This window comes from Mercenaria mercenaria, chromosome 3 (genome assembly GCF_021730395.1).
Source record: "Mercenaria mercenaria strain notata chromosome 3, MADL_Memer_1, whole genome shotgun sequence".
Taxonomy (NCBI): Eukaryota; Metazoa; Mollusca; class Bivalvia; order Venerida; family Veneridae; genus Mercenaria; species Mercenaria mercenaria.
In genome coordinates this window covers 68023123-68077687 of record NC_069363.1, presented here as the reverse complement: position 1 = coordinate 68077687, position 54565 = coordinate 68023123, and the positions used below count along the sequence as shown (strand labels likewise).

The 54565-nt window shown below is 36.2% G+C and overlaps 1 protein-coding gene across 2 annotated transcripts; it reads right to left on the bottom strand.

Annotated features, from left to right (window-relative positions):
* Positions 1-21344: 21344 nt before the first annotated feature.
* LOC123524473 (uncharacterized) lies at positions 21345-53890 on the bottom strand. 2 transcript variants are annotated; one of them, XM_045302689.2, is made up of 19 exons: positions 53867-53890; positions 52782-52892; positions 51820-51884; positions 46965-47077; positions 46592-46660; positions 46064-46204; positions 41223-41349; positions 39148-39265; positions 31047-31210; positions 30592-30691; positions 30283-30430; positions 28203-28289; positions 27853-28014; positions 27132-27312; positions 26602-26861; positions 25943-26092; positions 23084-23168; positions 22658-22769; positions 21345-22353 (listed from the first exon to the last, which is right to left on the bottom strand). In XM_045302689.2, the coding sequence occupies exons 2-19, from the start codon at positions 52856-52858 to the stop codon at positions 22266-22268; spliced, it is 2247 nt and encodes a 748-aa protein (XP_045158624.2). In that variant the 5' UTR covers positions 52859-52892; positions 53867-53890; the 3' UTR covers positions 21345-22265. The 2 variants fall into 2 exon arrangements, with proteins under 2 accessions (XP_045158624.2, XP_045158623.2); XM_045302688.2 differs by lacking the exon at positions 53867-53890 and adding an exon at positions 53321-53790.
* Positions 53891-54565: the final 675 nt, after the last annotated feature.

The window sequence follows — 54565 nt, the reverse complement described above, 5'->3', positions numbered from 1 at the left end:
AGTATTTCATACAAATATATAACACAAATGGCCTATAAGTCCTAAATCATACAATTCGGTATTTAAAAGTAAATTTAGTGTTACATGAATTACACTATGTTCTATATTTATTGCAAATTTACTATCAACTGAATTAATACAATGACTTTTGGAACATGAATAGAAGTCTTTATACTAATAATTAATAGATAATTAACAACCACAGGCATGTTAACTGCATGACGGTCTTGTGGACTAATTAGTATCTTTAAAGCTGATCGTCTATATTTCTACAAGTGAACATGGAGAGACAAATCTACTAGTTTTCGTCTGGAATTATATATGGCTTTTTCAAATACTTTCAACCTAAATATATACACTATATTACAACAATCAAATATTCTGTTTTTATATAATTAACCAATTAAACACGTGAACAGTTTGTGAAATCTTCCTTAAAACAACAAAGTACTAGAAATGTTAATATGTTAAAAATTTAACTTAAACTAATTCAAATTCAATATCTGTATTTTTATTAACCTACCAACACTTGATCCTTTGAACAAACAAATATAAGGTAAGTATATATTAAATCTTTGTATTACATAACCAATCATTTGTATCACATTGAACAAAAAATAAGAAAATCTTTTAAACTTGTTTACCCCTTAAAACAAAACGATCGAAAAATGTTATAAAGATATCACTTAAAGATTAACTATTACGTGAAATGAAAATCCAGAATAGTAAATAAACACAAAGACAAATATCAACAGGAATCCACGTACCAAAATGCAGCTCCTAAACGAAACCTACAGCACGCAGACGTGCACACCACAAACACACACACATACACATACACGTGCACACACACAAAGCCAACACACGAGGACAAAACGAACAAAGGAACACACACATACAGAAAGCCTACACAAGAGGACAAAACGAACAAACAAAGGAACACAGTGGGGCACCGCCTTGGAACGGTCAGTGGCAAAAACACCACTGGGGAGCTTAAACCGGTTTATGGTGCGCACCCAACCTCACTCTTACCCCCACCATGTTCCAAAGACACGGGACAGTGTAAATAAAAGTAATCCCCTCCAGGTGAATCTCTAACACACGTAATGGAAACAAAAAGGCATGGCATGTAAAACACAAAAATGCTCGTGTATAAAAATATAAAAAGCAAATCGTTAGAACCAAAAACGTATGTACTCAATGCCTTTTCAGAAGACAGAGCAACAAGAGAAACACCCTTAAGGGCCCGACGAAACAGGCCAGAAGACAGATATCAAAACAGTTCAGTCCTGGTAGGATTTAAAAACTGCTTATCATAGAGTCCTCCCCCTCTTCCGTCAGACACAATCAAAGAGGGAAGCGTAGTGTCCAACTGTAAACGGGTTGAACACTAAACATGCGGTATGTCTCAAAACAGTTGGGTCGTAACCTCTTTTAATAAAACGTTTTATAATTTTACCAAATATATTTGGAAAATTACCATGACCCAAGATCTTACGAAGTTTGTAAACCACATCCCCATAAAAAACGGGGTTAGAAATACCTTCTCGCAGAAGAGTCTTTAAATTACTATTGAATTTTAAAACTAAATCAGAATTACGATCGTAAAATTTAGCAAAATATTTACGCAATTTGTAATAACGGTAGCCTTGCTGAAGAAGTTTACTTGTAATATATAGATTACGTTCATTGAAATGCTTGACATGACTACACGCTCTGGCAAACCGAATTAATTGAGAAAGATATACCCCATAAGATGTAGCCTGAGGTATATCCCCATCCAAATGGGGAAAATTTACAATACTAAAGTTAAAATCATCCCTCTTGTCATAAATTTTGGTATGTATAATATTGTCATAAATAGAGAGATGTAAATCTAAAAACGAAGCATCAGTATCCGAATTGTTAGTTTTAATTAGTTAGTTTTCATGTTTAGAAACCTTGATAGATGATAGTGACTTCTTGCTTTATATAAACAATTTTGACATTTTACTTTTCAGTGAGACATGGAACTCTAAGACAAGTAATATCGATAGTAATGGTTACTGTTCTTTTACATGTCCGAGACCTAAATATAATCGTAAAGCGAAAAGGTTTAGTGGTGGTGTAATTATCTACTATAAAGAAAAATATTTTAAGAAAATAGAACTTGTAAGTTTAAATGACAAAGGTATCGTATGGTTCAAGTTATTGAAAGAATATTTTGGTTCGTTGAATGATTTGTATTTCTGTACCTGTTATGTACCCCCCAAAGACTCAAAAGTGTATAAAAATAGTTCGTCAAGTTTGTATAATTTTGACTTTTTTGAACAAATAAATGATGATATCAGGAGATACAGTAATTTTGGCGATGTTTATGTGACAGGTGATTTTAACTCTAGAACAGGTCAGCAACTTGATTTTGTCAATAACATTAATCTTGACCGTTACGTTCACATGCCTTTTGAGGACAGCGGTAAATAACAAGTGAATGAATTATTGCCATGCAATACAAAGTCCCCTACTGGAAGGCACCTAATTTTCTCTATTGCAGTATAACATAATGAACTGATATCTGTCAATGATGTATAAACAATGTTGTACTATATATACAATATAATATAACAAAGTACTTGGATTAAAATTTGCATATATAAAAACGTACAGTTGTTTTCATTTGGAATTTTTTTTGGCCGATTATACAAAAAGTTATTATAAAAGTTATTTATAGTAACAACAAAGTGAAATTAATCCTTGAAAAAAAAAAATTCTATAAAATGTAAGTCCACAAGAAAATCTTTACCAGGTAGAGATAGATAAAAATACACCTAAATATTGGATGTAACATGCATGTTGTACCACAGAAAAGTGGTCTCGATTTTTCCCTACGGCCAGTAATAAAAAAGTTACAATGTAATCTATTTATAGTAACAACAAAGGGACGTAATTCTAAAAAAGTGTGCCTCATGGTGGTGAACATTTGTGCCAAGTTACATCAAAATCTCTCCATGCATGAAGAAGAAATACTCCGGACAAAGTCATTCTTGAATTTGACCTTTGACCTCTAAGTATGACCTTGACCTTAGACCTAGCAACCTGGTTCTGGCGCAAGACAATTTGTCTCATGGTGGTGAACATTTGTGCCAAGTTACATTAAAATCCCTCCATGCATAAAGAAGAAATGCTCCAGACAAAGTCATTCTTGAATTAGACCTTTTACCTCTAACATTTGACTACTAAGTGTAACCTTGACCTTTGAGCTAGGGGTCTGAAAGTTATGCATGACAAATCGTCTTATTATGACGTACAATTTTGCCAATTGATATTAAAATCCCTTCATGGATGAGAGAGTTATGGACCGGACAGGAAAAAAGCCCTGTTGACCTTTGACCTCCAATTGTGACCTTGACCTTTGAGTTAGGGCTCCGGGATTTGCGCATGACACGTTGCCTCATCATGGAGAACATCTGTGCCAAGTAATATTGGAATCCCTTAATGAATGACAGAGTTATGGACCGGACACGAAACAGACCCTGTTCATGCCATGTTAACATTTGACTACTAAGTGTAACCTTGACCTTTGAGCTAGGGGTCTGAAAGTTATGCATGACAAATCGTCTTATTATGACGTACAATTTTGCCAATTGATATTAAAATCCCTTCATGGATGAGAGAGTTATGGACCGGACAGGAAAAAAGCCCTGTTGACCTTTGACCTCCAATTGTGACCTTGACCTTTGAGTTAGGGGTCAGAGTTTTGCGCATGACACGTCGTCACATCATCGGGAATATTTGTGTCAAGTAATATTAAAATCCCTTCATGGATGAAAGAGTTATGGACCGGACACGAAACAGACCCTGTTCATGCCATGTTAACGTTTGACTACTAAGTGTGACCTTGACCTTTGAGCTAGGGGTCTGAAAGTTATGCATGACACATCATCTTATTATGAGGTTCAATTGTGCCAAGTGATATTAAAATCCCTTCATGGATGGGAGAGTTATGGACCGGACAGGAAAAAAGCCCTGTTGACCTTTGACCTCCAGTTGTGACCTTGACCTTTAAGCTAGGGGTCCGGGTTTTGCACATGACACGTCGTCTCATCATGGGGAACATTTGTGCCAAGTAATAATAAAATCCCTTCATGGATAAAAGAGTTATGGACCGGACACGAAATTGCGGACGGACGGAATGACAGAATGACGGAATGACGGAAAAGCGCATTCCTATAGTCCCCGAAACTGGTTTTCAACCAGTAGGGGACTAATAAACCATTACGAGTTTCGCAAGACAGTCACGTTAACAATTTCGAGTTAAAGTTGTTGTCTTTGTGTAACGAAAATAACGTCAGCATTGTGAATGGACGGCTCGAAAAGGGTAATTTTACATGTTATAATACGTCCCGTAAGCAAGCGTGGTGGATTATCTAATTACAAGTTACAATAATTTTGCCAGTATCTCAAATATGAAAGTATGTGATTTAACTGAATTTTCGGATCACTGTCCGATTGAGTTTAGCTTAAACTGTGAGGATATGTTTTTTTTATCAGAATGATGTTTTGACATATGATAAAATTATTTGGGAAGATAATGATCCTATTGTATTAAATGATGTACTTAACGAGAATAAACATACTTTTGATGAAATTTTAAACAAGCTAGAGTCTGACGACTCGGACTTAGACACCTGTATAAATAATCTGAAAACTATAATTTTTGATATTTCCTACCAATTACATAGTAAAACATTTACTGTGCGTCCCCATAAAAAGATACTTAAGAAGTCCCCATGGTTTGATGATAGATGTAAACAGGCTAAAAAGTCTTTTTGTATTGATAAATGAGCATTTAAAATAAATCCATCTGAAGAAAACAGATTGAAGTTCCTCTCTAGCAGGAGTGCTTTTACCAGTATTAAAAGAAAGGCAAAAAGAGAATTTTATTACACTGAAAAAAGCAAACTAGCTGATTTAAGCAAAAAAAAAACCAAGCAAGTTCTGGAAATATATTAAAAAGTACAAGAATAAAAACATGCCAGATTCTGTTAATATTAGCTTAAATGAGTTTGCCGAGCATTTTAAAACGTTATCCTACCCTTTGCAAGATGATTTTATGTCGGATAACGAGAATATTGGTAGTGCAGAGAACTTACGCATAGATGAACTCGATTGTACATTTACAGTTGAGGAAGTGTCCAAAGTTATTCGTAGTTTAAATAGACATAAGGGTTGTGATTATGATAAAAATGTTGCTGATTTTTTCATTGACTCGAATAATTTTATTACTCCTTATTTGGTTTCTATCTTTAACAAAATATACGACTCGGGAAGATACCCTGAATCATGGTGTAAAGGTGTGATTATACCTACCTTTAAAAAGGGGGATGAGTCGAACCCAAATAATTACAGGGGAATAACTCTTGTTAACATATTAGCAAAAATATTTTCACTAACTCTAAGAAATAGAATTAATAAATGGTGCGAAGTCAATGATGTTTTTAACGATGTTCAGTTTGGATTTAGAGATAATCGTAGCACTAGTGACTGTATATTTTTATTACATACAATTATTCAAAATGCTTTGTATAATAAATCTAAATTATTTTGTGCCTTTATAGACTATGAAAAGGCGTTTGATACTGTAACTCGTGAAGCTTTATGGGTAAAGCTTTGTAATTCAGGTATTAGTTGTAAAGTCATTACAATGTTAAAGTCTATATACGCAAGTGTTAAGTCATGTGTTAAATTAACTTCTAATATGAAAATGTCCGACTTTTTTGACGTCACTATTAGATTAAAACAAGGGGAACCATTCTCGCCTCTACTGTTTATCCTGTTTTTAAACGATATTAGTAATTGTATAGATTTCAACAACCTAACAGAGAATCATTTAAATCAGTTGTCTATGTATATGTTAATCTTTGCGGATGACATCGTTTTATTCACAACAAATGCTGATAGTCTACAAGCACAGCTAGATTGTATTTATCATTATTCTTTTAAATGGTGCCTTAAGATAAATGTTAAAAAGACTAAAGTCTCGAAACAAAATCATGCATTTGAATGGTTTGTTAATGGTGAGAAATTAGAAATTGTCGATAATTTTTGCTATCTAGGTGTAAACTTTACATAAACTGGTTATATGAAAAACGCTGTAAAGACTCTCTCAACGATCAAGCCTTAAGGGCATATAGCAATTTGCTGTCTCTATTTAGTAGGATTAATCTAGATGTTAGAACGAAATTATCACTTTTTGATACAATGGTTGCACCTATTCTATTGTATGCGTCTGATATTTGGGGAATATACGATTTTAAAGAAATAGATAAAATTCATTTACGATTTTGTAAATATGTCTTGGGTGTGCGTAATCAAACCCTAAACTTGGCTGTTTTTGGAGAACTTGGTCGTCTTCCATTGTCTGTTATCATGAAAGAGAGAGCATTAAAATATTGGATAAAAACCATGAAAAACCAAGATATGCCTATGTATAGACTATTTATTGAACAATGCAATAGCCGAAATGTAAATTCATGGTCTCATAAAATTAAATCTTTGTTAGATAATTTAGGCTTTAGTGGTGTCTTTTTGAATTTTGATTCAAATTGTAACTATTATAATATGTTTAAACAACGGTTACGCGATCAGTATATACAAAACTGGAAAGCGTCGATTCAAAATATATCAAAATTGGAATATTATAGAAAATTTAAAGTAGAATTCTGTTATGAGAAATATTTGGATATATTGCAAAGCAATTTATTGAGAAGGCAATACCCAGTTTTAGAACTGCATCGCATAGCCTGGAGATTGAGGTTGGACGTTATACTGGTATTGATAGACAACAGCGTGTCTGTAAATTGTGCTCAAGTTATATTTTTGAGTCCGAATATCACTTTCTACTTTGTTGTAACAAGTACTCAAACATTAGACAAAAATATTTTATGAATACAGCCTGGCCGTCTGTACAGAAATTCATTAATATTAATAACTCTCATCTACTAATAAGAAAATAGTGATTAAAAATGCTAAATATGTAAGCGAAGCTTTTAAATTACGGAAACAAACCCTTGAAGTTCTAACCGCTTCTTAGTTTTGTTTACTATGTTATCTTTTTGGATGATATGTTCCGCTTTATTTGTATGCTATAATTGTTTCTATATTTGTATGTTATAATCGTTTCTATATTTTATGTCAATATGTCTTGACCATATTTGTAATAGATATTGTAAATGGTCAAAGGCATTTGTAATGCCGATTTGCCAATAAATAAAATGAAATGAAATGTTAATAACGAAATTGAAAATATTAACACGTATTTAGAACAACTGATTGAAAGAAAGGAATTGTATTATGGTAGGTTTGTATTCTAAGATGGATTCACGTTTCTTTATAAAGTATGATGACTATCTTGAAAAGTTAATGCACATAAAACATAAATAACTCGTGTAATTATAGTATAATGACCTAAGACAATATGTATCCAAGGTTAAACAAAATGCACCAAGTGTTGTATAACAGTCTTAGTAGTACGTATTTATATAGTTTGGTGAGCAAATAGTTCAGCATTGTATGTTTTAAGATAGCAGAAGCAATTCAGTGAGAATATTTGACAGAACGTCTGCAAAGATAAGCACTTACAACAAATTTAGCACATTTTCTAGGTAATTCACATATCAAATGTTTTAATTTGTCATCATCTATTAAATTAACAAAGTCTTGGGATAGCAGTATGTCCCCAAATATATTTGTTCTTAAGGTAGTGTACCTATCACAATTTAATAGAAAATGTTTCTCATCTTCCACGGAATTTGAGGTGCAAAATTTACAGTCTCTGTTCAACGGTTTCTCCAACATTGCGACCGGTTTCGATCCTAATGGGTAGTATGCCGCTCCGAAACTGGCATAGGGCTATATTCATAGACAATACTCCAACACCACTCATTGAGTACACTCAAATAAATTGCCTAACGGTCACGTCTTTACTCAGGAAAGATTCCATTTGTATTCATAAAGGTGAGTGACAGTCGAGTCAGCTCCCAAGAGTGAGTGACTGTTGAGGGAGGTCCTGGGGACCCTTGAGTGTTTCTCAAGGTCTCATAATGTTAGTTTAGATGATAAATTTACAATATTTAATTAATTTGAAGGTAAGATAACAGAGTCATGTTAAAGTGGAAGTTCATATTTGTGCAAGGTATTTTGGAAAAAATATATTATGTTCTTTTTTTTAATAGATGTTGTTGAGGACGATGAAAACGCAAAAAAGACCCACCAAATCAAAAGACTGTTTAATTCAAATATACATCTACGAAACCTAGCCTAACGGGGCTCATCAGTCACTCCCAGAAACACACGACGTAGTAACAAATATTTACGTTTCACAAGCCTAGATATCCGTTAATTCATACTGAAATATATACAATCCGTCAAATTAAATGTCATGAAGAACCTATCATTATTAAATCTCATTGTTTAAATGACAACGAAACATTTATTTATACAAAAAGATATGAACCGCAACATGAGAAAACCAACATAGTGCGTTTGCAGTCTGGTCAGGATCCATGTTGTACTCTTTCAACGCCTACTGCAATTAGAGAAACTATTAGCGAACAGTATGGGTCATGAGCAGAGTGCGCCGATGCGCAGGTTGATCTGGAATCATGCTGGTCGCAAACGCACTATGTTGGTTTTCTCATGGTGCGGCTCAATTATGTTTTCAGTAATTGCACTTTAAAAAAATACGCGGGCTGGCATTCGGGAAACACCAACAATTAATGGCAGAGTTAAAAATTCAGTTGTTTAAATAAATTTCAATTTAAGCGAAAGTTAAACTGTATATTTCTAAGTATTAATTAAATTCTACTAATGCAGATGAGTAGATTGGCTGATGGACGGACGAACGGACGGACGAACGTATTATAAAACAAATAGACGAACGAACGGACGGATTAACATACAGACGAGCAATAAGATGACAAGTTCCAACTACAAAAGTAATGATCAGCACTTTCGCATATCTTTGATGTTATTGTCATATAAACCGTTATAATCCTCTAAATCCATTGTGCACAATGAAACCATTACTCGAGCTGTCCTTCCGAAAGTTAAGATTGAGTGGAATTTATGAATATGACTTTCGAACTCCACTCACACTCCCGCAAGGTCTATTCGAGGTCCACTTGAGTGATACTTACCCAAGTTTGAGTCAAGTGTGAGTTTGAGTGACGACTATGAATGGATAAAAACGCGTTTTGTCAACCTGTTGTCATCCATTAAGAGGGGCCTGTTACAGAACCTTAAAACACTTATCCAACGTCTATACAGGCTGGGTAGCCAACCTGTATCCCCATATAATGCCAGAATGGGTGTGAACCTGTGCACACCCAAGAAGTATCGGAGTGCTCGATGTTGTATATTGTCGAGGCATTGAAATTGTCTTGCGCCCCAGGTGGAGGCGCCATAATCCATTATAGGTGCGACACACGAGTTATACAACTTTTCGAAGGTCCGGAATCCCAAGTCTTTCAAATTGTGTACTTTAATTATCAGACTTCCAAGAGCACGTCCCGCGGATTTTGAAAGTAAATCGCAATTTGTCGAGTAGTCACCTTTTTTATGAAATGTAATTCCAAGACATTTATAACTTTCGACTGTTTCTAATATATTGTCACCGATTTTGAATACATAATCTGACCTTGGAACCCTGCCCTTTCTGAAGTGCATGCATTTTGACTTGTTTGTGTTGATGATGACCTTCCAATGTCTGCACCAGTCATGCAAAGTATTAAGCATAGTCTGTAGTTTTTCTTCCTTGTCTGAAATTAACACAATATCGTCAGCGTATAAGAGGATAGATACCTTAACGTCTCCCATTCGATGCCAAGGTCAAGGTCATTTATATCCTTCACAAGATAATTAGCGAATACTGAGAATAATGTCGGCGACAAATTACATCCTGTTTTAACCCCGTTGTACATTCAAACCAATCAGTGACTTTGTTATTGATACGAATACATGACTCCGAATTAGCGTATATATTTCTAATGGTATTGTACAGCTTTCCATCTATATTATGAAGGAGGAGTTTATATAGTAACATGTCCCTATCAATGAAATCAAAGCACTTTTTGAGGTCAATATAAGCGGTAAATACGGCATTGTTTTTTCTCACAATACTATTTAGGGTAAAAATGTGATCCTCACATGACTTGTTGGACCGAAACCCATTCTGTTCATCTGCCAGAAGATCATTATCTTCTAAGTATTTGCTTAGTCTATTGTTAATGAGCGAGCTGTACAATTTACCAATGCAAGATAACAGACTGACTCCTCTGTAATTCAACGGATTTCTTTTGTCCGAACTAGGGTCTTTCAAAATGGGACATATTATCGCCTTTCTCCAAATAGATGGAATTAAGCTACTGTCAAATATTAATTGAAATAATCGTTGAAGCAGGTTATTTGAGCACATCATAAGGAATCTTGTCAAAGCCGCAAGCTGACCCCGATTTTGCATGCATTACGACATTTGATACTTCTTCTATTGTGATGTTACAGTTTAATTGTTCATTAGGCGTATATAACGGTCTTCCATGTTCATCTCTAGTAAGTGTTTATGTAACTTGGCGCGATTATAATGAGCAGGGTCAAAGTCTTCGTCATCATCACGATTGTAAATATTATGAAAGTTTTGCTTCCATTTATCGAAAACTGCATTTTCGTCTCTGATGATGTTACCATTGTTCACATTTCAACGGGTATTGAAGTGTCTTTTCTTGGACCCAAGTTCTGTATTTTGCTCCAGAACTCTGTGAGGTTACTTGTTGAAATTTCCTCGATTTCGATGGCTTGTGAGCGGCGGTACGCGCGTTCAGACTAACGTAATAACTTGTCAAAAGCGTCTCTTGCGTTAATGTATTCTGAACGTAACTGCTGACGTTGACGGTTATTTCCCGAATATTTAAGGAAGATACGTTCTTTAATGCGCATATTATTCCACAATTCTTGTAGATCGTCATTCCAATATGGCTTACTTTGTTTAAGGCGTTTACTTGTTCTTTTAGAGGAATTATACGTAGGAATGCGCCTATTCATTTCGTCAGTTATACTTTCACAGAGATGCTGGTAAACACTGTCTATATTTACTTGGGTTTCGCGCGCATTTTCTATTAAAGTAATTATGTTCATAATAGCAATACTCGCTTATTCACTACTCATAAAGTCTTGTGGTATTTTGCACAATTTATATCTAACACCGGTGTCGTAATTCCTGTTCGAACTATTTTTACTCGGGTCATGATAATAGCTACATTGAAACTCGGTCACTAGAGTTGTGCCTCAATTAAGAAGTCTATAAAGTCACGACCATGTTGATTTATTGTATTATCAAGAATTACTCGAGATGGGATATTGTCACAACCACTTATTATCTCTGACAAGTTACCAATTCTAGAGTTAAAGTCGGCTCCGATGAACATATAATCAGCTTCACAATTCAGGTATATCTGAGACAGAAGATGTGCATAAAATGATTGAGCATCCCTTCCACGTACTGAATTTTTGGGCGGTAAATAACAAGAAAACACAATTAATTCACTTTCTGTGTCCCGGTTTGTAAGCAGTAGAACCAGTATACCTTCAAATGATTTATCAATAATTTCAATGTTGTAACAATCATGTAAACACTGTTTTATGAAAACGCCGACACCTCCTGAACCCTTCGGGGCATTACGGTGTATGCCTGCTATGTTGTAACCGTACCATGAATAACCGTTAATATCAATGACCTCTTGCTCCCGCAAATGTGTTTTACAAATGGTGATAATATCCGCATTAAGAAGAGTTTATTATAGCCATTCGCAAGTCATGATTATCTTTTGTCCACCCATTCACATTTAGATGCGCGATTTTGATATTTCCAATGGGGTTGGGCCTATTGCTCGTTGTTTTGATTGTTTTGACGTTGGCGTTGTTCACGTTGTTGGATACGTCCGTTCGCGTCAACCCGAAATCTACGACCTCCAGAAGTTGCCGTAGCAATGTTCGTGCGTTTAATTCGATGAGCCTTTCAGCATGATTTTTGCAACCTTTCAAGTAGACCTCCGCGTAATCATTTGTGTTCTTGAGGGACATTTTGTTGCGTAACACCAGAATTTTTTCCCTCAAATTTCGGAAGGTGATTTTCACTGGCGCCGGTCTATCATTGTAACGTGACTAAATCTGAAGGCTTTAGTAATAGCCACGGTTGACGATACTTCATTGCCTAAAGCATCGATGACCTTCTGTGCGGTCGTAATGAGGTTTTCCCCCTGCTGCGCTGGAACACCCATAGCTTTAATGGAGATATCCGAGTCGTCGGTATAACCCCGCCTATTTCTATAGACAGGTCGTGCTTGACCGCTAGCTTGTGATTGGTCACTGTTATCCATGTCTATAGTCCCATCATCTTGCATGGAAGGATCTAACTGATCTCTTTGCTCAACTGCGTCTATGCGCATTGTAAGGGACTGAATTGTTGTCATGATATCATCAATACGTCTGCTTTCTTGCCCTATGGCCAACGAAATTTCGTCCTTCATTTTCGAAATGTTTGAATCAATGTCAGCTCTCATTTCATTCTTCAGCTTATCAATTTTGCTTTCAATCAATTTCCTTACACCTTCTTGACCCTTTTGCAATGTATCTGTAGCTACTAGAATTTTATTTAGTTTTTCTGAATCACTTAGAACGGGAGAATTCTGTTTACCTGTAGCCATATTTGTGTTTGATCTAGTTCCTGAGCTTTCGCTCACTGGTGTCTGTGGAAATACCGATATATCCTGTTCACTATTTGAATCACTATATTCACTATATTTCCATTGATCTGCATGTAGTACACTATTAGCTCCACAAATCACGTCACTTAATTGTAAATCTAAACTGTTATCCACTCTTCTATTCCCCTTTTTGTTTACTTTTTTGCCGCCATGTTTGAATTGTTTTTGAGATTTTTTTTCAGTGTCCGACTCACTGCTTTTCTTACGTTTATTCGATTTATTCCTCGGCATTGGTATTGCATGTCATCACATATAGACTATAATCCATCATTTTTAGGTAATTTATCCAGAAGAAAACAACGATACAGTAATATTATATTTTCAGTAAATTTTGTCTCTGATTTCTAAAATGAACCACTTGTTAATGCATTTTTATCGACCTGGCGGGGCGGGGTTTCGCTACGGTCCACTGCATTATTGTGCAGATATGTTGATTTCTTATTCACTGGCCATCTATTAGTCTGGCTACTGACTAGATAATCTTTTTTTTTTAGAAAAAAATAATGCTGTTATATATTCTGACTTCATCAGTAATGGCTCTGATTATCTATGTTTTGAGAAGAGAAGGACATAATTATACAAAATTTGAATAGCCTCAGGAGTTATCTCCTATGAACAAAACATACGGTCTGAACACAGACTAGCCATCTATCTACCTTACACTGTAACCACTGCACCTCTACTTATTTTGCTCGTTTTTTGAGATTACCATTATTTGCATAAGCCGGAGATTAACTCCGCCCCGCCAGGTCGAAATTTAAGATTTGTAGATTTATATTTTGCATTTGACTTTACTGTGATTTAAACAAGACTATTCATTTAGTTCTAGAGAGATTCCTCAGGCCAGGCACTACATCTGCTTTAAGCTCTTACAGAAAACTAAGGTTCACAAGTACGTATCTTAAATGCATATCCATATATTTTATGGGTTTTAGGCATGAACAGGTTCTTGATAATTATTACGTGCATTATTAGAACGTTAAAGACAGATATACATTTGGACTGACCGTTTGACGGGGAGAATAAATGGGATTACCTTATTTTTGGGGCCCGAAACAAAAGAAAAAAAAGAATTAACGACAGGATATTATATATTAAATATGAGTTTCTTTATCAAATCAAGAGAAATCAGCCATTAAAAACCAAATATTTCAGTAAACGGTCATTTCAAGTGTTTCAAATCAGACGGCATTTTTAATAATCCTCCTTATTGACATTTTTATTATGATTCAGTTATGAAAATATAAAAAAAAGGAAATCCTTGATATGAGTTGGTATTTGTTTGTAAACTGAAGTATAGCTGCCACCGGTAAACCCCCCCCCCCCCCCCCCCTCCCCGTACACGTAAAGTAGATTGATTTGTCCTAAGTTGGAATGGTAGATAAAACATTTACCCCTACTGCTTATTTCTGAAACGGACATTTGCCCCACAATAGTTTCTTTCCCAAATGATTGTTTAGGACCTTCATAGAAGATGTTGGTTTGGGTTTTTTACAGTTTTGTAGTACAAACTTGCCAAATTAACAAGTTTGAGTGTTAAAAACTTTTTCAAAAACTAAAAAATCCTAATGTTGTTATGATCACTTTTATCTTTAATTACTCAATAATAAGCTATTATTTACTTTTACACCTGAATGAACATATTCATCAAATGTTTGTATTGTTCTGGACTGAAAATTGCCTTCTTATTCTTTATTATAGTCTCTTCACTTCACTGTACATCAATATACAACATAGATCATAAAAACATTAATACAATGCACAATGCCTAGACTAATTTTGATATACGCTGCCGATTGTGCAACGCTGAGTGAAATGTCCGACAAAGCGTTTATCCTTATATGACGCTGTTTACAGTTTTAAAGCTACGTTTCGCTCAGTATATTTAGCAAGAATATTGATATATATAAAAATGACAAGTAGGGGAGACCGGGGCACCATGGGACATCAGATGTAACTTTTTACTGGAAAGTACACTAATCTATATGAATAGCTAAAAATCTTGCCTTTTTCAAGCTGTTTTTATTCATAATTTTAACATGTCCAAAACATTGCAGAATGATACTTACTTCACTTGGGTAATGATTACATTTTACTCGGACTTTATCGTAGACTTCCTGTGTAAAATCTCAATCTTTCAATTAAAATAAAGGTATTAAATCGATATAATATTTCAATGAAACTTCAAAGTTTTGTTGTTTGTAGCATCATCTGGTGCATGTGCAGTGAGAAATCTAAATTTGATTTCTAAATTAGTGTTATATTTATTTCTAAAGTCACTATATGTTCATTGTAAATATACTTCGTTATACCCAAGTGGAAACTGGCAGATACTCGAAAATGCACCTCTCTGATTGGTCAATTAGAACCCCTAATGTACTGTGATGTCATGAGTTTGAAGACGGGAGTACTTGAAATAAAAATTCACTTGAGCTTCTTAATTTTGTTTACTATTCTGAGCAAAAAAATACTTATCACAAATAGTTCTGCAGTGAACTTTTTGAAATCATTTCTATATCACTATTAATAAAGCACACATAGATTGATAATTTCACAAAACGTTTAATCCCAGTGAAGCTGATGACCTTCATATTTTTTTAAAAATGTAAGGCTGGTGGTGTTTGTTGAGTACAGCTGGAAGAAAACCACAAGGTTCGAGGTCACAAACATATCCCAAGGGCTTCTGCAGGCGTTAATACACAAAACAAACGTGTATTGTCGCTATTCTTGCATAAAAAAACATTACACGACGACAAAATGCATTGTTTTCATATGTGATGACTTGACGATTCCGGTACATTTTCTATTTACCATTCTTGTTGTTCTTGGAAACGGTAAACATGTTTTAAATATCCATAACCGGGGCACACATAACAACAACACTACTAAAAGCGTGATTTGAAGGTTTTTGAGCATCTTATTTTTATTTTTAGTTATGACAAACGTTACATTACACATAATTTTGCATTTAACTAAAAATTTGGTAAACAGGAACACAATTATTTTAAGAATAACAATTTTACATTCGAATTATTTTGAGTACGAACAAACAGAGTACGGATGAGTACGAAGCTAGTGACTAGCTTTCGAGGTTTATTATATGAATTATACTTATTTATTCACAGTTATTTACAATAACTGCAGTTATTTACAATAACTGAACAGACGCTTTGTAAAGGGAGTAAACTCTAAGAGAAGCTAGTGCGTACATTGATGGGGGCAGTACGTTTGGGGTTGGAAACTGATACAGCTAAACATACTATGGATTACATTGTATCTATAATGCTACAAGAAGAGGTTATTAGGGAAGAAACAAGATGCTGATGCCAAATATCAGTCTGCGCAGAAATACATACATACGTCCCTGGCAAAGCATTTCAAAAATAAAAATCATGTATTAACAGCACGTGAATTGCCTTGTTTGCACACTATTTTTCTCCCGTTTATACATGGGCGGATCCAGTGAAAAAAAGTAGTTTTTATGCAAGAATGTTCATTATACCAGCCAACAAAGAAACTGATGAGGTTGATTATAATGATATTGTAATGAAATTGCCCCAGTCAAGCGATAAAGGAGGCACTGCAAGAGTTGAAAAACAGCTGAGGTTTGACCTCGACCTAACTCACTATTTTTGAGTAAAGGCTTGAATATTGTTGACATACCATTACTGGATAAATCAGTTATGAGAAGTCTGTGAGAAGTTAATAAACAGATATGTATGTTCATTTAATACTGTTGTATTGTTTTACCTAAGGCATAAATGTAATTAAATGACATTTGATCTGTCTGTGTCTTAGAATTGTCATTGCAGTTAAGATGAAGTAAAGTTCATAGACGTGTTTATATTTAAATTGAGTGTGTCATTTTACACTTTCAGCAGCAGTTAATAAACAGTAAGGTTGTTTCAAGTTAAAGGTAGGTCTGTCATTGTAATTAACTGGCATTTGATTAGTCTTTTTCTTGATGTTGATGTTTAAGCAATTGTTATCATTGATGTTCAGATGAAATAAAGTTTACAGGTTTGTTTATATCTGTCATTGTCCCATGGTTGCCATGATGTGTCCCGTAGTACTCCGGTTTCGGGGTACAATTGGACATTTTAGTGCTAGTCTTCTACGATGTCTCAGAAACGATAGCACAAAACATGACCATTGACTACCCCTCATGTACATGAAGGACTATCACAGAATGTTAATTCAAGGTGTTTTAGAAAAGTGAAAAAATATAATTTTTGTCCCAAGGTGCCCCAGTCTCCCCATAATAAAAACCCGTTCAAATACCAACAGATATCAGTTTACAGAGAGAGGTGAATACGGTCTGCGTATCACCTGAATAAGAGTGTGATTAGGTAGAGAAGTGGCTTCCAGACCACTGCTGTAATTATTCGTCGTAGAAAAATCGAAACAAAAGTGCACCCCAAACCTTTGTGAAAAATGAAAAGAGAACCATTTAAATTGTTAAATTGTCGTGTTTAGTCTTGCTATTTGCAAAATGTTAGATGGATGATAGAACAACACAAATAATATGAACACCTTATAAACTTTTTGTCTAGAGATATTTCTTGTTTATTACTATTTATAGTAAGGTATACAATAAAGCAGATTAACATAATATATGGCATTTAAAAGATCATTAAGTCAAAAGTCATTCAAATAGGCCTTCTTTGTTAGAAATGCGATCACACAAAAGAATGTATGTGATTTCAAATGTATCTTAAATGTGCATTCAAACTTTCTATGCATTTGAAACTAGAGCTATCAATGAAGGCGATTAATACTCATAGACGCCATTTTGATACAGTGAATGTAACATGTTGTAACCATGACCTTTGACCTTCAAGTGAAACTTTCACCTTGGATCAAGTGACCTGGGTTATGCTCCTCCATTTCGTCTTGATGAGGTTTACTAATAATGCTATTTTATGAAAATCCTTCCAGTGGCTAAGAAGAAATGGAGTGGACATGAATTTAAGCTGTTTGATCTGTGGCCTTGACCTTGAACTTAAGTGTTCTGCATGTTGTTTTGAAGAGGTTAACAAATGATGCTAGTTGTTATGAAAACTGTCAAGCGATTTAAATGATATGTAGCGGACACAACGCTAAAATATTTTACCTTTGACTTCCGAGTGTGAACTTGACATTGGACTAGTGCGCTATGCACATCGTCTTGATAGGGTCAGGCGCGTAGCGTGGCATACTCAATTACTCACTTGAGTAAACTTTAAAATTAAAACCAAAAAAACAAAGAAAGCTAATTTTTCGAAAAAGACAATAAAAATTAAAGGCTAAGGGGGGTTAGGCACTCACTAGGTCTATGTACATTAGTGTTATTGTTTTTTATTAGAAACTTCATTTAAAGTTCTATACAAATTGAAACACCTCATGTTCGTAATTCAGTCATGTACACTACTGCTTAGCATTGTCTTCGCGCTCTATTCTAAAACTAGATTTAACCATCGTTGTCTGAACCGAGTATCCGAATGGAATGTTTACATGCCGCGGAATTCAAAATGGTGAACGCTAATGACCCTCCGTACCAATATTTATTTGATCCACGCATTGAAATGAACGATGGAGTGAAAACTCACCTGTTGACAACAAAATGGGAATTTGCACAAAAATACACTTTCCCTAGCAGATAATGTCACGTTTTCTAGAATTTCTACAAATACATATGTACTTACAAGAGGCCTAATTTGGTCATGTAGGCCTACCCTATTCTGACCCTTTCATTTCTCCTGGAAATATCTTTTTTTACCTAAATTCTGGAGGTCAGTGAAACTACCATTGAAACAGACAAATTGTGCCTAATGCCAGTATACACGTAATGAAAGATGAGCTGAAGGCAGTCTATTGCTATATAGATGGTAGATCTAGCGACTTTATCCTGAATTTAAAAGTACCATTTGATGAAAAGTTCGTCCACGATATTTAAAGTGGATATTTCACTCAGAAATGTTTGATATTCATTGATCTTATATTATTTAACGAATGTCTGTTTTTACGGGATTAGTTTTTAAAGATATAGATCTACCAAGACCTAATGACCTATAATTTATTAAAATCATGTTAATATTGCAGCTTTTCTTCGAAAATGGTTTGTGGGCGATTTAAGATTCTTAGTTATTTAGTGCAAAGATTTTACATACTAGTATCTGTAAACAAGATAAGTAATGGCCTCTGAATTAAAAGTCAACATAAATTTATAACGTAAATGCAAAGTTTGCGATACATATCCTTTATTCAAATTCACCATATAGAATGGAATACAGTTCTTCTTTGGTGAGTTTTCAGTAAAGGTGCCACATTTCGGCTATGTTTCTATCAAATTTGGTCATATTATCCTGAATATACATTTTTGTTTTAAAGTATCTTATAAATGCCAAATCAAGAAGCCCTAGTAGGGAATTGAACCTGGCCCGCCGCGCAATAAATCATTACCGACTGTCTTTACCAGTACACCACTTGTATCTATAATTGTGGCAGTTTATGTAGAGATAACGCATATCTTTTGTGTTATAACATCTGCAGGACTCTGATGATATTGGTTGGTGCCCGAGCCCGGTAGGGCATGGAAAAGACATGTGCTTAAGGTATTCTAGTATAAAATGCGAAGAAAATTTATAATTGAATACATTCTCCCTCAAGGTCACCATAAAATGAATTGCTTTTCACGTTGACATCATTTCCTTTTGAGTTATCCGTTTTGGGGCTGTCAAACGTTTACGCTTTGCATCGGAAAACGCATACGAAAAGTGTTTTAACAACACGTGAGCCCGAGCATTTCTCGTAAGCACACGTTTTCTCTTCTGCTAAAACACCCCTGAAAAGTGAAAAGAACAAAAGTTTATCCTAGATTGAATATATGCCTCGAGCAAAACGTTACAAACGCTGTAAAAAATTGTAAAAACAACTACTCCTCATATTTTTCAATAGCATTCAGTCTGTTAGTAATTGAGTTTCAAAGTTTTATTAAGAAATACAGGAATTACTTGCTAATACTCAAGAATTTACTTTTTTTGTTGTTGGCGTACGATCTGGAGGCCAGTGTCTCTAAACGTTGTTCGTTGCCAAACTTAACAAATGGTTTATGCGTTGCTCTTGTGTCAATTTCACAATGATATGTGTTGTTCTAGTAGGATTTTCGTCAGTAATGCCAAAAATGTTCACTAACAAGTGCATAATTGTGCGCACGCCCTGCACGTGCAAAATATGCAATATTGGTCAAAATGCCTAATGCGGTTACGCTGGCCGCGAGTCGGACAAAAATAAATCAATAATTAGCTTCAGTACCTATTCAAATGTCGGTATGTGAAATTTCTTGTAAATACATGCATTATTAACAAAATAGTAATACAATATAAACTGACCAATTAGGAAATTTGTTAAGTGTACATATGGACAATGAAGTTAAGAAATAACTCTTTAGATATCGACTTGAAATATTTAATGTATATCCTATAAAAACAAACGTTTATTAAATTAATTTTTGGGAAACGTGTTGGTAAATTATGTTTTTGTGGCACTGCCTTTTGGCAATTGTCAGTATTGTATAGATACGCTTAACATTAATGCATGCATAAAATTGTTCTTTTTTCGATAATATGTTTACTATTACTGTTACGAAATAAAGTATCTTAGAGTTGATACTTCTATCACTTTAATAATTCATCATATTTCCGGACCTCTCTCCATAATTCAGCTGTACCATAATGGGAGTAAATAGGCTCAGAGTAAAGAATTCGAGTGTGTAGAGCGGATCTAACAAAGTGATACTAATGGTCATGCCTTCTTCTTTTGCATTCTATAGAAACCTGGTGCGCCATGGTAATTGTCAATTGCTAAATATCAGATATCAATGCTAAATGCCAAACACCTTATGCAAAATGTTTTGGAAACGAAATGACATTTACTAGTATTAAGTACTATAGAAGGCTATATGGAAAGCCGGTGCGCCATACTGTTATTGCCAAATCCTAAATATACGAGGAATCTTTCAAAATGTCTGCCACATTAACTTTACCGACCATGATAAAACGATTAAGTGAAATAAGAACTGACTTTTCTGAATGTAAGTTGTTATGGTTATATTCTGAATGTTATAGATCAGATTATGTCTGAAGTCAGATAAAAAAATGCGTTTTAAATATTGCTTAAAACTCACCAGAGGCCACCATTTGTCGTCTTTATTTCAAAATTTTCGCGGGGGAACCCCCCCTCCCCCACGGACCCACACCAGCGGGAGGGGAAGTCCCCCTTCCACACCCTCCCCCTTCAGTAACTTCAATTTAACTCACGCTACGCCCCTGAGTGTTAACAACTGATGTCAGTTTTATGAAAATATTCCCAGCGGTTAAGAAAATACGGACCGGTTACAATGGACGGACATGCGCGACTCCAATATTTACCCCATATACTTTGTATCTACGGTTATAAGAAGTTAATGACTGGACTGGAGATGAATCCCGAGTTGGCTACAAATTTTTACGTACAAAGTTATCTTCGGAATATTTGGTCCAAAAGAGATTTCAAATACCACTCCGAACATAATTGTTCACTTTTTATTTACATTTGCAAATATTTGTCTATTACGAAAAGCACACAATATATCATGTCAACATTCTTTCACTGAGAAATATGTTTAAAGAAGTTATGTAAATAAATGCAACAGAATAAAAACACACAAAAAGTTCACTGTGAATAACAAACAATACGGTGTATACTGAACAATGATAAACAAAGGGATTTTCCAGCAGTCATATAATATAAATGGTACGGAATGATACTCAAATAAACATAGAATGGAACAAAAGCATGTAAATAGGGAAACATTGAGAGCGTAACTGAAAACGTCAGATCCAATTTTGAATGAAAAATCAACATGATTACATGAGATAGATGAAATTATATAAAATGTATGAATTTATGAAGAAAAAGATAATGCACGCAATAATTAAAAAAATATGAAATAAGCCTCCTCAAAGGGATGCATCCTCAAAAGGATGCAAAATTATGACCCAGTAAAAAGCTGTTATTGAGTAAAATATGAAACAATAACAACCTGTTACTGAGTAAAATATGAAACAATAACAACCTGTTACTGAGTAAAATATGAAACAGTAACAACTTGTTATTGAGTAAAATATTATTGAGTAAAATATGAAACAATAACAACCTGTTATTGAGTAAAATATGAAACAGTAACAACATGTTACTGAGTAAAATATGAAACAGTAACAACCTGTTATTTCAATAAGAACATGTTACTGAGATAAAGTCAATACGAGTATCCTAGAAGCCTTTTCCAACATCAGCTTATCATATTGTCGCATGTAGAAGTTAAATATGTCCTACAAAACACAAAAATCACTACTAGCGTAGTAAGAACCGAAACCCTATTGTGATAAGAGCAATATTGGAAAGCGAATCTGAAATGTTTGGCATAGCTGTCCCTTTCGTTTTGGTAGATTAAGCATGCTTCCAGACTGTAACACTAGCATTTTCGGTTCCAGTAGTGTCCTCATACTGGAAAACCTTGGATACCACACATGCTAATCTGAAATTTTCATTAAAACATAGGGTAAGGTTAATTACTATTATTACGAAGCATTAATGGTAGAAATGGTAGATTTGGGTGGTGTAAATTGAACTTGTACTTATTTCTTGCTAAAGCTGTTGTATTCTATACCAGTTAACGATATAAATGAAGTCTATTCTAGCATAAAATTGCTGTTCTTGCCACTTTTCAGGGATGTTTTAACGGATGAGTAAACGTGTGTTAACAGAGAGATAGCTGAGCTCATTGTGCTTTCAAAACACCTTACGTGGCAAAGTAAAAACGTATTAAATATATCAATTACCCTTTGCATGTGAGTGTGGGTTCGAGTCTCTCTCTACCCCAGTTGCCGGATGGGGAGGCTATGACCACTAGACCATTGTTCCGCGTTATTTCTGACAACCTTAGAAGCCAAGCTGAAAAGCGAATATTAAATTACATATCGGTAGAACAGTCTACTGGTTGAAAAGTAGAACATGGATGTTATGATATGAAATGGATTTGAGTATATTCGCTTAAACATTATAAAAGCTGATTTAGATAGTTTAGAACAAGAGGAATGCATGCAAAACGTTGTAAAATGGTAGATTCTGAACAATAAAAAGTGAAGGGAATAACATATCCTGATTACACGTGCATATTTGTATAAGGAAATATGGAGTAAAGGGATGATAAAGTCATACATTTAATGGCAAAATTCTTAAAAACACCACCAGTAGAAAAAGGGCACCTTTTGGTTGTTGTGTTCTCTCCAAGAATGTTACAACAGTCATGTCAAAGATACTTATTCCAACTTCATTTGGAATCCAAGTAAACTGAAACAGATGGATAATTATTATACATTATAAATTGTCTAAACGTTTATTAGTTTGAGAACACATCTTCACCTCATAAGCAATCAAACCATTTAAAGAGCGTGTCCATAGGACACAGGTGTCCTCCACTCCTATATCACTGTACATGGTTTCATAACTCTAGGTGAAATAGTTTTAAGATGTTTGCAACACAAACGTTTAAGAATTTCAATAAGCGAGGGCCAAAACTCTGGCCTAGCTGAGTGAAATCCCAAAGAGAGCACCAGGTACACAACTTCACACGCTATATAACAATCCCCTAGTGTTTTATATTTTATCAGGGCTGTTATGTTTTAATCTTCTCGAATCGTTCATCACAACTGTTATGTCGTGTTATTGGTACTGTTTCGTTTCTTAGCTAGCACATTTCGGTCTGGGTGGTTCCAATACCCCTGCTTTTATAGCTTTGGGTATTGTATAATCACCCCTTGGATATGGTGTCTGCTTTTTAATTTTGTATTTTTTAGCAGTTCTGTGATATGCAGGCTCCATAATCTCAGATGCACTTTCTAAATTCCAGTTTGTTTAGTTCTGCTCATTGTTTTCTCGTTTAGGGCAAACCTAATGTTTTAACTGGAGACCACACGCCGCTTTTCACGGTCAATGTGCACCGCCGTATGAACATAGCTGCGGGTGTCTCTAAATTGTTTTTGTACTTGTAGCATGTGTAAATGTTGAGTTCTGCTCAACCCTGGGATAGAGGGCGTGAACGGTAGCATGCATTTCCACTACCGTCGACGATCAGGCTCAATCAAACCGAACCTGCAATATTTTTGTTTTTGTCGTGTTAAGCGACTTGTGAAGTTTCCACTTTTTCTATTTTAAGTCAAATATTTTTTTAGATACATGCGACACAAACTTGAATCCCATTTATGCATATTTTTGACAATCAAGGGTCATAAGTCTGGTCTGACTGACAGAAAGCAGGAACAAAATCCCAGATGCATAACTTTATGTGCCGAAAACTATTCCTAAGATGGTTCATGACCATATGTGCATGCTGAATTTTAATATTCTTGTAGTGTTTCATAATACAAGGTCAAATACTTTTTGAGATACGTGTGAAACAAACTTAGGCCTTTTAATACATATCTATGACCAAGTCAAGGGACATAACTATTGTCTGGCTGCGTAAAATCCAAATTAAACCCCTGGTGCACAACTTCCTGTGCTGAATAACAATCCCGTGAAGTTTGATGACTCTAGGTCAAATACTGTTTGAGATATGAACAACACAAATTCGGACGGACGGACTGACAAAGGAAACTCTTAAGTGCCTCCTCTCCTCCCCTGCAAAAACGTGGGGTGGGGAGAAGCATTAAATCAGATTACTTTTCAAAACGTGTGATTCTCTTTAAAATGGCATCATAGGATGTAAGCACGACAGCTGAAAGCATTATAGAAACAGAATAGTATAAAGCCCGATTAACTACAGGATACCGAGTCCCCACTTTGTGATGTTAGGACACAGCAGTGCGAGTCCTGTAATTGCACTACAGGACAAGTATACTGAACTAAAAAGAAAATATGTCGTAAATCTTTATATCATCATTAAATGATTAAATGTTACATTCCCTTGATGACAATGTTACATTCCCTTGGAGACCATGTTACATTCCCTTGGTGACAAATTGTACCAAGTTACTTGAATACCCTCCTAAATATATAAAACACAAAACATGACATGACATCTTTGACCGCTTAAGTATTATCTTGCTAGGTATCGAAGTGTTAGACTTGACACATCTGCTTGTTATGGTGGATGTTTGTGCCAAGTTATTTAAATTTCTATCTATGTATACATTGTACAAAAATACAAGTTATAGATTTGTCAAAGAAAATGAAGGAGCAACCTCAAAAGGTATCATCGACCTTTTGGCTAGGTGTGTAGGTCTTGCATGCAACAAATTGCCTAGTTATGGTAAATGTTTGTGCCTGCCTACGTGAACATTCATCCCCTCATACAAAAAATATAGACTGAACAAGAAAAATTATACATCAAATTGTGACCTTGATCTTAAAGGTATGGGTATGGTATTGAACACGAAATGTTGTCTTGTTATGGTGAATGTTTGTGCCAAGTTATTTGAAATAGAACGTTACACATGTAGAGAGGATAGGAAAATGACCTTAAATATTTGACTTCTAAGTTTGACTGTGACCTTTAAATTAAGGGTATGGGTCTTCAACACGATATGTTGTCTTGTTATGGCGATTGCTTGCGGCAAGTTAATTGAATATACATGTATGCATAAACAAGTTACAGACATGATAAAAATGACCTTAAGTCTTTGACCTTTAACTGTGACATTAACCGTTAAGGTAGGGGTATGGGTATTGAATACGTATGTTGGTCATTTAGCCAAAATCCGACATAGCAGAACAAAGTTATAGGTCACACACGCTTTTGTACACGGATAGACCGACCCACGCACATATGGACAAATGTAACACTATATGCCCCATGTCGTCTTGTTATGGTGGTCATTTGTTCCAAGTTATTTTCAAAGTCCGACATAGCACAACAGAGTTTTCGGAGATGAAATTTGAGTACGCACGGCAGGACGCACAGGGTTAACACTAATTCCACACCCCCGCCATTACAAATTGCGGGAGCATAAAAATAAAACAATAACATACATTCGACAACTGATGCTAATCATACTCTCAACCCGTTATTAAATCCATCATACCTGTCATCTACTGCTTACTGAAAGGTAGTGTACATATCCTACCTGTTTGAAAAGAACTTTGTCAGGTTTAACGTTCCTATCAAGTGTAGCATTTATTGCACGTCCCTCGTCAGTTGTGAAGCTGACGTCCTTTCCCTTCTGTATGTCCATAGCGGTATCTAAAAATCTGGCAACCACATCGGTAGCCAGGACCTGAAGTATTATAATCTAAATAAATATTTAGGTTTTGTTTCCACAATTTGAACGACTGTTACTTGAAATAAAATATTTAGATCTATTCTTTAATTGGAATAGGATGAGAAACATGTGACATATGACTAAAATATGCTTCATATACGTAAGTACATTGTAAATTGTTATTTAACAACTTATCTCTTTTGTCAGTTCAAAAACCTGCGCGTACCTTTTATAGTGTGGAATTGGATTACGAAAACTAATAATTCCTTTGTAATGCCACCAAATGACAGAAAACATAAGTGTGGAATTACACTACGAAAACTAATAACCACCAAATGACAGAAAACAAATTTAAAACAGAACAGCTCGTTAAAAACCCTGTTATTTGCATCATGGACTCTTTTTAAATACTACTATCATTCCTGTTTGTTGTTAAATATACGGATGGTCGATTCCCACTTTACAATTTTTAGCTGTTCTATTTTGTTTATATGATATTCACTGCAAGAAATGACATTTCTTACTTCTTCAAATGTATCACTTAAAAGCAGAGGCCCTCGGCCAGATCCTGCACCTATCCAAAGTGCAGACTTCTTGTCCAGGCGATTGTTTTCAACCAGCTCTTTACAAAGATCGGCAATCACAACAGGAAACGATTTTCGGAATCCAAATTCCTGCTCGAGAATACCTTTTAATTTCTCCAGGGATTCAAAATGGTAATGTATGTTAGTGGATGGCACTATGATAGGCTTAACTCTCTCCTTATCCAGATTCAATTTGCTCTCTGCAAAGAAACCAAGCAAGAATTAACACAATTACTACAGTAAATACGAAACAATTGGAATTATTCTAATCTCTTCACAAATCATTTGCTTATTAAATAAAACAAATTTATAAAACAACATTATTCTGTCTGAATAAAATCGCAGTTCTACAATGATGTTGCTGATTGTTAGAATATAAGCAAAAGCTATCACATGTAACGAATTCTGTGAAAGGTTACATTATGTCTTAGAGCATACACTGAAATGAGGTTATGATATTAATATCCAACCTTCGACACCACTTCCAAGAATATAGACCTCTGTATCAACAATCCTTGTCGACAGCTCAATCTTGTCAGCTTTGTGTACTGTTCGTGCTATACGGAACCCTGCGTGTTGTAGAAAATGTCTCCGGAAAGCATATCTTGCAAATCTTGATGCCTCATCTCCTGTGCTTATCCACGAACCACCCTGAAAAGTTGACATGTTTAGCTAATTGTAACATTCTTTGAACGTATTTAGATTCTTTTGAATATTGATCTTGTTTTTTTACAAAAAACTATTATCAAATTTCCAATTATTACTTTTTGTTTTAATGTCATTCTTATATTAAAGAGTGACGAAAATATGTTCCCATGTACTTATTATAAAATCAACCCGCCCGCTTAGCCAAATAGGGACAGCACAGATCTTCGGATCTCGGGGTCGTGAGTTCTCCGGGACGATTAGATACATGACATTTGTCCGGTATCATTCGTCCTCCACCTGTGATTCTGATGGGGAAGTTGGCAGTCACTTGCGGAGAACAGGTTTGTACTGGTTCAGAATCCAGGAACACTGGTTAGGTTAACTGCCCGCAGTTACATAACTGAAATACTGTTGAAAAATGGCTTTAAACCCAAAACAAACAAATATTATAAAATCTTATAGCAAACATTTAACATTCTATTCGTTTTCTGAAGTAAAAAGCAACATTATTACAGTAGAATTCTAACCACAGCAGTTTGTTACCAGAATCACGTTATGTTTTCCGTCGTAGCAAGGCGAAGAGAAGTCGTCATACAGCATGTGTGTATGCTCACACAGACCGTTAAACTGGTCCTCTGTCCACTGCCACACGTTCCCGAACACATCATAGAATCCACAGTCGTTCGGTAGGTACATGTTCACTGGCTGTAGGAAGACGAACTGTTTATTCTAAACCAAACTATATAAAACTATTTTAAACTGAACTGATGCCATGAAATGTAGAAAATAATACACCACTTGAACACAGTACATTTAAAGTTTTATATTGTTACAATAACGATTTAACAAAGTTTGATAAAATATGATCGGGGTGTTCGCGTGGGACAACTTACAGTTGAAGATCCGTAGGCCATGTTGTGGTTACAGATCTTTCTCCCTGAAAATATCAGATCACATAACGTCCCTGCTTCAGTTGAAGTCTGAAAATTAAATAAAAGATTGAATCAAAGGGACAACTGTTTCCGAGTAAATTCCCATGCAAAAAATCTGGAGAAAACTGCCACAGTTCCGATTACTCGTTCTTTGTTGTTTTTTTTTTTAATTCAACCATGTAAATTGAACGACATAGTTTATATAATAGAATAGGCGTCGTAAGATTTACAGAACAAGGCAGTCTGAAAGACAGCTAAATCCCCCGCCACTGCTATGGATAGTGAAAGGGTAAAACCTTTGATTTTAGCTGTGACCTTGACCTTGAACTGACACGGCTGACTCATGAATTCTGCACAACGTCTTGATGAGGTGATCATTTGACCAAAGTTTCATGAAAATCCTTCAAGGGGTTTAGGAGATACAGAGCTGAAACCTTTGACCTTCAGTTGTGACCTTGACCTTGAGTTGACATGGCTGACTCATGAGTTCTTGATGAGGTGATCATTTGACCAAAGTTTGATGAAAATCCTTCAAGGGGTTAAGGAGATACAGAGTGGACACCAAATGGAAGGCTCTAACCTTCGACCCTTAGTTGTGACCTTGACCTTGAGCTGGCATGGTTGACTCATAATTTCTGCACATTGTCTTGATGAGGTAATCATTTGACCCAGGTTTTATAAAATTCCTTCAAGGGGTTTAGGAGATATAGAGTGGACACGAAATGGAAGGCTCAAACCTTTGACCTTCAGTTGTGACCTTGACCTTGAGCTGACATGGCTGACTCATAAGTTCTGCACATCGCCTTGATGAGGTGATCGTTTGACCCAAGTTTGATGAAAATCCTTCAAGGGGTTTAGGAGATATAGAGCGGACAGAAAATGGAAGATTCAAACCTTTGACCCTAAGTTGTGACCTTGACCTTGAGCCGACATGACTGACTCATGGGTTCTGCACATCGTCTTGATGAGGTGATCATTTGACCCAAGTTTTATAAAATTCCTTCAAGGGGTTTAAGAGAAATAGAGCGGACACAAAATGGAAGGCTCAAACATTTGACCTTGAGTTGTGAACTTGACCTTGAGCCGGCATGGCTGACTCATGGGTTCTGCACATCGTCTTGATGAGGTGATCATTTGACCCAAGTTTTATAAAATTCCTTCATGGGGTTTAGGAGATATAGAGCGAACACAAAATGGCAGGCTCAAACCTTTGACCTTGAGTTGTGACCTTGACCTTGAACCGACAAGGCTGACTCATGGGTTCTGCACATCGTCTTGATGAGGTGATCATTTGACCCAAGTTTCATGAAAATCCTTCAAGGGGTTTAGGAGATATGGACCGGACACGAATTTGTTACGGACGGACGGACGGCAGGACGGACGCAGACCATTCTTATAATCCCTCCGCCACGGCGGGGGATTAATTAAAGAAATGACAAGAATTCTTTAGAAAAACAGGGCGATGAAATATGATAACTCACACAGAAAAATCTTGTAACAGGGTGATAAAACATGATAACGATGCGACTTGCACACAGTAAATATCTATAACAGGATAATTAGATATGTAAACGATGTGATAAGTACACAATAAACTATCTATAACATGGAGATAAAATATAATAACACTGTGGCTACTGACTAGCATAGAGTAAACTATAACAGAATGATATGTAAACGATGTGATAAGCACACAGAATATTATCTATAACAGGGTGCACACATATGAAAAAGTAAAATAGCAAGTTCTACAACTTATATTAATCACTCATGACAATCACTCATTCCTGATGGAATCCATCGCCACGAGGGTATGAGAGAAGAGAAGCCAGTTTCCCTTTTAATGTTGAGCGCCAAGCAAGGCAGCTACTGGTACCATTTTTCACGTCTTGGTATGACGCGGCCGGTGAAACGGACGCTCTACCACCAGGCTATCGAGGCGATAGGTAATCAAATGTGAAACACCCTTTCGGCCTCCAGCACTGGTAGAACAAGTAGAATTTTATTATGCGTGCAGACTCATATTCAAGCAAGCACCTACCTGTTTTCCTCTAATGGCATTATGTTCAGCTTCAGACAAGAGTCTGTACTCTGATCCTTTCCAGTGGCAGAAGGCCTTCGCCTCGTGATAGTTCACATCTACTGGCCACGATAATGGCATATCCAGATTGTCAAACATGGCGCGGTATCTAAAATGAAATACAGAATATATATTAGCATTCCGTTTAAAATCTGTTTGGTCGCCATGTATGTTAATACATTCACAAGAAGCTGTCTTACTTATTGATATTTCACATACAAGTGTGTGCTTGCAAGAACTGTTATAATTACATTACTGGTGATTTCTTACTTGTATGGTGTATGATTTCCATTGTCTGTTGCCATGGTATTGCCAGGGAGTCTGCAATGACTGTACGTCGCCAGGTCTGCCCCACAACCACTTTTACAGCCTGGAAAGGTTAATCATTTTTATGTTCTTATAACCGCCTCAAATAAATTACTTTACATGTGAAAAATATGACAATTTTATATCAATAACATGTGAAGCAGATGAAATTTCTAGGAAAAAATGAAATATTTTTGTGTTTGTTATAGTATAAAATGACCAAGATGCAGAAAGACACTTCGTGAGGAGTAACTTTTTTTAAAGCTCACTGACTTCCTAATAAATGAATAATTTTAGGGACATTCTACTGACCAGAAAATACTATTTACTATGAAAATAAGATCACTCAGGTTTTTTTTTTTTGAAAAAAAAAAAAAAAAAAAAAAAAAAAACATGTTTGTATTTCTTGGTATATTTACCACTGCCGCAAATCCAAAACATCGGATGCTTTGCTTGCCTGAATGTTTTCCACTTCCACCCCTCCTCACTCCAATATTCCTGTTTCATATAGCCACCATCCTTGACAAACTCCAAGAATTCACCATTCGTCACCAGATACTCGGACGCTTCGAACGACGGAACACTAAGTTAACAAGATAGTGCAATTAATCTGACATATTAATAGGTATTTTTAAATAATCATTTTTGTTATGATACATAACACAACTAAATTTATCAACATTTGACCTATAAATATCTCTCATAAGCCGAAACAACTTATTTTGAATATCAATTTTGTGGAATCTAACGAATGTGTTTCAGAGAAAGGGATACATATCGGAATGCTGGGAATAGTCATTTACTCTAAAGATATGTTAAACCATTCAGACCAATTCAGAAGAATACTTTACTGAATGTATACGGGCTAATCTTCTTTTTTCAGAACGTATCCGACAGGCAAGAAAATCTGCGTGTATTGCTACGGCAGTCCAGAAGAGGCGGGACAGGAAGAAAGTGGCCAGTAAAGCTTTCATATACTCAGACCGAAAGCCGTTTTGGATATAATACTTTGTCGGCACAACATCCAAAGACCTGACACCTTAAGAATGCGAATATATGACTCAGTAGTTAAACAAAAAGACAACTGATACAGGAGGAGACATGTTGAGGGTGAAGTATGACAACTGATACAGGAGGAGACATGTCGAGGGTGAAGTATGACAAGTCCATAACACGTGATACTGTATGTTTAACACGGACGTCTGTGTAAATGGCAAATCTGCTTTGAATAAAACTGGAAACATATGATGGAAAAATGTTATTAAAACGCAGTTTCATATAAATACAATATTGACTGGTGTTGTCTAAAATGGTCGGCTATGATGTACAAGTGGATGCTGCGGGTATAGACCATGTATGAAATCTCAAGGATTTCCTTGCATAATTCCATGGAATCGACTGGCCCAAGTATGAGGATGGAACTTAACTAAGATGGGGATCACAAGCTTCTATTATATGAAAACAAATAGAATGAGTAAGACCTGTGTTTTCGTGAGAAAAAAGAAATATATAAAAGATCCGAACAATAGCATAATCAGTTTGAATGAGTTTGTTAAAGTGCAACCAGCACATTAGTTCCAAACGTTCAGAAATCTACAAGTATCGGGGAACATGTACTACCTGAAGACTGAATAAATCTAAAAGACGGTACTTAGCAGAGAACACAATCATGTGGAAAATAGCAAACTCCCTTCCACTGAGTATGTTCATGAGAAGAATAATGAAAATTGCAGCAATAATGTTTTTTTTCTTAAAACTTCATGAAAAAAACCTTATAAACCTCTCAGACGGAACAAAAAAAGACCATTGGGTCAAGACTTCTACAACATTGAAAGCTTCATACAAGGAAATGTGTATAATTCTTTAAGATATTCACTTTTAATACTGGCTCAGGTGGTAACCTTAACGATTGACTTTATACCCTGTCACTGCAATCTATAGTTTCCATTCTTATGCATCTATCATTCATAACGAAGTATTTACCAAGATACATTTTAACATAAGGCCTTGCTTATTTGTTACTTTGTAACAAGAAAATAACCCTCGGGTACGAACCAGATATAGTAAATTCATATATTTTGCAAAGCGGTATTCGAAGAACTAGTTGACGTTATTGCGGGTATATCTGATATGATTATCATGCCATGTTTTCTTAATGGCTTATTACATTTTTCAGGATTTTGCAATGTATAGCAGACTAGCAGTTATATATAGGTTAGGGGATCCATATACACCGCTGTGTGTATGAACTGTGACAACAGGGTGTAGTGCATTGTGAAAATGATACGACTGCTGGTGAAACAAGTTGAACCGCTAACTGTTCCTCTAGTACGTATTTTAACAGTTACTTTTATTTATAACCTATTTTGAAAATGTTTAAGTTGTAATCAAAGGAAAGACATCCAAGGAACAAAATTAAAAGTATAAAATGAGATACATACGTACACATGGTACAAAACAAATGGCAGTTTTTCATTTCTGAATGCAGGATAAAGTGGTAACAAGCAGCTGGTGCGAAACAAACAAGATAACCTGTACCCAAGGACATCAGCCAAATAAATGCTTAAACAGCCTTTTGTACATACTTTTATATTATGCCGCCTGTTTATATCTAGTGAACACATTGTACTTCATAGTTTTGTTATGGTCAGATATCCATGTTTGCTCAGTATTAAAATTTATTTTAAAGTCATGCCGTGAATTCCCGGTCAAAATTACCACTTTATATTTTCGCAGTAGAGAAATGTGGCAAGTCTATAATTGCATGTAGTTTTCGTGTGGCTATCGGTGTGTAACATTAACGTATTCGCATTGACCGTTAATTGTAGGCTATAGCATTTATTTTTATCCATCGGTATTTAACAAGTTAGAAGAGTTAAAGACCCACCAATACCTAGTGGTCTACTTTTCCTCCCACATGAACTTTGTGCAAATAATTCTGGTAATACTGGTATCATACAACTGTTCTACAAGATGACAGGTGGACAAGCTCAGTCTGGTTTTTCATTACTTCATCTGCAAACTTACTCAGTCATTCTCTTCTCAGTACAGTTTTATAAAAAAAAAATAGAATAATAACTATCTTACACTGTATATAGAAACAAAGTGTGATCTAAACTCACCTTAATACATGAAGTACCGTGCATACTACTACATTAATTGAATAATATATTTAGTAACACATTGTCTTAGCCTTATATCTGTTACTGTCAAACTGTAATTAGACACTTGTTATTTCTCATTTCTCCATACAAAAATGTATAATTACAATTATGGAACAATCTGACTGAAGTACTTAATCTTCTAAACGAAGATCCGAGAATGACCCATTCTTAATCGTCTTCTGTACATTTTTGATTTCCAGAATTGCTATTTTTTATTTTCGCAATTCTATTTTTTTATCTTAACCAATGAGACAATTTGTTCGAATGTCAAAGATTAAGAAAAATGTGTAGGCTGTCAGGGACTCGAATCCGGAACCAGTCGCTTACAGAGCAAGTGCTCTACCGACAGAGCTAACGCTTTACCGACAGAGCTTACCGGCTGACACTTTACGTCATAAAAAATGTAACTATCAAAAACCCAGTCTAAATATAGATTTTTTATTCTTATAAAATGTTGTAAGTAAGTAAAAATGTGTAGGCTGTCAGGGACTCGAATCCGGGACCAGTCGCTTACAGATTTTTTATTCTTACAAAATGTAGTAAGTAAGCCTTCTGCCTGGCTAACGGAATGGTCGTCAGAACGAGACTATCAATAGCACGTCTTCAGATCCTAAGTATAGCGTAATAGGAGATGTACTTTAGTCAGACAGCATTATGGAAATACAAAAGGTTACAGTTAGTTAGTAGTGTGTCTTTAAGGTAACTTGACAATAGCCACTACTGACCTTGACATTTTAAAGGGATAAGTACAAATATATATAACTCTCAAAGTTAGAATTGAAGCTCAAACAAGAGATGGCACTATTAGTGACAAACGCCCCCGAGGTTTGTCCAAGAATGCTACAGTTCGATGCGTAAAATATGCCAGAATAGTTAAGGTACGACTAATTTTTCGACAAGAGAAAAAAATTCTCCGAAGGTAACCTTGACCTTAGAGCTAGGGTCTGGGTCTTGAACATGACACACTAACTCATCATAGGGAAAATTGTGATAAATAATGTTTGATGATGGCAGAGTTATTGACTGGACAAGAAACATAAATGTTAGCTTTTTAATCTAAGTTTGACTTTGACTTTGAAACTAGAGATTTTGGACTTGCGTCTGACACGTCATTTTAATATAGGGAACGTTTATGCCATGTAATTTTAAAATGTCTTCAACGACAAAATATGTATGGAACTGACAAGAAACACACCATGTAAACCGTTAACCTCTAAATGTGACATCGATCGTGGAGCTAGAGGTCTGGTTGTTATGCACGACACGTTTTCTCGTTATCGGGGAATATTTCTGCTAATTAATTTCGAAATTTCTTGATTAATGACAGAGTTACGAACCGGATATGAAACATAACCTTTTAACCTTTCATTTGACTTCTAAGTGTAAACTTGATCTTGGAGCTAGGTGTCTTGGTCTTGCGCGTAATCATTTTGTGGGGTCGAATCTACGCGAGTTTTTTTCATGTTTTGTCTTTGTGTGTGTGTGTGTGTGTGTATGTGTTTTTTCTTTTCGTTTTCATTTTCATTCCCATATTTTTGTTTCTTTCTTTGATGGTTTGTATTTGTATGTATGCCTTTATATAAAACAACAGTATGTTTATTATTTGCATGGCTTAAATGCATGCATTTAGTCAATATCATCTTTGATATAATGGTAAACTTTTCTAACCTGCCATATCGGCTTATGATACTTCTCTGTTGTGTTGTCACATAGTTCATGAAGGAATCTAAATGTTTACGTGAAAAACAATAATGTCGATGGTGAGTTTCAAACCCACACGGTAAAAGATTTGTTTAACATGGACTGTATGCTTTACCACTGAGCTAATTTGCAATTGGTACAAAATCTTAAAATATTTAGATTGTAACATGATAAATGACAGAGTTACGAATCGGATCTGAAACAGACCCTTTTAACCTTTCACTTGACTTCTAAGTGTAAACTTGATCTTGGATCTAGTGGTCTGGGTCTTGCGCGTAACACATTGCCTCCTTATGGTAAACATGTATGCCAAGTTGTTTAAAAACCCCCTCATGGATAACAGAGTTATATATCGGACAAGTAAAGATCTATTATGATATGACTTCTAAATATGACACTGACCTTGGAGCAAGGGATCTGGGTCTTGCGCGTGACACATTGTCTGATTATAGTTACCATTTATGCCAAGATATTTCAAAATCCCTCCATGGATAGCAGAAATATGGACCGGACACAAAAATAACCCTGTTAACACCTTGACCTTTGAGCTAGGGTTCTCATTTTGATAAACATTTATGCTAAGTACTTTTAAAACCTCTTGATGAATGGCAAAGTTGCGATCCGGACGCAAAACAGACTGTTTGACTTCTAAGTGTGACCTTGACCTTGTAGAAAGGGGTCTGAGTGTTACACATGAAACGTCGTCTCATTAAGGTTAATATATCAGGGGCGTAGGGACGATTTGAGCATTGGGGCGGCGGAGGGGTGGGTTTGGGAGGGGGTGTCCCCCTCCTATGAACGGGGTCCGGGGTGGCCCTGGGAAAATTTTGCATATAGCTAGAGTAAATGGTGCAATCTGGCGACTTCTTGGACTGCTCAGTATCTGTTGAACATACTCGTTTTTTTTTCGAGTTTTCACCCCTATTTACAGTTTACTATGTTTAAACACTGTAATGGCGGTACGATGTTAGATACGGACAATGTCTTGCCAGAGTAAAACCAGTAATGTCTAAGTAGGGGATCGAGCACAAGACCCTGACTTAAAGGGGTAATCCAATCCTTATAGCATTTTAGTCATTAAAAGGCATTATAAAGGTAAAACGCAAATCACTGTTTTCTTTGAACCATTGAGGGTTCTTTTTACCAAATGATCGATTTGGAAATGCAAAATTGCGAGGCTGATTGGCCTTTTATATCTTTATGTAGAAGCTGTAATACTTGTTAATTCTACTAGATCTGTAAAATCTACGAGGATTTTTCTACATTTTATGCGTTGAATTTAATCATTATGATTGGTGCCTTTGATTTTCAAACAACATGTTTAAGTGTCAAAAATATTTAATTTAATATATTTTAGGTAAAGACATCTAAATATCCCGATTTGCGTTTGTGTTTTACTCAAGATACTTTCCTTTGTCGGGAGAATTTGAGACACAACATTAATTCCAATTAATTGCAATTTTGGCAGAAAACAATTAAAAACGATTCACTTTCATTAATAAAATTAATGTATTGCCTATAATCCGAGTCTGCGGGGCGTGAAAATACGGCGACCTTGGTCGTTGCGGATTATCGATTTTGTACAATACCCTGTCACCAAGGTGATCTAGCAAGGTGTCGGTGATATGACAAGATTCTGTGTACATATCAGTCGCCGATGCACTTCATGATAAATGGAAGACCGCTGTATTTATTTTCAATTATATATTCTAGCCTTTTTCAAAAATTTACGAGTTCGGCATTTCGCCGCTCCTCGAAATATTGGGGCGGCGGGTGCCGCCCCTGCCGCCCCAGCTCCTACGCCCTTGTATATTTATGCCAAACTATTTCAAAATTCTCTTCACGTGAGGAAGCCATCCAGCTGGCTTACGGAAGGTCGGTGGTTCTACCCAGGTGCCCGTTCGTGATGAAATTGTGTCTCTTAAAGCTGGAAAGTCGCCATATGACCTAAAATTGTGTCGGTGCGACGTTAAACCCAACAAAAAAAAAACAAAAACAAAAATTCAAAATTCCTTCATGGATGACAGAATTACAGCCTGGACAAGAATTTACAAAGTTACGATCGGCATTAAAATCAAAGAACATACTGTAGTGTAAATAAAAAGTTATTTGCTGAAACATATTTAAATGATGTAAGGATGTTATCATTAAATAAAATCCTAAATTTATCTCTTTTTTTAAATAGATATTGATCTATACTTAATCACTTAATAACAACATAATATATTACATTAGGCCCTAACAAAATCTGAAAAATTGATCCCTCAGAAGCAACGAGGACAAGACAAATAGTAAATATTGCAGACTTGATTTGACTGATAGTTGGTTTAATTTGTACGCTAGTAAGCAGTGTACATGTATTTAGATAATTTACAACCATGCTTTGCACGGAATGAATTTGCAATCATGCTTTAGAGCATGGAGGTAATATAGAGATCTCTATGTTACCTCCATGTTTAGAGATAGTACCTAAGTTTTTCAAATCATAGTTATGAAGTTAAAAAGCTTTGAAATGAAGACAAATGTACATATATTTCTAAAACATAGATATATTAACAATACATCTAGTTTAAGCAGAAGCATAAAGTTATGAGCATTTAATATTTTCATGTAAAAGAAAATTTTGTGATCAAGAAAATGTAACTCTTCTTGGACCTGAAGAGCATAAGCATCAAAGGGACATAATATAGCGAATATTTTGTGCTCGGGTGCATTTGATTCAACATTCAACTGTAATCTGGATTTCTAAATACTGATCCATGATACTGTGTGCTAAAAATATAGAACAACTGGAACTGTCCTTTAACATCAAAAAGATGCTGTAGCAAAATGAAAATTGTTAAGCTCTAACTGGGACTCGAACCCAGGACCTCTCACACCTAAGGCAAACACTCTACCACTTCCCTATAACAGCAGTAGCTATAGCTAGGCAGTTTATGTGCACCGATTACATTACGTGGACTGGAACAGTTTTGTGACAATAACACATAACCGGCATACTCCGGATTATCGGCGTATTCGCTTTGTTACCTAACGGCAATTTTACTGGGTTCGAGTCCCAGTTAGAGCTTAACAATTAGCATTTCTACTTTCATTTTATTTACTTCAGGAAATAGCTGAAGGTCGAGTGACGTCATTTTCTGTGTTGTCAAAAACATACATATACCTGGCGAGGCTGCATGAATATGTGCTGGCCGTCCTAAGGATATCGCCTCCTTGACCCTTATGAGCTATACTGCCTTTTATCATAAACCTATATAAATTCTTTCAAAAATGCGGCTGTATTTCACAACTAGAAAAACTTGCCGGGCTATTTTCATATAGACCTGACAAAGTTTTATAAACAGCGCACACAAAAACTACCGATTTCGTTCGATGACAAAACAGGCGGAATAATAAAAGGGTCATTATAACAATAGATAGATCTGGGATTCTGTATTCGGCTCTCGTGGATTTTGTCGAATACAGCATCCCAGATCAAGCTACTATTATAATAGGAACCCTCTCGTCTGTTGGTGAAATCCACAGTGAGTCCATGGAAAGCTTCGGGCATTTTTCAATCTTATGTTCGTATTTGTAACGTTTAACTCATTTGATGCTCATGTCTGCTCAGTTCAACTTCCATCTGAAATAATATATGTACATAAACACTTACAAGCAAGACACCTCGCCGTACTCATTATCCCAACCGTAGGACGGAAAGTTTTCTGGCTTGCCAAACGTCACATCAGTTGCCCCCATACGCAGCATTCGGTTCTCTCTTGGACCATTTGCTGAAATGAAATTCAACCACTTTATTCAGTCAGTCTGTGAATAAGTCAAACAATGGATAGATAACTAGGTAAAGGCCGAATGAATAAAAAACTACAGCCGATAAACTGTATCCTACGGAGGCATAGAGGGGACACAGGAAATATTTAATTTATCACGTGCGCACGTGTTTGCATCACATGTGCATGTGTTAGCTACCACGTGCTAACGTGGAAATTAACACGTGCGCACGTGATAACTATCACATTTTCTTATTGGTCAGCTAACACATGTGAACAGTTATCACATGTGCATGTATTAATTACCATGTTCGCACGTGGCAGCTTTCACGTTCGCACGTGTTAGCTGACCAATGAGATAACGTGATAGTTTTTACGTGCTAACGTGATAGCTATCATGTGCGAACGTGGTAATTAACACGTGCGAACGTGATAGCTATCACGTATAAACGTGACAGATATCACATGCGCACGTGTTAATTAGAAATGTAGGTAGCATAGAGTGGACATTGGAAATATTTTATTTATCACGTGTGCACGTGTTAGCTACCACGTATGAACATGTTAATTAAAACGTGCGCACGTGATAACTATCACGTTTGCATGTGGTAGCTAACACGTGATAAATAAAATACACGTGATAGCTATCACGTGCGTACATGTAAGCACCACGTGCGAGAGTGTTAGGTACCACGTAGTAGGTAACACGTGCGCATGTGATAAATAAAATACACGTGATAGCTATCATGTGTATTTTATTTATCACTTGCGCACGTGTTAGGTACCACGTTCGAACGTAATAGTTATCACGTGCGCACGTTTTAATTAACACGTTCGCACGTGGTTGCTAACACCTGCGCACTTCATAAATAAAATATTTCTTATGTCCCCTCTATGCCACTGTACAAAACTGATGTAACGAGGCAAATACAATAGATTATAGTTTAGCAATTCTTCAAAACTTGTCCGTGTCATTGCATGACATAAACTAATGACAATCTAATTCTAAAACATGAAATTATGTAGAAATATTGGAATAATATTTTTATGTATTAGCGTCTGCAGATGTCCGCGGATTAGTTCGATCTCATTCACCAACCTGTCCAAAGGGCTTCCGCAGACGTTCATACACGAAACAAATCTGTAATATCGCTATTCTTGATTAAAATATTTCAAAAGCGCTAAATGTATCCTTTTTATAGGTGATGACTACGGTTTCGGTGTAATTTTTATTTACCATTCTTGCATCAAGAAGTTCTATTTACATTTTCTAATTATTTTTTCATTGATAATGAAACTGATATGACTTAAGACAGTTTTTAAACATCATATCATTGAAAAATTATCATCATATTGCACAATCACTTATTGGTTACCTGGGGTGTCAGATCAACGACACCACAAATAGCAATGTTTTAATCTCTCTTTATTACAAACAAGACATTATCTTTAGTTTTGCATATATTTAAAAAAATCGGTAAACAGAGACACTATTTAACAAGTTCAATTCTTGTTCGAATTATTCTGAATACGATATCGAACTGACCTTCTCCAAAATTTATGTATGTATTTTGCAAGAAATTAAATAAAATACACCAGTTAATACTTCCCAGCATAAAAATAAACAATCCCACAAGTTACGTGCGATTCACTATATCGACGAAAAATTAGTAGCCTTCTTTTTATAATGCCGAATTCGAAGGAAGTATGCGAGGGACGGCTTCTTATGGGGGCATTGGTAGCTAATGTAGCAAACAAAATTTATTCTAGAAAATTTTATGGAAAAAAATACCTAGAAATCAGTAAACAATGTTTTTTTGCGCAATACAAAACATTCGGGACTGGCATAGCATTTTGAAAAATAAAAATCATGCAATAACAGCATGTGAACTGCCTCTCCCGTTAATACATTCCAGGTTCTGGTGGAATCATAGACTTTTATGCAAAAAGATGTACTTACAACTGTGTACTGGCGCATACGTCCATCCGTCTGGTATGCGGACCATGTCAACTGGTAACTGCCGTATAAGGACTGATGATGTCTCCAGGTGAATACGCTCATGTTCCATACCCATCAATACAGCCCACTGCAATGTCGTTATAGAGAACGTAGGAATACACACCATACTGCGTCGTTTAAGAGAACGTAGGAATACACCATACTGAGTCATTAGTAGAGAACGTAGGAATACAGAATACTGAGTCCTTAGTAGAGAACGTAGGAATACACCATACTGCGTCGTTATAGAGAACGGTGGAATACACCATACTGAGTCATTAGTAGAGAACGTAGGAATACAGAATACCGAGTCCTTAGTAGAGAACGTAGGAATACACCATACTGAGTCGTTATACAGAAAGTAGAAATACACCATACTGAGTCATGTTCCATACCCATCAATACAGCCCACTGCAATGTTGTTATAGAGAACGTAGGAATACACCATAATGAGTCGTTATAGAGAACGTAGGAATACACCATACTGAGTCGTTAGTAGAGAACGTAGGAATACACCATACTGAGCCGTTATAGAGAACGAAGAAATACACACTACTGGGTTGTTATAATGAACATAGTTCTAAATATATAATACTAAGTCGTTATACAGAACGTAGGAATACACCATACTAAGTTGTTATAGAGAATGTAGGAGTGCACAATACTGGGTTGTTATAATGAACGTAGATTTACACAATACTCAGTCGTTATAAAGAACGTAGAATACACAATACTGAGTCATTATATACAGAACAAAGGAATACACCATACTGGGTTGCTGTAGAGAAAGTAGGAATACATCATACTAAGTCGTTATAGAAAATGTAGAAATACATCATACAGGGTCGTTATAATGAACGTAGAAATACACAATACTGAATCATAATACAGAGAACATAGGAATACACCATACCGAGTCGCTATACAGAGCGTATAAATACACCATACCGAGTCGCTATACTGAGCATATGAATACACCATACCAAGTCGTTATATGGAGCGTATGAATAAACCATACTGAGTCACTATACTGAGCGTATGAATACACCATACCGAGTCGCTATACTGAAGGTATTAAAACACAGGCTTTATTGAGGGTATGAATACGCAGTACCGGATAGTTATACTGAGTGCATGAACAGACCGTACCGAGTCGCTATACTAAGCGTATCAATACACCGTACCGAGTAGTTATACTGAGCGTATGAATACAGAGTACAGAGTTGTTATGCTGAGCATATGAATACACCGTACTGGGTTCCTATACTGAGTGTATGAATAGACCATACCAAGTTGCTATACTAACCGTATCAATATACCATACCGGGTAGCTATACTGAGCCTATAAATAGACCATACAGTGTTGTTATACTGAGCACATGCATACACCGTACCTAGTCGTTATACTGAGCATATGAATACAGAATATACAGACTTGTTATACTGAGCATAGGAATATACCATACCATGTTGCTATACTGAGCATATGAATACATCATACTGAGTTGTTATACTGAGATTAGGAATACTCCATAACAAGTCGCTATACTGAGCATATGATTACACCATACCGAGTCTTATACGGAGTGTATGAATACACCATACTGAGTCGCTATACTGAGCGTATAAAAACACCACACCGAGTCACTATACTGAGGGTATGAATACACAGGCTTTATTGAGGGTATGAATACACAGTACCGGGTTGTTATACTGAGTGCATGAACAGACTGTACCGAGTCACTATACTAAGCGTATCAATACACCGTACTGAGTAGTTATACTGAGCATATGAATACAGCGTTACAGAGTTGTTATACTGAGCATATGAATACACCATACTGGGTTGCTGTACTGAGCGTATGAATAGACCATACCGAGTTGCTATACTAAGCGTATCAATACACCATATCGAGTAGCTATACTGAGCCTATAAATAGACCGTACAGAGTCTTTATACTGAGCATAGGAATACACCAAACAGAGTGTGAATACACCATACAGAGTCGTTATACTGAGCATAGGAATACACAATACAGAGATATTATACTGAGGGTATAAATACACCATACTGAGTCATTATACTGAACATATGAATACAATAAACAGAGCTGTTATACTGAGCGTAAGAATACATAATACAGAGCTGTTATACTGAGTATATGAATACACCATACCGAATTGTTACACTGAGCATAGAAATACACCATACCGTGTTGCTATACTGAGCATATGAATACACCATACAGCGTCACTATACTGAGCATAGAAATACACCATACCGGGTTGCTATACTGAGCATTGGAATACACCATACAGAGTTGTTTTACTGAGCATAGGAATACACCATACAGAGTTGTTATACTGAGCATAGGAATACACCATACTGAGTTGTTATACTGAGCATAGGAATACACCATACTGAGTTGTTATACTGAGCACAGGAATACACTATACTGAGTTGTTATACTGAGTACAGGAATACACCATACAGAGTTGTTTTACTGAGCATAGGAATACACCATACAGAGTTGTTATACTGAGCATAGGAATACACCATACTGAGTTGTTATACTGAGCATAGGAATACACCATACTGAGTTGTTATACTGAGCACAGGAATACACTATACTGAGTTGTTATACTGAGCATAGGAATACACCATACCGAATTGTTACACTGAGCATAGAAATACACCATACCGTGGAATACACCATACAGAGTTGTTATATTGAGCATTGGAATACACCATACAGAGTTGTTATACTGAGCATTGGAATACACCATACTGAGTTGTTATACTGAGCATAGGAATACACCATACTGAGTTGTTATACTGAGCATAGGAATACACCATACTGAGTTGTTATACTGAGCACAGGAATACACCATACAGAGTTGTTATACTGAGAATAGATATACTCCATACAGAGTCGTTATACTGAGCATAGATATACTCCATACAGAGTCGTTATACTGAGCGTATGAATACACCATACAGTGTCATTATACTGAGCGTATGAATACATCATACAGAGTTGTTATACTGAGAATAGGAATACACCATACAGAGTTGTTATACTGAGCGTATAAATACATCATACCGAGTTGTTACACTGAGCATAGGAATACACCATACAGAGCTGTTATACTGAGCGTATAAATACACCATACCAAGTTGTTATACTGAGCATATGAATACACCATCCTGAGTCACTATACTGAGCATAAGAATACACCATACCGTGTCGTTATACTGAGCATAGGAATACACCATACAGTCATTTTACTGAGCATAGGAATACACCATACCAAGTTGTTATACTGAGCATATGAATACACCATACTGAGTCGCTATTCTGAGCATAGGAATACATCATACAGCGTCACTATACTAAGCATAGGAATACACCATACCGGGTTGCTATACTGAGCAAAGGAATACACCATACTGAGTCACCATACTGAGCATAGGAATACAAAATACAGTGTTGTTATACTGAGCATAGGAATACATCATAGCGAGTTGTTATACTTCTCATAGGAATACACCATACTGAGTTGTTATATTTAGCATATGAATACACCAAGTCGCTATACTGAGCACTGGAATACACCATACAGTGTCACTATACTGAGCATAGGAATACACCATACCGAGTTGCTAAAATGAGCATATGACTACACTGAACAGAGTCGTTATACTGAGCATATGAATACACCATACCGGATCGCTATACTGAGCACATGGATATACATACTGCGTTGCTATACTAAACATAGGAACACACCATACATATAGTCTTTTTGTTGTTTTTTTTTCAGTTGAAACTTGTATACTGTAATTTATTGCTAATTCTATGATTTTTTTAAAAATAAATGTTATTTGTCTTGTCATGACAACCAAATCACCAAATGCACCATGAAAAACCAAAGATTTATCACTAGAACACTCGTGAAAAGCTAAAAATACATGGTTTACATTATGTTTGAGTAAAATGTTTTCAGACAACCTCTAAATATTCAATCATAAAATAACAACATAGAGGTAAAAATAATCTGTTGCATAAAGGTCATGTTGTGCTGAATGTGTCATGTTGTGCTGAATGTAAGTATAATTAAAAAGAAGCATTTCTAAAATGAAAATAACAAAGGTGAGTTAGCAGTTTTGTTCAGTCTATTTCTAAAGATATCAGGTAATGTGGTGTCAGATACGCTCAGTACTATATCTGGTAATATGATGTCAGATACGCTCAGTACTATATCTTGTAATGTGGTGTCAGATATATATCTGGTAATGTGGTGTCAGATACGCTCAGTACTATATCTGGTAATGTGGTGTCAGATACGCTCAGTACTATATCTGGTAATGTGGTGTCAGATACGCTCACTACTATATCTGGTAATGTGGTGTCAGATACGCTCAGTACTATATCTGGTAATGTAGTGTCAGATACGCTCAGTACTATATCTGGTAATGTGGTGTCAGATATGCTCAGTACTATATCTGGTAATGTCAGGTCAGTACTATATCTGGTAATGTGGTGTCAGATACGCTCAGTACTATATCTGGTAATGTGGTGTCAGATACGCTCAGTACTATATCTGGTAATGTGGTGTCAGATACGCTCAGTACTATATCTGGTAATGTGGTGTCAGATATGCTCAGTACTATATCTGGTAATGTCAGGTCAGTACTATATCTGGTAATGTGGTGTCAGATACATTCAGTACTATATCTAGTAATGTGGTGTCAGATATGCTCAGTACTAAATTTAATTGTTTATTACTACAAGAAATACCCATTTGCTTTCCATGGTGATTGGCAGCTGTAATGGTGTAGTGTCGATTATATTTAAGATGACTTGTCGGACTTCATGCCTGTAACGAACCGTCTCTTCAACACTTGGCCATTGGTATGAACCTCCCATACGGAAATTTTCCTACAAATCACTTAAGAGTATAATAGTCATGGAAATGTGATAGAAATTTATGTAAATCACATATTTAACAGCACTTGTTCCATTAGCCCTTCTAAACAGTACTGATAATATATACAGAGCTAACACAGACTGCCTTAATCAACACTGACTGATATCTCATACACATCTTTTTGTGGGGTATCCACTTTTAAAAAATAAATAAATGCCAGCCAAGAATTAAAGAGCTCAGACTAAAGAAAACTTAACAAGAAATTTTGTTCATAACTTGAATTACTGGACCATTATGTACTGAAACTTAACGGTTGTTACCACTATATTTTTTCTGAAGAATGGAAATGGACCTTTTGAAAATGATGTTAAAATAAGATGCATTATTTTGTGTCATACCGTATCATCCCATGACATTTCATCAACACCAGTCTCAAATATCTTCTCAAACTCAAAATTGATCCGCTCCTGAAATAACCATATCGTCACAACTTCATACACAACACTAACCAACATATAACTTGCCGTGACCGTGTTGAAAATGATACTACAAGAGACTTTCTATTGACTATTCTAAGTCAGGAATATCTGACATGATATAAGATCATCCCCTCCGCATATTTAATGCTTGTCATTTATGCATCTCTTGCCATGATGGTGTTAATATATATAACTGGTAAGATAACGACCAAAGCCCACTGACGTCGCGATCAGATCTCTTAAAGTCTGAACTGAGAGTAATTCAAGGTGCCCACATAAAAAGCTATATTACCTTGAGGAGACCAGCAAGCACGAGCTTGTTAACGTAGACCACTGCGGTGTGAGCATAGTAGAAGATAAGAGGAAGTCGCAGACGGTCTGGACACTTGTAAAACACAGTGTCGTCTGTAACAAAGTAAAATAATCTTACAATTTCCAGATGAATTTGCAATTTTAAATGTTCTTTACTGACAATTCATAAATAAAACATCAAAGCCAAATGAATGATGTTATGTTTTAGTTCTATACATGGATGCAAAAAATGCAAGGGATTATGATTTGTAAAGACACACAGAATACAGGGCCGTGATTGCCCCTACGATGCTCCAGAGTTTCAAAGCTCAGACAGATGTATCCCAAGTAACTTTAAAAACTGCTCTGCACATTCAGATGAGAAAATTTTCAATTTTACCTTATATGGGAAATCCTTTTTCTTGACATATAAAGGTATGTCTTTTAACATTTTTAGCATATACACTAAATAAGGGTTTGAAATGCAGGCATGGAAAGTTCTCATTATTAACTTGACCTGCATCGGGTGATGATACTCCGTCAGATGTGTTGGTAGGTTGCCTTGGTCGGCCTTAACCCTGAAAATGCGGGAATTAGTGGCATACTAAGTATGTCCATCACTTCTGCGGACTTATAATACTATTGAGGGAGGGTAACTATCACTTGTAAGTGTCCCAGGCTATTGCGGGAATTTGAGTCATAGGAATTTCTTAATCGACTGGGTGACGGGTACGTTACATCGCTTAGTGGATGAAGCCCTGTTGTGGTTAAGTCCAAGGACCCCTCTGTCGAGTCTGATTACGCTTGTGCTTTATTCGCAGAGCTACATGGAGATGACTTTAACCTTTTCTTGCCTGTGACCTTCCCTAACATTTGCATGTTGCTAACTGGAGTGGACCCACAATCAACAGTTTACTAGCTTACCGTTGAATTATGGGTTATGCAGGTTGGTGCCCTTGGTGACATGTTCTGTTTCATGATTTTCTTCAAACGCGCCAACATGCCATAAAGAAATGACAGAAGCCAGCTTTCATAGAAATGTAAGTTTTAGATACCCCATAGTGGCACCAATAAAACCGTATTGAGAAAATGTCACGGTAAATTCGAAGAGACAATATGAAGACACAAGAAGAAACTAAAATTGAAAAATCTGTCTAGTGGGGTGACGTGACTGGACACTAAGGGACTCTTTCAATAAACAAAAGAAACGAAGTTAATAAAAAAAAACATTTCCGCCGCTAAGATATTGAAGGAAACTGTTAATGGACAGACAAAGAGAGATTACAATAACTCATCCTGGGCATTTATGCTCTGGTGAGCTAAACAGGGTGAAACAAAATATGTTTTACGAGAAAGAGTACTTTGTTCAAACTTTACAAAAAATCTTTCAAAGCATTATTAATGCACCGTGTGTCACATCATGTGGCTAATATTGTGGAACAATTATTTACAAGAGGACCATGACGGTCCTGAATCGCTCACCTGTCCCCACAATACCCAGTTTTGAACTGAGTATGATGTCGTTTTTTCTATTATTTGACATAGTGACCTAGTTTTTGAGCTCATGTGGCCCAGTTTTGAACTTGATCTAGATATCATCAAGATAAAAATTCTGACCAATTTTCATGAAGATCCATTGAAAAATATGGCCTCTAGAGAGGTCACAAGGTTTTTCTATTTTTAGACCTACTGACCTAGTTTTTGACCGCATGTGACCCAGTTTCGAACTTGGCCTAGATATCATGAAGTTGACCATTCAGACCAATTTTCATGAAGATCCATTGAAAAATATGGCCTCTAGAGAGGTCAAAATGTTTTTCTTTTTTAGACCTACTGACCTAGTTTTTGACCACAGTTGACCCAGTTTCGAACTTGGCCTATATATCATCAAGAAGACCATTCAGATCCCATGAAAAATATTGCCTCTAGGGAGGTCACAAGGTTCTTTTATTATCTGACCTACTGACCTAGTTTTTGATGGCACGTGACCCAGTTTCAAACTTGACCTAGATATCATCAAGGTGAACATTCTGACCAATTTTCATGAAGATCCATTCAAAAGTGTGGCCTCTAGAGAGGTCACAAGGTTTTTCTATTTTTAGACCTACTGACCTAGTTTTTGATTGCAGTTGACCCAGTTTTAAACTTGACCTAGATATCATCAAGATAAACATTCTGACCAACTTTCACACAGATCCCATGAAAAATGTGACCTCTAGAGAGGTCACAAGGTTTTTTATATTATTTGACCTACTGACCTAGTTTTTGATGGCACGTGACCCAGTTTCAAACTTGACCTAGATATCATCAAGGTGAACATTCTGACCAATTTTCATGAAGATCCATGACAAGTATGGCCTCTAGAGAGGTCACAATGTTTTTCTATTTTTAGACATACTGACCTAGTTTTTGACCACATGTGACCCAGTTTCGAACTCGACCTAGATATCATCAAGATGAACATTCTGACCAATTTTCATGAAGATCCCATGAAAAATGTGACCTCTAGAGTGGTCACAAGCAAAAGTTTACGCACGCACGCACGGACGACGGACGCTGCGCTATCACAAAAGCTCACCTTGTCACTTTGTGACAAGTGAGCTAATAAATGAGCTAGAGCAGAAGTGCATCACAACTTGAACCTGAAGTTCCAGTAAAAAGGGACATAACTCGTAGCATTTTGGTGCCAGCATCATGCCCACTGAGTCATATTATGTGGATGACCATGTGGAACAACCGTTTTAAGTTTTAATAAAATCCGTTTAGTTACAACAGAGATATAGTGAAAAAGCATAAAAATTAAACTGAAATTCTAAGTGAAAAGGGGAAATAATTCACTAAATATTTGTGCAGAGTTATGGACCTTGTGTCATATGATGTGGTTGATGATGTCCAATAATTGTTTAAAGTTTGAATCAAAGCCCTTCTGTAATAACAGAGATATAGTGAGAATGCAGCTAAATTAACCTAAACTCATAAGTAAAAAGGGAGCATAATTCATTAAAAATTGGTGCCAGAGTTATGGACCTTGTATCATATGATGCAGACCAGTATTTTATGTTTGAATCAAATCCATTTAGTAGTAACTGAGATAGAGTGAAAGTGCACCAAACCTTTAACCTGAAATTCTAAGAAAAAAGGGGGGTTAATTCATCAAATATTGGTTAAAGAGTTATGACCCTTGTGCCAGATGATGTTAGACATACTGACCTAGTTTTTGACCGCATGTGACCCAGTTTCGAACTCGACATAGATATCATCAAGATGAATATTCTGACCAATTTTCATGAAGATCCCATGAAAAATGTGACCTCTAGAGTGGTCACAAGCAAAAGTTTACGCATGCACGCACGGACGACGGACGCTGCGCTATCACAAAAGCTCACCTTGTCACTTTGTGACAAGTGAGCTAATAAATGAGCTAGAGCAGAAGTGCATCACAACTTGAACCTGAAGTTCCAGTAAAAAGGGACATAACTCGTAGCATTTTGGTGCCAGCATCATGCCCACTGTGTCATATTATGTGGTTGACCATGTGGAACAACCGTTTTAAGTTTTAATAAAGTCCGTTTAGTTACAACAGAGATATAGTGAAAAAGCATAAAAATTAAACTGAAATTCTAAGTGAAAAGGGGAAATAATTCACTAAATATTTGTGCAGAGTTATGGACCTTGTGTCATATGATGTGGTTGATGATGTCCAATAATTGTTTAAAGTTTGAATCAAAGCCCTTCTGTAATAACAGAGATATAGTGAGAATGCAGCTAAATTAACCTAAACTCATAAGTAAAAAGGGAGCATAATTCATTAAAAATTGGTGCCAGAGTTATGGACCTTGTATCATATGATGCGGACCAGTATTTTATGTTTGAATCAAATCCATTTAGTAGTAACTGAGATAGAGTGAAAGTGCACCAAACCTTTAACCTGAAATTCTAAGAAAAAAGGGGGGTTAATTCATCAAATATTGGTTAAAGAGTTATGACCCTTGTGCCAGATGATGTTGGTGATGATGAGGAATAACTATTTTAGTCTGAAGTAAATCCATCAACGACGACGCCAGGGCGAATAGGATAGCTCTCCATGTTCTTCGTATAGTCGAGCTAAAATCCTTTAAGAAGAACAGTTAATATTTTTAATTTGATTTCAATACTGACCTTGACCTTTGACCACCAAGCATGGGTCATCTGTGTGACATATTGTCTGGTCATGAGGTCCATTTGCTTGTAGTGGTATGAAATTCCTTCAATGGCATATAAAAGTTATGGAGTGGAAACAAAATTTCTACTTGACCTTAAACCCTGACCTTGACCTTTAACCGACAAGCATAAATCACGTGTGGACACACTGTCTCATCATGGGGAACGTTTGCACTAAGTAACCCATCAATGCATATAAAAGTATTTGAGCAGAAACAATTTTCGCTTGACCTTCAATAGTGACCTTGAACAATGCCCTACAAGCCATAAGTCATGTACGCGCATAATCTACATATTGCCCTCTATTCACATACCATGTTGTATGAACCTAGCTAGAATACTTTTTGAGTAATTGCAGGATCCAGATTTACGGACGGACAGAGGGCAGGACGGACGGACGGAGGGCATTCCAATAGAACCTTCCCATGTTCCACCGGTACAGGACTAATAACAGTCCCTAGGATAAGTATAAATGATTTAAGCACTCGGTGAACATAAATATATCGTGGACTGTTTATCTTGTTATTTATTCATATAAACAGTTACAATAGTTTCACGGTGAGGCCTCAAGCTGTAAATGAGTTTTGAAGAAATACATTGCTTGACCGCCTTTAAGAAGGGAAATACATATTTATATCGAATATTTAGATTCTTACCCTTTAAAGCTGTAAAAAGACTTTCGTTGAGGTCGTAGCTGTTTATGAAGTACTCCTTCAGTTGCCTGAAGTATAATTATTTTTAAAGTCATGAAAATACAGATTCTAAACATCACAGTTTTCCAAGTTCCAGTAACAAAAACAGTTCTGGATGTTGCGCACGTAAATTGTCCTAATAGAATGTTTCTTAAAAGTAAGGGAAGTGTTTTCAATCGTTATGTCTGCATGTTGAAGTTGTCGGTTTTTATGGAAAACACTGGTTATTAACTGACAGTATTATATACTAAACAGTGCGTGCGTGCGTACGTGTGTTCGGGTTAAGAGTCTTTATTGTCGTCGTAGCGACGGTCTCTACTTGTAGCAGTAAGCACAATGCTTAACTTTATAGTGGTACTTAAGGAGTTTCCATGGTCGAGAGGTTACGGTCGCTGATTTAAAATCACTTACCCCTCACCGATGTGGATTCGAACCCCACTTTGGGCGTAGAATTCTTCATGTGAGAAAGTCATCACACTAGCTTATGGAAGGTCGGTAGTTCTACCAAAGTGTCCGCCCTTCATTAAACTATGGCCGGAAAGGGCACCTAGGGTCTTCCTCCACCATGAAAACTGGAAAATCGCCATATAACCGACAATCGTGCCAGCATGGCAACCAAAAAAGTGCTGCCTCAATGAATATCACGCCTGACACATGGCATGCCATAATACCCCACCCAGTCAAATTATACTGACACCGGGCTAGCCAGTCCTACAATTATTCTCTAATGCTCAGCGCCAAGCGAGGAAGCTATTATTATCATTTTTTACGCTTTTGGTATGGCGCAGCCAGGGATCGAGCTCATGACCTCCCGCACTCGGAGCGGGCGTTCTATCACTACTGAGGCGGTTACATTTAACAGATAATCGACGAGGAGGATTATCATGACGAACACGAGGCCTGTTCGTAAAATTGTGACAACTTACGCTCTGGTACAGCATGTTAGGTCAGGTGGTGTAAGCGACTTGAATGTTAAATCTCCGGTTAAAACCTTCAACAACATGGCAATAAAAGTAGGCAAGACAGATCACGACGTGCTGAAAAAAAATTGACAAGATGGTGATCAAGATAAACAAGTCAACGACGGTAACGACGATGATGACGATGTTAATGATGATGACGATGAACATGACGACATTCTTATTAACAATTTAAAGCATTCTTATTAACAATTTAAAGCATAGCAAAAGTTCCTTCTAGGGCACATCTATATAAATATATAATGATCATCTAGTAAAATTTTGGTTGCGATGTCTGTTGTAAATATTGGTTATTGAATTCCGTCTCCCCCCGTTTAAGCGCCCGCGGGAGCGTTACATTTTGCACCAAGTGGGCGTTTATTTCTGCACCAAAATAAAAAAAAAACACTAAAATTTTTGAAAAAGAACTATGTTCTATTGCCTAATGTCAAGTCCGCTCGGCAATATCACAGTATTATGTAAACAAACAAAAGAATAACATATACACTGTTTCCGATGCAGACCAGTAATTCCTCGTTTTTTCCGTTTCGTACTTCTGAAAAAAAAACATAATTACGCGGATAAAAATGACATATTTCAGTATGTGGAAAAGTGGGAACTTGGTTATTTCTAGAATCAGTACCCGCAAACACAAGGTATGTGATATAAAATAATTATTTTTCTTTCTTGATGGGCATCAAAAGTATATCAATACAAAATGGTTACATTGCTATCCGCTCAACTCCATTTTTATTTATCTAACTTCATTTATATTTTATTTCAGTCTACTATTTCGTTACATATACTGCTTAAAATAAAATCGCCATAATACTGTGCGCTACTTATACCGGCTATACCTCCAACAGGTTAAAAGTGCACATCGCGTGGTACAAATAAATACGAATAGACAATCGATATATTTATCAATACAGTTATGTAAACAAATAGAATAACTGTTTGTACGTTGCGTAACAGCTTATACTAATCTGCACAGTAAAAGGTTACACAATCGTGAATTTTACTGAAAAATGAATAAAGAATTTCTTACTTACCAGACTTTATAGACTCCCTGTTAATGAATGAAATTCAATCAGTACACACCGGCGATTATATATGACACACCTCCTGGAGTTAAGCTCTTTCATTGGCTTAGCAGGTTGGAGGTGTGACCGTATAAAAACTTTGCTCACCTGAGCACAGAATCTGCAGTCATCGTCGGTCGATATTTCTTGACTCAGTCATCTTGAAATTTACGCTTAATGTCAATGGTTATATAATGCCGTTCATGTCGACAACTGAAAATATTGTAGTGTCAGAATGTGCATAGCCATAGGATCTCGGTCAAGTTCGACAACAGGCAACCATGCTGCAGTAATTGAAGTTACACCATAGTAATGTTCCCTGAATTTATCAAAATTGCAGTATTTTACAATGTTAACACATTAGCAGCAACATATAGGAAAAATGCATTGAATGTGCAAAGATCTCGATGACAAATTTCCTTTTTAAATACCAGAGTTTTAGATTTCATATAAGCCAAACATGTCATATCTTACCTTGTGCAAACTTCATGAAACTAATACGTTGCGTGTGAAGCTACAACATCTCGGTCATTTTTGATATTGGGCGAGATTGCTCCAGTGGTATGAACTTTAAATTACTCAAAATTATCTTACACACGCTCTAATAATAATAATTTCTACCACATCTTTATAAGACCTGATTAGAATGTTTGTCTTTAGGAAATCTTG

Excerpts from the sequence above, each read along its gene's own strand:
- LOC123524473 (XM_045302689.2), bottom strand. The coding sequence starts at position 52,858 with ATGTTGTTGAAGGTTTTAACCGGAGATTTAACATTCAAGTCGCTTACA. Across the intron at positions 51,885-52,781 it reads CTAACATGCTGTACCAGAGC|GCAACTGAAGGAGTACTTCA; the intron begins GTAAGTTGTCAC and ends ATTATACTTCAG. Across the intron at positions 47,078-51,819 it reads TCTTTTTACAGCTTTAAAGG|ACGACACTGTGTTTTACAAG; the intron begins GTAAGAATCTAA and ends ACTTTGTTACAG.